Source organism: Schistocerca serialis, chromosome 2, assembly GCF_023864345.2.
Source record: "Schistocerca serialis cubense isolate TAMUIC-IGC-003099 chromosome 2, iqSchSeri2.2, whole genome shotgun sequence".
NCBI lineage: Eukaryota > Metazoa > Arthropoda > Insecta > Orthoptera > Acrididae > Schistocerca > Schistocerca serialis.
In genome coordinates this window covers 336075157-336147245 of record NC_064639.1, presented here as the reverse complement: position 1 = coordinate 336147245, position 72089 = coordinate 336075157, and the positions used below count along the sequence as shown (strand labels likewise).

Here is a 72089-nt window from a genome sequence, read left to right as displayed (position 1 = left end):
GTGTGTGTGTGTGTGTGTGTGTGTGTCAGAGAGAGACGATGATGTGTGTTTTCACTCCCTAACAGCCGGGTGATAGGGGGGGGGGGGGGAGCGGGTAGGGGGGGGAGGGCAAATCCATGGAGGCATTCTGGTCGTTAGCAGGTGTCTTCCACGTCTGAGTGATTAGTTACGATCTGTCTTCCGCAGTTTGCACGTCATTTGGTCGTTCTTGTATGTAAGGTCTCTACGCTGCTGATTACGTATAGGTCGTTACTGGGGACCTGAAATCGAACAGGTTAGCGAAGGCGCGGACAGTAAAGTGGCTGGTTACCCAGAAAATTTTTTTTTCTAAACTGTGAAAAAATCATTTCCCAGAGTGGTCTCGTTTCTTCTCTCTCTTTTTTTAAGGAAATTTGGTGGAATAGTAATCCTTAAACCGAATCAACTCTTCATTAACAATAATTAAATCACCAGACTAATGCACTGAGACCTGTTATTATTGCCTTTATTTCAATTTGAAATAAAAGGTTTCAGATAAAACAAAAGATGGAATTAAGAAAACCTATCGTGTTTTAACGCAAATGGATTCAAGTGAGTCTTTCACTATTTGATATGAATTTACACAAAACTTAATTAACCAGATAAAACTTACGACTGTCAAAGCGTTACTTCAGAAGCTTCCGATACACTTAACGGGACATACATCTGTTACACCAGGAGAATATTTAATAATAAGAAACATATGAACCAAATTGGTGAAAGAACTGGTTTCTGTACGCGGGAGCGAAATAGCGCTGTGCTGCTTACACCTTACACTCTCGTTCAACTGTCAATAGGAGCCATCTTAATACAGACAAGGAATCACGTAACACTCGGCTTACTTGCAACATAGGGAAAAAAAACAGGTTACCAGAACGGCACTCACAGCTCACAACAGACACTGCGGAATTGCGGAAGCAAAACAGACAGCAAACTTTTACCGGCCTTCTGCAGATCTGACATTAAAAGATAGCTGAAGCAGAACCTGGATTCAGAAACTGACTACTGGAGGTATTGCCATGAAACAATCAAATAAAGGTAACAACAAATTGCTAGGCAGCCTTCAGTTGCACGCAATACTCTGAGAGGACAAATGTCATAGGATAACTCCCAATGTCGTGTCGGACCTTCTGCACGGGGTAGTGCAGCACCCAGACGTAGCATGGACTCAACACGTCGTTGGAAGTCCTCTGCAGAAATATTGAGCCCTGCTGCCACTACAGCAGTCAATAATTGCGAAAGTGTTGAATTTAGTTCCACATAGTGTAGCTAATCATCTGAATACCTTAATTCCTGTAGGTACAGCAATAATTATTGTTGCTGATGTAAAGTATGCTTGTAGAATTTTGTGCACGTACTGACCTCTCGATTACGTCCAATAAATGTCCAATGGGATTCATGTCGAGCGATCTGGGTGGTCAGATCATCCACACTTGTCCAGAATGTTCTCCAAACCAGACGCGAGCAGCTGTTGCCCAGTGACATACACAGTGTTAATAACGTCTGTTTCGTTTAAAAATCTTTAAGAAGCATTACTTTCCAGCACGCCCATGTATAACATACACGAAGGTATCAGTGATGAACTGGCGACCACAGAACGCAAGGAACCTGAGTAGAAATAGACCAATGATGAGAGGGAAAAAGAGATGAGACCCGTGCGCTCCTCTCCCTGTACGATGATGGTTAATTAAAACCCATAATTTACGGGGTTGCGTGACCTTCTGGTGCCACATACCTCCTAATAAGGAATTATCGAATCCATGCCATGCAAAATCCATCCTACATTGAGTTCCAAAGTGGGCCAACGGGCTGTTCATCAGTGTATTTTATGCGTTAGCCGTGGACGTAAATTCATAATCTTTTGCTACCAAAAAAAATTCGTTGCCAAATTTTGTCTTGTTAAAGTTGACGGAATGTTTGATGATACTCTATATCATCAGATTTGCTGCTCGGGTTGTGCTGCTCCGTAGCGTTTAAACCTCACCTTCATAGTCAACGATGCACCCAGCTAAGCGCTGCTGCTGGGAAGCCTATCTTTCCAGGGAAGAGCAATCTCGTATTTGGCGCTGGCTATGAGTGAGTGCAGCGTAACCACTGGCCAGCTGGTTTTTGTGCGGCGGGTGATGTGTTGTACCCGGCCCGGCGTGCTGTTTGTTTTGACGCAGGCAAGAGTTGCCGCGGCCAGCTAACAGCTTTTTGATTGCTCTGCTCCCATATCTGCATTCCTCGCTCCGGACCCTTTCTCCGTTTTCCCACTTTTTTTTTATCCGGCAGGCACTGAGAGAACATTTGTCTTGTGGCCCCAGAACTTTTATTTGACGCGCTCTTCGCTACATGTTCGGCTATGTGTGTTGTTGAGAGAATTAAGGGCACTAAATTAGGAAAAAAGGGAAAAAAGAGCTGTAGCTAAGAGCTCAGTGGGCCGTGTAAGAAGTTAACGTGTTCAAACGTGCTTATTTCATCTCGCCGTTGCGAGCACTTGTCACTTTACTCGCATGCTCTGCCAGAAGAAAAGGAAGGTAATGAGGTTTCATTTTCTTGTTAGTACATTTGACATGTTTTTGTTGTGTCATTGCGAGGAAAACCATATTATCGTAATAGCTACCGTAGAAAATATTGTAATGCTATGTGCGAAAATGATTTCACCGTCCTAAAACTTTGAACACTGTCAGAGAAGAACATTTCCTTCTTCCTTATCCTTTCTCGTAAGAAGCAGTTTATCAAGCATATCATTTCACTTGCAACAGCAATAAATTCAGAATGCAGTTCGAGTACATAGACCGTTCCTCGTTTGTAACTTTAGCTGAATTGTTGCGGAACTACGCTGGGATATTTTAAAATGTATTCGCTCTGCCAATGGAGACGAAACATGTTTGGAGCATTGCAAAAAGCTTTTTAGATGCGGTAGTGATGCTGCGTAGTACAGCACTTCCAAATATTTTTATATTCACTGGCACGTGCCTCAGTTCATATATTTAATTCACTTTAAAATTCGATTTCTTACACTGTCACTAAACATAGGCGAATAGTCGGTTTTTCAGTCTTTGGGTAATTCCCCTGCATTCCGAAGAAGGGATCGTATCTGACGCCGAGATGCTCTGCCCAAGTATTATTGACTAAATCCACTTATTATAAACTGTTTGAGATATTGTCATCCTTTCGGCGACCGTAAAAATGTTCAGTGTTGGTTTTATCAATATACGCATATTGTCTAAATAATTTGGAACAAAAAATTTATATCAGTGTCTCAAGGAATCTGTAGCCATCTTATTCGAAGCTGATTCCTCCTTCCTGTTTGGTATAGTAGGCTCAACATCTACATCTTCATACATATTCCATAAGCCTGAGTATGGAGCATGGCAGAGGGTACCTTGTATCACTACTAGTCATTTCCTTTGCTGTTCCACTGGTATAGGGAGCGAGGGAGAAACGACTGTCTATATACCTCCATATGAGCCCTCATATATCTTAGCCGGCCGGTGTGGCCGTTTTGTTTTAGGCGCTTCAGTTTGGAACCGCGTGACCACTACGGTCGCAGGTTCGAATCCTGCCTCGGACATGGATGTGTGCGATGTCCTTAGGTTAGTTAGGTTTAAGCAGTTCTAAGTCTAGAGGACTGATGACACGGATGTCAAGTCCCATAGTGCTCAAAGCTATTTGAACCATTTTGTTAAGTCCCATAGTGCTTAGAGCCATCGGAACCATTTTTGACTCAAACCTCCGATGGGTGGAGAAGCCGTGCGAACTGTGCCAAGGCGCTTCAGACCACGCGGGGCAGCGATTTACGTCTTTGGTTTCCTTTAATCCGACGTGGTGGGGATACCACACACTCGAGCAGTACTCACGAACGGGCAGCACTAGTTTTCTATAGGCACTCTTCCTTGTAGATGAGCTACACTTTTTGAAAGTACTCCCAGTAACCAAAGTCGACCATTCATTTTCTGCCATCCTTACATCAGTTTCATGCAGATTTGCAACATTACGCCTAGATATTTAGTCGAGGTGACGGTTTCAAGCAGAATGCTACTAACTCAGTATTCGAACATTAATGGGATATTTTTTCCTCTGCATCAATTTACATTTATCTACAAGCTGCCATTCGTCACACCAATAAAAATTCTGTCCAAGTGATCATGTACTCTCCTGCAGTCACTCAGCGACCTACCCGTACACCACAGCATCATCGACAAACAGCCATAAGTTGCTGCTCACCCTGTCTGTCGCATCATTTATATATAGAGATAATAAGAGCGGTCCTACCATCTTCCCTGGAGCACTTCTGACGATCCCCTTTTCTCTTATGGACGCTCTCCGTCGAGGCCAACGTACTGAGTTCCATTACTTAAGTTTTCGAGTCTATCTCTCGTCTGGGAACATATTTCCGTATGCTCGTACTTCCGTTAGCAGTCTGCAGTTGCGGCAGCGTGTCAAATGCTTTGAATGTTTGCAGGGTGTTATGTGAGAAAATGACAAGCAGATGTACACCATGACGCTTTCTGATTCGTGGAAAGAAGCTTTTGTATTTAGAAGAAACTTTATTACATTATAAGAATTCTGTAGCAAACTGATGTTACGGATATTGGTCTGTACCCTTATTGCATAAAGGAGTCATCTGCGCTTGTTTCCACTCCTTGGGACTTTGCACTGGGCTAGAGATTCGCGGCAAATGCAAGTTAAGTAAGGAGCCACTGCCGTAGGGTACTCTCTGAAAAACTGAACAGGGACTGCATCCGGACCTCGCGACAGAATTTGAAGATAGCACTATTTTTTCTTTCGCGGCAACCGTTGTGGCTACGGCTGGCAAAACTGAGCGGGTTAAATAATTGTAAACATAATACACTACTGGCCGTTAAAATTGCTACACCAAGAAGAAATGCAGATGATAAACGGGTATTCATTGGACAAATATATTATACTAGAACTGATACGTGATTACATTTTCACGCAAGTTTGGTGCATAGATCCTGAGAAATCAGTACCCAGAACAACCACCTCTGGCCGTAATAACGGCCTTGATACGCCTGGGCATTGAGTCAAACAGAGCTTGGATGGTATGTACAGGCACAGCTGCCCATGCAGCTTCAACACGATACCACACTTCATTAAGAGTAGTGACTGGCGTATTGTGACGAGCCAGTTGCTTGGCCACCATTGACCAGACGTTTTCAATTGGTGAGAGATCTGGAGAATGTGCTGGTCAGACCAGCAGTCGAACATCTTCTGTATCCAAAAAGGCCCGTACAGGACCTGCAACATGCGGTCATGCATTATCCTGCTAAAATGTAGGGTTTCGCAGGGATCGAATGAAGGGTAGAGCCACAGGTCGTAACACATCTGAAATGTAACGTCCAATGTTCAAAGTGCCGTCAATGCGAACAAGAGGTGATCAAGACGTGTAACCGATGGCACCCCATACCATCATGCCGGGTTATAGGCCAGTATGGCAATGACGAATACACGCTTCCAATGTGCCTTCATCGCGATGTCGCCAAACACGGATGCGACCATCATGATGCTGTAAACATAACCTGGATTCACCCGAAAAAATGACGTTTTGCACCCAGGTTCGTCGTTGAGTACACCATCGCAGGTGCTCCTGTCTCTGATGCAGCGTCAAGGGTAACCGCAGCCATGGTCTCCGAGCTGATAGTCCATGCTGCTGCAAACGTCGTCGAACTGTTCGTGCAGATGGTTGTTGTCTTGCAAACGTCCCCATCTGTTGACTCAGGGATCGAGACGTGGCTGCATGATCCGTTACAGCCATGCGAATAAGATACCTGTCATCTCGACTGCTAGTGATATGAGGCCGTTGGGATCCAGCACGGCGTTCCGTATTACCCTCGTGAACCCACCGATTCCATATTCTGCTAACACTCATTGGATCTCGACCAACGCGAGCAGCAATGTCGCGATACGATAAACCGCAATCGCCATACGCTACAATCAGACCTTTATCAAAGTCGGAAAAGTGATGGCATGCGTTTCTCCTCCTTACACGAGGCATCACAACAACGTTCCACCAGGCAACGCCGGTCATCTGCTGTTAGTGTATGAGAAATCGGTTGGAAACTTTCGTCATGTCAGCACGTTGTAGGTGTCGCCACCGGCGCCAACCTTGTGTGAATGCTCTGAAAAGCTAATCATTTGCATATCACAGCATCTTCTTCCTGCCGTTTAAATTTCGCGTCTGTCGCACGTCATCTTCGTGGTGTAGCAATTTTAATGGCCAGTAGTGTAATTAATGGCTGTCTACTCTCTTTCCAGTAGCATTTTCACTACAGCACTGTAGGTTTCTGGCTTGTAACTTCATGAGAGTTGCAGTTCCTTTGCAAGGGTCTTCATTGCGATGTCATTGCGAAAGGAACTCTTATCTGTGGGAGGGTATTGATGGTGCCTTATTAATTTCCGTTAGTCAAATTGTGGTAGAATATGCACAAAGTTATAGGTAAATATCTGTAAAGTTTTGTTACATCTCTAAGTACTAGTGAATTTTGTAAGTTGCAGGTTTACTGGGAATGGTGATGGTGGTAGTGACACGTATCGCAAGTAAATTTTTGGCCTGATCTTGTTGCGTCAATTCTTTTTGAGAGGAGATATTTCCTTTGGCCGCCTCACGGGCTCTGATAGCTGCAGCGGGTCAGCGGGCGGTGCAAGAAGCAGGAAGCACAGTGTAAGAGGCAGCCAAGGTTGGCCGCCGCCGACCGAGACGGCTGCGTCCAAAGCACAGCAGCCGTGCCCAATCCGCGCCCTTCGCCGGCACCCAGCGTTGCTCCTCACAACCAACAACACCTGTCGCTGCTCCCATCCCTCTGATCTTGTCCTCTGTGCTCACCTACTACGACAACAGTGACAGCAATCTGCTGGGCGGGCTGTCCATCTGTCCAGATTTGTCATTTGCTTATATCGCTGAGAGCTTATGCATCACCATCCTTCTCAGGTCGCCAAGCTCTAATGGTTTGAGATGTATCTCGTCATACTATCTAGCAGCTCTGAATTCTGTTTCTTCAGTTCTGCTTGTCAGTGGAACCTTTCACCAGAGAAAATATTAGTCTCCCTATGGACGCCCCCGTACAAGAGCAAACTTGTTTTTCAAATTCGCTCTTTTTTACCCTCGTATTCGTCACACAAGCCTGTACACATACAAACAAACGTTTGAGATCCAGAATTTCTCTTTCAGAAGTGCTAGTTCTGCAGGGTTCGCAGGAGAGCTTCTGTAAAGTTTCGAAGTAGGAGACGAGATACTGGCAGATGTAAAGCTGTGAGGACGGGGCGTGAGTCGTGCTTGGGTAGCTCAGTTGGTAGAGCACTTTTCCGCGAAAGGCAAAGGTCCCGAGTTCGAGTCTCGGTCCGGCACACAGTTTTAATCTGCCAGGAAGTTTCAAAAGTTTGAGATAACGTCACTTTGAACCAGACGTTCATGTTCATGTTATTGAGCATTTTGACAATAGAGATAATGATCACAAATGCAGACAAAGCAGTGCCGGCATTGAGTTCAAAAATGGTTCAAATGGCTCTGAGCACTATGGGACTTAACTGCTGAGATCATCAGTCCCCTAGAACTTAGAATTACTTAAACCTAACTAACCTAAGGACATCACGCGCAGCCATGCCGGAGGCAGGATTCGAACCTGCGACCGCAGCGGTCGCGCGGTTCCAGACTGTAGCGCCTAGAACCGCTCGGCCACTCTGGCCGGCGCATTGAGTTCACCACTATGTACAAAGAAGAAGGAGAAGGAGAAAACAAGACTCTGGTCCAGGGAATGGCTTAAAATGAGAGAGAGTACCCATGAAACTCTGCTAAAGGAAATATCGCTCTGAGACCCCGATGATTAAATGAACTTTCTTCGAATGGACAGCGAAGCATCTAACAACTTGTTAAGGCCCTAACAAAAGAGCAAACTTTTTTTCGAAGCCGCTCCTATCTAGTCACAGAGGTGTCAAGCAACAATGTTTGTCAATCTAAACTTACTTTCGAAGGCCGGCCGCGGTGGTCTAGCGGTTCTAGGCGCTCAGTCCGGAACCGCGGGACTGCTACGGTCGCAGGTTCGAATCCTGCCTCGGGCATGGATGTGTGTGATGTCCTTAGGTTAGTTAGGTTCAACTAGTTCTAAGTTCTAGGGGACTGATGACCACAGATGTTAAGTCCCATAGTGCTCAGAGCCATTTGAACCATTTTTTTTACTTTCGAAGCAGAAACTTTTCATACATGCTGTATTGTGGCACTGGTGGGAATGGCTACAACTACAGATAAAGGCTTTCTAACATTGACCCTGGCACTGTCTTTAAACACGAAGTAAACAAGAAACTGGTCCAGGGAATAGTTTAAAATGAGAGGGAAATATACACACGATAACCTGTTAAAGGAAACTACTCTCGACTGAATGCCATTAGCTGGCAGAGCTAAGAATTCTGGATGATGACATACAGGTAATGAAATATTGTCGAAATTAGTTACAGAACATTAAATATTTTACTAGCTTTGTAGTAGCTGTTATAAAACCAACATTTTTTTCTTGTCGATTATTAGACATCTGTCGGCATTTCTGTGGTATTATCAGAGTGTCCGTACTTCACGTCTTGCAGCTTAACAATATATTTGAATGAAAAGTGAAAGAAATTTGAATGAAATTACGTGGAAATTGTGCAAGTACTTCTAATTGCTACCGTTATGGGAACAAAAGCATTTTTTAGTTATTCGTTGCATCTGTGCCACCTGTCATCTGGAACAACAAGACTGCTTTTTTTTTCCTTTTGACTGGTTTGATGCAACCCTCCACGAATTCGTCTCCTTTGTCAACCTCTTTATCTAACAGCATCACTTGCAACCTGCGCACTCAATTATTTGCTCCATGTATCTCTGTCTTCCTCTCTTCCTCTACAGTTTTTACCCTTTACAGCTCCCTCTAGTACCATGGAAGTTATTCCCTGATGATTTGACAGATGTCGTATCATCCTGTCCCTTTTTCTTGTCAGTGTTTTCCATATATTCCTTTCCTAGCCGATTCGCTCAGAACCTCCTCATTCCTTACCTTATCAGTCCACCTAATTTTCAACATTCGTCTGTAGCACAACATCTCAAATGGTTAGATTTTCTTCTCTTCCGGTTTTCCCACAGTCCATGTTTCACTACCATACAATGCTGTGATTAAAAAAAAAGTGTGTGAAATGTTATGGGACTCAACTGCCAAGGTCATCAGTCCCTAAGCTTACACACTACTTAACCTAAATTGTCCTAAGGACAAACACACACACCTGTGCCCGAGGGAGGACTCGAACCTCCGCCGGGACCAGCCGCACAGTCCATGACTGCAGCGCCTTAGACCTCATGGCTAATCCCGCGAGGCACAATGCTGTGCTTCAAACACTCAGTTTAAGAAATTCTTTCTTCAAATTAAGGCCTTTGTTTGACATAGTAGACTTCTCTTGGCCAGGAATGAAGTGTTCGCAAGTGCTAGACTGCTTTTGATGTCCTTCTTGCTCCGTCCGTCACTGGTTATTTTGCTGCCAATCTAGTACAATTCCTTAACTTCCTGTAGTTCGTGACTATCAGTCCTGACGTTAAGTTTCTTGTTGTTCCCATTTCTGCTCCTTATCATTACTTTTGTCTTCCTGCAATTTATCCTCTATCTATATTCTGTACTCATTAGACTGTTCATCTATCCAACAGAGGTTGCAGTTCTTCTTCACTTGCTCTGGGGATTACAATGTCATCAGCGAATCTTAACACTGATATCCTTTCAGCTTGAATTCTAATGCCGCGCGGGATTAGCTGAGCTGTCTAAGTCGCTGCAGTCATGGACTGGGCGGCTGGTCTCGACGGAGGTTCGATTCCTCCCTCGGGCATGGGTGTGTGTGTTTGTCCTTAAGATAATTTAGTTTAAGTAGTGTGTACGCTTAGGGACCGATGAACTTAGCAGTCAAGTCCCCTAAGATTTCATACACATTTAAACATTTTTTCAATTCTAATCTCACGCTTGAGCCTTTATTTTATTTGCGTCACTGCTTCTTCGACGGACAGATTGAGCAGCAGGGGCGAAAAACTATATCCCTGTCTTACACCCTTTTTAATCCATACGCTTCATTCGTGGTCTTCCACTCTTATTGTTCCCCCTTGGTTGATACACATATTTTATATTACCCGTCCTTCTCTATAGCTTGTCCCCTATTTTGCGGAGGATTTCGAACATCTTGCACCATCTGACACTGTCGAACGCTTTCTCCGGGCCACTGGCCACATGTCCTGTGAATAAACGCTTTGTATCTTTAACGCAGTGGTTTCCATTGCTTTCTGCAGCCTCATGCCATTGATCATTGCGGATTCTTCTCCTTTTACGAACAGTCTGCCATCCCAAGGGCCAGAGAAAGCCCTTTGACACGGCTGTTGGCAGAGTGAGCCCGTACCGAGCTACTGAGCGTCTCTCCTGCAGAGTCTTCCACTGGAGTTTATCTATCATCTCCGTAACGCTTTCGCAATTACTAAATGATCCTGTAACGAAGCGCGCTGCTCTCCGTTGGATCTTCTCTGTCTCTTCTATCAACCCTATTTGGTACGGATCCCACACTGCTGAGCAGTATTCAAGCAGTGGGCGAACAAGCGTACTGTAACCTACTTCCTTTGTTTTCGGATTGCATTTCCTTAGGATTCTTCCAATGAATCTCAGAATGGCATCTGCTTTACCGACGATCAACTTTATATGATCATTCCATTTTAAATCACTCCTAATGCGTACTCCCAGATAATTTATGGAATTAACTGCTTCCAGTTGCTGACCTGCTATATTGTAGCTAAATGATAAGGGATCTTTCTTTCTACGTATTCGCAGCACATTACACTTGTCTACATTGAGATTCATTTGCCACTCCCTGCACCATGCGTCAATTCGCTGCAGATCCTCCTGCATTTCAGTACAATTTTCCATTGTTACAACCTCTCGATACACCACAGCATCATGCGCAAAAAGCCTCAGTGAATTTCCGATGCCATCCACAAGGTCATTTATGTATATTGTGAATAGCAACGGTCCTACGACACTCCCCTGCGGCAAACCTGAAATCACTCTTACTTCGGAAGACTTCTCTCCACTGAGAATGACATGCTGCGTTCTGTTATCTAGGAACTCTTCAATCCAATCACACAATTGGTCAGATAGTCCATATGCTCTTACTTTGTTCATTAAACGACTGTGGGGAACTGTATAAAAACGCCTTGCGGAAGTTAAGAAACACAGCACCTACCTGGGAACCCGTGTCTATGGCCCTCTGAGTTGGTACGTATGAACTCTTTAACTTCAAAAGAGCGTCTCTCGATAGAGACTGAATCCGTTCCTTTCGACAGTTTGGACTGACGCCGCTAGCTTGCGGTGTGGCCCGTGGAGTGGGCGGCTGCATACGAAACGAGAGCGCAGCCCGCCGCCGCAAGCAGGAGATGAAATCACGAGATATGTGCGCGGCCGGCGCTGTATTGCACATACGGAAATCCTGGAAGCCAGTGCGGCTGACGTCGGCCGGGCAGGGTCGGCTATCACGGCCATTAGCTGCACGAAAGTGAGAGTGTCCGGCGGCGCTGCCTGGCCGCAAGCTGGTCACTGGGCCACGCTCCTCTGCTCGTTTTGTTCCAGATCCAGTTTGTGGATTCCACGCAGCCGGCAGCCGGCGCGGTAGCATGAATGGCCGTCTGGCCCCGAGAATGCGGCCGGTCGCCGTCCGGTTTCCCGTGTTGGCGGCTTTTCGGAGTAACGACGCACCTTCCCTATACACACGCACTGCTTTCTCTGCACAGTCGCACCGGAGTTGGCAGCTCCCTCGCTGAAAAACTGCACGAAAAATCAGGTTTGCAAAGTGGAGGGAACGAGGTTAGAAACGATAACTCGCGACAAATACTTCGCGTACCGGAAGGAGAGCAACCGGATGGTGGTCATCGGCCGGCGGCAGGAGCCGCTCGCAACACAAAAAAAGATAACCCGTCGGGCCCAACTACTATCTATTCACCCCCACTCGATGGATGGGCTGGGTACAGGGAGGGTGGTCAATACTTTAATTACAGGCGGTTACGTAAAAATGGATTTCGGTAACATTTAGGCGGCGGGTGCGTCCGGCGAGCCGAAAGCGCTGGGGGCCAGGTGCGAGACGCAGGTGCGTGCGCGCTCCACCTGATTTAAAGCGTGCTGCCTGGGGGAGGGGAAGACGGCGAAGGGAGGGGGCGGGGTACGCCGAGGCACGCACGCCGAGGCGCGTGTCTGCGTGCGTGGTCCCAGCATCTGCCGCCGCCGGTCTCTCCCAGACACGTCGCTGTGTGCCAAACGGCTCCTCGCCGGCAAACAAGTTAACTCTTGATTGTATCTGACGATTTACACGCGACTGATACCATACTTTTGCAAGTATTGACCCACGGTACCGCGCCTCTCAAACGATTGCGTCTTTTAAATCCCAAACAGTTTTTTTCCGTTTCTTTCAAATCCCACTGAGGCTCTATCCGTGAGTCTTGCACCTCTGGGAAAGAGAATGAGACGAAATTTGTGATCTAACAGCAGCGTCTGATTCTAACTTCCTGTCGCAATACTCGGCTTATTTCGGTGGACTATACAGAGGATAAGGAACGTATCCATCGTCGTGGACACACTGTGACGTAACAGAAGTGATCATTCCCGTCCCTCTCACTTATGATCAGACATTTCGTTCGTCCTACGTACGCAAGGCAAATACCACTCAGACTGCTACTGTACGGAGTGTTATAGGTACAGCTGCCGAGAATTCTTCCCGGTTGTATGGCCGCGGTCCATGGAACTCTTCTATCGCTGACGTTTCGTCCAAAGCTACGTTGGACATCTTTGGAGGTGCTTCTGACGAAACGTCAGGGATAGAAGAGTTCCATCGACCACGGCCATACAACCCGGAAGAATTCCCGGCAGCTGAAACATTCGGTCGTGAAAGTCTTCATTGTATGTTATAGGTACAGTTATTATCATAATGGTTCTTTAATATAAACCGAATTCAGTTTATTTCTTGTTTTTCTCTGCATCTAAAAGAATTTCCACAAATACATAACATAATTTACTACCAGGTGTTTTCTACATGCTCGAAACTGCACCGTGAAGTCGACTACTCCCGTCAGTATACGCTGTCCGTTTTGCATCCACACGTCCACACTTTGATATCTGATCTGCTGCCCAGGGAAAAACATTAATGGCTTTCTTTTGCCACCCGTACCTGAGATACTAACCAAGCTGAAACCATACTACTTGTAATAGCTATAGTCATTAATCTTCATATGAAGTAAATGCAGTTGTAATCCTGTTCAGTACACTGTCCTCAGTCATCAATAGGGATATCTGTACTTATCTCCTAACAACCTGTTAACGGTACCCTGACCTATTAGTGGATATTATTAAGGATATATCCACCGTTCCCTCTACGTCAGCTTGAACTCTGCTAGAAACATTTTCAAAGAAGTGTCTAAATCTCGGGAAGATCCGAAACAACAAACGGCATTGATGTTGGACAAGGCTCTGGAGCAATGTCGACGTTCTAATTCACCCAAAAGGTGTTCCATTAGGTTCCCATCGGGACTCTGGGCAGGCCTGACAATTTCATATTACTGTCCAAAAAACATGGCCCTACATCTGCTGCTATATGACAGGGTACATCGTCGCTTTGATAGAAACATCGTCTCGATACGAGGTCGACCAAGACTAGTGACCTCACTGCACGTCCCATATCCGCAGAGCTTGCATCTGCCTCAGGAGTCGCTATTTCCCGACAGACTGTGTATCGGAGGATTTGTACAGCAGGGCTGTTTGGCAGACGAGCGGTCATGTACAGCCCGCTCACTCGTGCACGGAGATGGACCTGTTTATTGTGGAGTAGGCTCAAATGGTTCAAATGGCTCTGAGCACTATGGGACTTAACTTCTGAGGTCATCAGTCCCCTAGAACCTAGAACTACTTAAGCCTAACTAATCTAAGGACATCACACACATCCATGCCCGAAGCAGGATTCGAACCTGCGACCGTAGCGGTCGCTCGGTTCCAGACAGTAGCGCCTAGAACCGCTCGGCCGCTCTGGCCGGCTGTGGAGTAGGAAACATCAAAAATGACTATGAATGAATGGAGGAATGTGCTTTTCATAGATCAGTCCTCCTTCAGTTTGCAAAATGATTGTCGTCGCACATTACTCTCCAAAGATCCTGGTCTCCGATACGACCCCACGAACATGATGGAAAGGGACCAGGTCTGTGATGATGGCGTTATGGTGTGGGGAGGCATCATGTTGAATTGCCATACGGGACTGCACATCTTCGTTGGCTGACAGAGGATTACTGTAAATAATCACATGCTCGCCTTTTCGGAGCAGCAATTGGTCTAATCTATATATTTATGGGCGATAACACGCGTCTGCATCGAGCTGCTCTCGTGGATGAATTACTTGAAGCCACATATCTGTGGCAAGGACTAATCCTACAGGGAGGCGAATTGCATTCCATGTCCATTATAATTATCCGGGCTGTTATGCCGTGGTCGGTTGATGAATTCTGTGTCAATTCCCAACGTTTCGTCCCCGTTTGTAGCTCGATGGAAGGTCCACCACACACACTGGCTCGCTACTGACTGTGGTGGGTGTGTTGGACCTTCCATCTAGCTACAGACCCCCTTGAAGATGTCCTCCGCAGACGGGAACGAAACGTTGGGAATTGACACAGAATTCATCAACCGACCACGGCAGAACAGCCCGGATAATTATAATGGATATGACATTTCCGACCGTGAAAGTTTACATTTTAGAATTGCATTCCGTCAGCCTCCATCAGACCTCCACACCACTCTACCTAAGCAAAAGGAATCGAGTACCAAGTGAGCTCTTGAACCATCTCGCAGACAGCGTGCCATGTCGCTGTGCATCATATTTGTCTGTGCAGCATGTTTGTCCTATTAATAACTTCTGTTGTAGAAGAGATTTCCCACTTACGTTATTTCTTACAAATGTGATTCTTAGCTATCAGAACTTTTCTTACATTATGTTCGGGCACTGTTGTATTCCAAATGTCTACAATTAAGCCGTAGCTTGCTGGTTAGTCCTACCGATATCCTGTTAAGGCCGTTATGTCCTCTTTTAGCGATTAAGCTTAACTTTTGGACACTAGAGTAGATGCTGATAAACATTCTTGGTATTGAGAAACGGACAGGACGCCATTGTCGTGTCATTTGAAGTGAACAAGTTCCCAGAAAAGGGCGAGAGATTGAGTTCGGAGAATGTGGCGTCGTGTTTTCGTAACACGCGAGTACTTCATAGCTGTACCGTTCTGTCACGAAGAAAAAGAGAAGAAAATCAAAACGGGAACGAAAGGCGGTAAAAACGAGAAAGACGCTCTGCAGGACATTCGATCGGTCCAGAAGCACACAGTGGGGAAGACGTCCGAAGCACGGACGTCGCGCATTGGCCACGCTCGCTGGGCCGGCGGGCGGGCGGCGAAGTTCTGAGGGCAGGACGCGTGATGCCAGGGGGGACTCCCGCGGCTTTTTCACAGCCACGCCGCGCCGCGGAGGGAAATGCAAGAAATAGTGCGCGGCGGGGTCTTGTTATGTCGTCCGGAGGAGGCTAAGTGGAGTCAGCCGGGAGCACACAGGTGAGGCCTTGAATTAGTTCCTAGTCATCATCGGGACGGTAGTAATGGCGGCTGGTTACACAAGAAGTGAAGTTAATTTGGAGAAGTGCGGCACAAAGGGCGCTCGCCTCGCGGTGAGAACGTCTGCGGAGTTGGCGGCCGCCGGCTCACACACACACACACACACACACGCACACGCACACACACACACACACACACGCACCGCCCCGAGCTAGCCCACCGGCACCGCCTACCGGTGCCCGCCCTTGGAGGCGCAACTCCGTAAGCAGCGATGACGGAACATGTAGACACTGTGCGCACCTTACCGCCTTCTCTAGAGCGATCCAGCCGCTGCGTAGCAAATGCCGCTTAATGCTCCACAGTGTCGAGAAAAAGACCTTTTCATGGGCACAACCAAAGGGCTGCTAAAATGTTTATTAAGCAGCAGAGATAGTCATGAAATTTTAACTGTCATCAAGGAAAAATAAAGTTACGTTATTAGTTTTTCGCTTGTTTGCTGTTACATACTGGGCATGCTCAAATGGTTCAAATGGCTCTGAGCACTTAACATCTGAGGTCATCAGTCCCTTAGAACTTAGAACTACTTAAACCTAACTAACTTAAGGACATCACACATATCTATGCCCGAGGCAGGATTCGACCGTAGCGGTCGCACGGTTCCACACTGAAGCGCCTTGAACCGCTCGGCCACAGTTGCCGGCGCAGGGCATGCCAAAATATGTATACACTCATTTTATGATTATAAGACTAATATTTATTAAGACACGGAAAATTTTCGAAACTGAAAATAATGTGAGCTAATGTACAACCATTTATCGAAAGTAATCCTACGTCGTTTATTCAAAACATGCAATCAGTTTCGACGCCAAAAGGCCTCATCTTCAGGTATGTTAGCAGGTGGGAATATTCAGCCACCAAATAATTGTTAAAATTCATCGTGAAACCTTCAGCTGTCATTTATTTTGCACTATTCGTTACTAGTTTCGGTCAATGACCATTATGAAGCTTATGCCAGCTAAGCTTGATAATGGTCACTGACCGAAGCTAGAAGCGAACTGTGCCAAATAAATGACAGATGAAGGCTTCACCGTGAATTTTAACCGTCACATTCAAGCCCCAAGAGTAATCTGCCATCACCGTGTGAACCACAATGACAAACACCAAGGGAGTCTTCAGTACAAGTTGTTACGCAAAGCCGGCCGTTGTGACCGAGCGGTTCTAGGCGCTTCAGTCCGGAACCGAGCGACCGCTAAGGTCGCAGGTTCGAATCCTGCCTCGGGCATGGATGTGTGTGATGTCCTTAGGTTAGTTAGGTTTAAGTAGTTCTAAGTTCTAGGGGACTGATGACCTCAGATGTTAAGTCCCACAGAGCTCAGAGCCATTTGAACCATTTGTTACGCAAGTTACGCTAGCTTTGCAACCGACAAAGTCGAGTGCAGCGGGGCCAAAATAATGGATAAGACTGGTGGGATTGTTACTGTTACGAAAATACGGATACCAGTTTATTTTGGCCCAGCTGCACTCGACTTTTTTGTTGCGCGTGCTGACGTAACCTTTTTCAAAATGTTGCTCTGTTCCTATTGAAGACTCCGTTGGTCTCTGTAACTCGTACATTGAAGGCAAGTTACGTTTGCGAGCTGAAGACGACACTTTTTGTCGTTGAAACTGTTGGCCTGTTCTGAATAAACAACGCTGAATTACAAACAGCTGTTGGTTTCATTTACCTTTATTCAGTTATTTATCGAAAGGGTTCAAATTGTTGGTCATTGCGGTCCAGACACAGCTGATGACGCTGACTGATGTAATTCAAAACTTCCCTAATCGTTGCAGTTCGTATTTTGACACGATCGTTTTCAATGGCTGCTTACAGCTCGTTGATTGTAACTGGGATTGTGCTATAAATATTGTGGTTCACATGCCCCCATAGAAAAAAATCCATGGGGGTCAAATCTGCTGAGCGAGGGTGGCACTTGGGTACTGCCTCTTTGTCCTATCCATCTGTCCGCTAGGTAATGGTCAAGGTAGGCGCTTACATTGAGATGGTAGCAGGAGGTACTCCATCCTCCTGGAAATGCCATTCTCCATCCCAAAAAAATCTCTTCGCTGCACGACATGGCGTATTCCCGCAGTGATTTCAGGCAATTTTCACGAGTCACTGTATGCTCAAAAATGAAAGGTCCATTCAAACCAAGTTTTAATAAAGCGCACCAGGTCATCCATGTGAGTGTTAAACGGAATCCGTTAAACCTGGGTTACACGATAAATCAGTCAAATCTAAAGGTAGTAAATTCAACTAAATACCTAGGAATTACAATTACGAACAACTTAAATTGGAAGGAACACATAGAAAATGTGTGTGCTAACGAAAGATTGCGTTTTATTGGAAGGTCACTTAGGAATTGTAACAGATCTACTAAAGAAACTGCCCACACTACGCTTGACCGTCCTCTTTTAGAATACAGTTGCGCGGTGAGGGATCCTTACCAGGTAAGATTGACGGAGTACATTGAGAAAGTTCAAAGAAGGGCAGCACGTTTTGTATTATAGCGAAATAAGGCAGACAGAGTCACTGAAATGATACAAGATTTGGGGTGGACCTCATTTTAAAAAAAGGCGTTTTCGTTACGGCAGAATCTCCTCACGGAATGTCAATCACCGACTTTCTCCTCCGAATGCGAAAATATTTTGTTGACGCCGACCTACATAGGGAGAAACGATCATCATAATACAATAAGGGAAATCAGAGTTCGAGGGGAAAGATATAGGTGATCGTTCTTTCCACGCGCAGTACGAGATTGAAATAATAGAGGATTATTGTGGAGTTGTTCGGTGAACCCTCTGGCAGGCACTTAAATGTGATTTGCAGAGTATCCAAGTAGATGTAAATGTTGTAACTCCTGATAGATTTACATGGTGTTCTACTGTCACGTTAAGATTCTTGGCTGCCCAGTAATAACAACTGAGGTGATTAATTACATTATTCAACTTAAAAGTGGCCTCATCACTTCAGACAGCCGACCGGAGTGGCCGTGCGGTTATTGGCGCTACAGTCTGGAACCGCGTGACCGCTACGGTCGCAGGTTCGAATCCTGCCTCGGGCATGGATGTGTGTGATGTCCTTAGGTTAGTTAGGTTTAAGTAGTTCTAAGTTCTAGGGGACTGATGACCACAGTAGTTAAGTCCCATAGTGCTCAGAGCCATTTGAACCATTTGAACTTCAGACAATCTTGTATGGGAACTGTTTGTCCTGTGCGCATCTTACTTGATACCACACACCAAATTCAATTGGCTGGTCACTATCATCGTCGTTCAGAGGGTTGAGCAATTTAGGAATAAAACTATTCCATTCGAGCTGCTTCATAATACGATGGACGCTCATTTTTTGGAACTCATGTTTCACAAACCGCTTGCAGCAGATACTTTCTGTAAGAGATTGCTAAAACCTTTCAATGACTTCTCTTTCTCTTGTGGGGCCGGTAGGTGATCGTGGTCTTCTGGAATCGTTTGGGCATTCTCGTCAGTTCCTTCTTCCTCAAATTTACCTCGCAGACGAATAGTTGTGAGTCAGGTTGGTGCCTGTCTTTGAATCTTCATTGCGAACATCTTCGCACTTGAATTACGCTCTCAGTCTTCCTGTAGCACTTCAGAATGTGCTTTCTTTGCTCAAAGTTCAGCCTGCCGTGAGCCATTTTTCAAGCCATCACACCTGAAATAGAAAAAAAGAGGTATTGTAGTTATGAGCTTTGAAGAGAATGTATACATTTTTTGGACACTGTATGAATGCAATCCTCGTTTCTCCCACTACAATACCGTAGCACACCACTAAGAATCCAAAATATAGCTGCGCAGCCCATCTTCTGCCAGTATGCTGCACCATCTTGAAATGGCGGCCGTAACATCGAGTTTCGGAACCGTGACGCAGGGATTTCAAAGCGTACCGTAACTGCACACATGTGCCTGCAAAGAAACTAAGATTATTCAAACAGCTTACGGGAATCGGGAATGCAGCTGCGTGACGTCTTTATTCGACAGGTGCACACCCTCTCATATTTAAGGCAGAAATGCACACACGCACGCACACACACACACACACACACACACACACACACACACACACACCGTAAACACTAGTGCCATCACACAACCAAAGATTACCAACATCTCAAGTTCTCGTAGCAAAATGTTATTTAGTCTAAAATGGGCATTTTGGGAACCCTGGTTGTAATATTATAGGATTTATAATTGAAACAGCAACGAGGCACAAGCTTGGTATTGCCATGACCGGTTTCAGATTTCTTACAAAATGGTTCAAATGGCTCTGAGCACTATGGGACTCAACTGCTGAGGTCATTAGTCCCCTAGAACTTAGAACTAGTTAAACCTAACTAACCTAAGAACATCACAAACATCCATGCCCGAGGCAGGATTCGAACCTGCGACCGTAGCGCTCGCACGGTTCCAGACTGTAGCGCCTAGAACCGCTCGGCCACATCGGCCGGCTTTTCATTAGTCTTTCCTACAACTAATTCTTTTTTACGCGCAGTGATTACACGTTACGTGTAATCTACAGTCAAATACATCAACACCCACACTTTATACACATTTTAAAAAATTATATTTAGTAGAGGCAATTGTCAAGCAATAATTATTTCATTTGTGCTTGAAGTTAATTTTGTTGTGTATTAAATTTTTACTTATAACACAGCTCAAATCGCAATAAATGATAATTATTGCAAGCGGTTTCAATGATCTTGTCGTTAGACAATTGTCATTTTGAGAAAAATAGGACTTGACTTCTTTACAAAGCTGTGTCAGCCGTTCTCGCCTCCCGAAGTCACGCAGAGTCAATCTGTGGAGCAGTGGACGCAACGTCGTCAGGACGTGAATTAATATTTCTCTAATGACGAGTGATCGAAATTGGTTTTAATATTTGCCATTCCCCCTCATAGACTTGAACCTATAAAACGATGTACCGCAGGCAATTGAGCTTGACTATTGTCCACAGCTACGCAGTCTGGCAACATGGACTTGGTTTGCCCTCTCTCTGCTGCCGCGCATGTGCAGTTCTCATTCCTCCACTGCTACCCCTCTATGCGCGGAAACGCCGTCTTACGTGACGCGAGCTATAATTCATGTAGTTACCATTTAGTATCAGTACATACGCGGTCGGAGGTGCCACTTCTCAAAGTCAGTATAGGCTATTGAGAAAAAAGTTTGACGACCAGTGTTCTAACCTGCTCAGCGATCTTGAAGAAGGAGAAATAACAAAAGAGGACCCGCCGCAGAAATCGCGCGGCCGCACGTTTTGTTCTTGGCGGCCATCGACTCGGTGTGTGCCCGCGGGCTCTCCTCCGCTAGCCGCGGGCATTGTCCGACGCCGCGTCGCAACTCACTCGCCCAAAGAAGGCCGGACCCGCCTGTGTGCAAACTTTTCAATTCACGCTCTCCCTTTTCTTGCCGAAGGGCCCTCATTGTTACCGAAATAGGTTGGCGCCCTTCCGTTTAATTTGGATAATTTTCCCCGCCTCCTACTCCGCCGAGTACCGCGGGGAGGTACAATCCTCAGCGCGGCTTTGAAGAACTGTTCTTACCGGACTGCTAAACGGGAATTAAATACTGCCCTATTATGCACGTAGTGGCCGCACAGTCGTCATTTTGTAATAACACCTCCTTTGATGTGTCTCCCCGGGGCGGCAGCATCTGCGCGAAAGAAATCAAAGCGTCCACAAAAGCTGCCGAAGGAAAGGAGCTATTCTTATGCGGGCTCCCAGCTTCCTTACTCACAGCTGCAATTAGCTCTTTCCGCTCCGTACTCCTACAAATAACTGCACTTGTTTGTTACTGAATTCAAAGTAAAGGGTATTAACGAGAACTGCCACGAGAGGTATGAAAGCGTGAAATTTTTGCTGACAGGTGCTTACACGTTGCCCGTAAGTATACGTCAGATTTCTTTAATAAACTAATAAACAGTTCCCAAAACCCTTTTCGTCCTACTAAGGAAATTCAGGTAACTCCATGATACTGAATTTTATTTACAAGAGTATATCTTCGAATTCTGGGGCGATAATTGAGAGTTTCGAATTTTTTCACGCCTTTCAAAGCAGACTATTACCGCAAGAAGAATTAGGTTCAAATGGCTCTGAGCACTATGGGACTTAACTTCTGAGGTCATCAGTCCCCTAGAACTTAGAACTACTTAAACCTAACTAACCTAAGGACATCACACACATCCATGCCCGAGGCAGGAGTCGAACCTGCGACCCTACCGGTCGCGCGGTTCCAGACTGCAGCGCCTAGAACCGCTCGGCCATTCCGGCCGGCGAAGAATTAGGACTGCTCTTGTCGTTTCAGACGTAACTGCAGAGAAATCACTTGAGGTGACGTCAACAACAAGGTTTACGTGAAATGGATCTGCTGAGAAGCCACTGAAACTAACAGACTGTAGAGTTTTTAGTTAAAGATATATTTGTTCACTTGTAAAAGAATGGGAGACGGGAGCGTTTGTATACTGTCGGAGTAATCAGACAGAGATTTGCCTGCATTAATTTAGGAAGACCAAGGAAAATGTGAAGCATGAAGGACGGTCAAAGATTCACACTTTGTTCTGAGTACAATGTTTTGCTCTCGCAGGAAAGAAAAGGACGGAAGTTTCCGCGCTGCAGTCAGCTACAAATTGTAGATACGAGGCGTATTCCGAAAGTAAGGTCCTATCGCTCGCGCAATGGAAACCCCAGTGAAAATCAAAAGTGTTTTATTTGCAATAGTTAGCTACACCTTCCAGCAATGTCTCTACATAGTCGTCGCTCCGTCTGAGACATTTGTCGTAGCATTGTACCAACTTTGCAATACCCTTCTCAAAGGAGGCAGCAACCTGCACTTTTCGCCGATTCTCTACGGTGATCTGCAGTGCGTTGTCTGCGCCAAGCGACTGACTTCATAGGCAGCGGTTCATGTCAGCAGAGATGAAAATCAGAGGAGGCAAAGTTCTGGCTGTATGAAGGACGATCAAACATTTCGCATCAAAAACGCTGCAGGGGCGTCCCCATTGCCCCTGCAGAGTGCGTCCAAGAACTGTATGAAGAAGGAAGTGCATGACAGTTACGCTGTGTGGGCTGCATCAAATCAGGCGAAATCTCTCAAGGGCACTCATACCTGGTGGGAGACACTGTTTTCTAGGCATCTTTACGTGCTCGCTGTGCGCTCAGAACTGAAGAGACAGACGTGACGCGATCAATGGACATACTAGAGACACACCTATGCAAAGCTTTATCCGATTTCTACTGTGGTTTCCATTTCGTGAGCGATCGGACCGTACTTTCGGAATACGGCTCATATTAATATGCAATGTCCAAATAATTGTTACTGTTATTAATTAATACTTTCCTCCAGAAAAAAACTCATTTACATTAAGAGACATAAAACAGGAATGATTTGTGGTTACCGTCATTGCTTTTGGCTTGTATACTCACCTTCCTTCTGTTCTGTCCAAGTTCGTATCCCTTACATCCAGCGCAATTAATCGTCTATGCTATATGTTCCAAACTATACAGATATCTAAGTTTCCACCCATTCTCTCTCTCGCTTACTACCTGTTTCTAACATTAAGAGCCGGCCGGTGTGGCCGTACGGTTCTAAGCGCTACAGTTTGGAACCGCGTGACCGCTATGGTTGCAGGTTCGAATCCTGCCTCGGGCATGGATGTGCGTGATGTCCTTAAGTTAGTTAGGTTTAAGTAGTTCTAAGTTCTGGGGGATTGATGACCTTAGATGTTTAAGTCCCATAGTGCTCAGAGCCATTTGAACCATCTAACATTAGGAGATCTTCGGTATTTTGGTATTTGACGCAGTGTTTTTTTCTACGTATATTGACGTTTGTAGCAGATGTTCTTCCTCCCCTAACTGTTCCTCCCTAGTCTCCTTCACGTATTTCACTCAAGTATCAATATACTTACGCTGCACTACATCAGTACCGAACTCTTTCAGTCTCTGACATGCTGCAGCGGCCATTCTGAAGCCGCTTCCCCTTGGTTGTGATATGTGTTTAAGTTGAAAACTGAAGATTTGTTTCCTTCACGCTGGATAGCTGTTATGCCTTGCTTCCCCTAGTTATCTCGAGCGAATGTTTTTCCTATGTAACAGATTCCTCCAAATCCCTCAAGTCTTACATACTTCAGTGAACTATTATCTTTCTATTCTGACCGATGCAGTTTTCAACCCCTTGTTTTTTTTTTTCCCTAGAGAATGTTACACATCAGGTGCGAGTGAGCTTTCGATAGCATTGTGAGGAATCATCACAATTTATACTGGAACTAAATTGCTTCTGTGTAACTCACTACAAAGAAACAGAATATGCTCCAGCACGTTGTGTACGTAGACTTTTATTAAACAGCGGTTCTGTTGTGTTTTTTTCATTCATTTATTTATGTTTCATGATGTACGACTCCGAAACTACACTCCTGGAAATGGAAAAAAGAACACATTGACACCGGTGTGTCAGACCCACCATACTTGCTCCGGACACTGCGAGAGGGCTGTACAAGCAATGATCACACGCACGGCACAGCGGACACACCAGGAACCGCGGTGTTGGCCGTCGAATGGCGCTAGCTGCGCAGCATTTGTGCACCGCCGCCGTCAGTGTCAGCCAGTTTGCCGTGGCATACGGAGCTCCATCGCAGTCTTTAACACTGGTAGCATGCCGCGACAGCGTGGACGTGAACTGTATGTGCAGTTGACGGACTTTGAGCGAGGGTGTATAGTGGGCATGCGGGAGGCCGGGTGGACGTACCGCCGAATTGCTCAACACGTGGGGCGTGAGGTCTCCTCAGTACATCGATGTTGTCGCCAGTGGTCGGCGGAAGGTGCACGTGCCCGTCGACCTGGGGCCGGATCGCAGCGACGCACGGATGCACGCCAAGACCGTAGGATCCTACGCAGTGCCGTAGGGGACCGTAGCGCCACTTCCCAGCAAATTAGGGACACTGTTGCTCCTGGGGTATCGGCGAGGACCATTCGCAACCGTCTCCATGAAGCTGGGCTACGGTCCCGCACACCGTTAGGCCGTCTTCCGCTCACGCCCCAACATCGTGCAGCCCGCCTCCAGTGGTGTCGCGACAGGCGTGAATGGAGGGACGAATGGAGACGTGTCGTCTTCAGCGATGAGAGTCGCTTCTGCCTTGGTGCCAATGATGGTCGTATGCGTGTATGGCGCCGTGCAGGTGAGCGCCACAATCAGGACTGCATACGACCGAGGCACACAGGGCCAACACCCGGCATCATGGTGTGGGGAGCGATCTCCCACACTGGCCGTACACCACTGGTGATCGTCGAGGGGACACTGAATAGTGCACGGTACATCCATACCGTCATCGTTCTACCATTCCTAGACCGGCAAGGGAACTTGCTGTTGCAACAGGACAATGCACGTCCGCATGTATCCCGTGCTACCCAACGTGCTCTAGAAGGTGTACGTCAACTACCCTGGCCAGCAAGATCTCCGGATCTGTCCCCCATTGAGCATGTTTGGGACTGGATGAAGCGTCGTCTCACGCGGTCTGCACGTCCAACACGAACGCTGGTCCAACTGAGGCGCCAGGTGGAAACGGCATGGCAAGCCGTTCCACAGGACTACATCCAGCATCTCTACGATCGTCTCCATGGGAGAATAGCAGCCTGCATTGCTGCGAAAGGTGGATATACACTGTACTAGTGCCGACATTGTGCATGCTCTGTTGCCTGTGTCTATGTGCCTGTGGTTCTGTCAGTGTGATCATGTGATGTATCTGACCCCAGGAATGTGTCAATAAAGTTTCCCCCTCCTGGGGCAATGAATTCACGGTGTTCTTATTTCAATTTCCAGGAGTGTAGTTGCAAAGAAAGAAAGCAAGTAAATAAAATAAAAACGATTAAATGTAGCTGGAGAACTATTATTTCCAGAAGTTGATTTGTAAGCTACAGATTTACAACATTCTCCTTCCCCAAATTAAAAGAGAAGATCGTGAAAAATAAATTCTGTTTGGTGCTGCTGGGGCAACGCCGAGCCACGTGCACCACTTGACGCCTTGAACACAGTAAACGGAATTGAGACTAGTATCTTTTTTTTGTTTAGTATTTTATTTAAGCTTACCGATTCCTTGTTCGTTACAGAACATACGCCGTAACGACAGCAGTTAGTGTCTCTGCTAACGCCAACAGTTTTTTACGAAACACTTTAATGCTAACTTCAATGAACGGTACAAATAACAGCCTACTCGTTTTAAAATTACTGGATAAAAGTTTTTCAAGTGACCAACGAACCGCTCAGTCAGCGGGTGGTCTTCTATGTAAGCTATGAGGTCTACACGCCTACAAAACAGCAAGACAATAAAGTTTTAACATCCCCACGAGAAATAATTAAATGGAGGTATTGAAAGGAAGTGAGCCAGTCCACGATGGGATATTTTATTATCAAATAAACAATGGAACAACTCAACAAATGTCAAGACATCGTTCACAGATACGCTCGAGAACTCCAAAAATTACAGCGTGCATGCAGGACCGTAGGCAAGAAACAATGTTATATTCTGTCACACATAGGCAGTGTAAACATCACATTGTTATTATTGGTTTTATTTTTTTGCGAGTTGCTGTTGTAGTTTTGACATTTATCAGCTAACTGTAATGGTCTTTAATTAAAACCTGTTTTCAGTAATCAGTATTTATGACTATTCTGTACTTTTACCGATAATACTTTTATTATTATTTGGGATGCGATTCCGTGGCAGCAGGAACACTATGACTGCAGATTTGTACGTCAGTCCGGTGACTCGACCTGTGCTGCCCTTCATGAACAGCATTCCAGGGTGTTTTCCAACAGGATAACTCTTGCCCACGAACGACAGTTGTAACCTACATGCTCTACCGAGTGTCGACATGTTTCCTTGTCCTGCTCGATCACCAGTTCTGTGTCCACTCGAGCACAAACGGTACATCATCGGACGACATTCCAGTGTCATCCACAAACAGCATTAATCGTCCCTGTATTAACCGAACAAGTGCAACAGGCATGAAACTCCATCCCACAAACTGACATTCGGCACCTGTACGACACAATGCGTGCTTGCATTCAACATTCTGGCGGTTACATCGGTTATTAATCCACTAGCTGTCCAAATTTGCAACGGCTAATCTTGGGCTTACGTTAAGCTGTGATCTTGAGATGCTAATCGCTTAAATATGTTACCTAGACAAATGTATGCCCGGAATTTCATTATTGCATATTAATTATTTATTGCTGCTGTGATTCTTTTTCCGTCAGTGTATTTTGGTTGCGTCAACACTAGGTTGTTGTTGTTGTTGTTGTTGTGGTCTTGAGTCCTGAGACTGGTTTGATGCAGCTCTCCATGCTACCCTATCCTGTGCAAGCTTCTTCATCTCCCAGTACCTACTGCAACCTACATCCTTCTGAATCTGCTTGGTGTATTCATCTCTTGGTCTCCCTCTACGATTTTTGCCCTCCACGCTGACCTCCAATGCTAAACTTGTAATCCCTTGATTCCTCAGAACATGTTCTACTAACCGATCCCTTCTTTTTGTCAAGCTGTGCCACAAACTTCTCTTCTCCACAATTCTGTTCAATACTTCATCATTAGTTATGTGATCTACCCATCTAATCTTCAGCATTATTCTGTAGCACCACATTTCGAAAGCTTCTATTCTCTTCTTGTCCAAACTATTTATCATCCATGTTTCACTTCCATACATGGCTACACTCGATGCAATTACTTTCAGAAACGACTTCCTCACACTTAAATCAATACGCGATGTTAACAAATTCCTCTTCTTCAGAAACGCTTTCCTTGCCATTGCTAGTCTACATTTTATATCCTCTCTACTTCGACCATCATCAGTTATTTTGCTCCCCAAATAGCAAAAATCCTTTACTACTTTAAGTGTCTCATTTACTAATCTAATTCCCTCAGCATCACCCGACTTAATTCGACTACATTCCATTATCCTCGTTTTGCTTTTGTTAATGTTCATCTTATATCCTCCTTTCAAGACACTGTCCATTCCGTTCAACTGCTCTTCCAAGTCCTTTGCTGTCTCTGACAGAATTACAATGTCATCGGCTAACCTCAAAGTTTTTATTTCTTCTCCATGGATTTTAATTCCTACTCCGAATTTTTCTTTTGTTTCCTTTACTACTGGCTCAATATACAGATTGAATAACATTGGGGAGAGGCTACACAACCCTGTCTCACTCCCTTCCTAACCACTACTTCCCTTTCATGCCCCTCGACTCTTATAACTGGCATCTGGTTTCTGTATAAATTGTAAATAGCCTTTCGCTCCCTGTATTTTACCCCTGCCACCTTTAGAATTTGAAAGAGAGTATTCCAGTCAATATTGTCAAAAGCCTTCTCCAAGTCTACAAACGCTAGAAACGTAGGTTTGCCTTTCCTTAATCTAGCTTCTAAGATAAGTCGTAAGGTCAGTATTGCCTCACGTGTTCCAATATTTCTACGGAATCCTAACTGATCTTCCCCGAGGTCGGCTTCTACCAGTTTTTCCATTCGTCTGTAAAGAATTCGTATTTTGCAGCTGTGACTTATTAAACTGATAGTTCGGTAATTTTCACATCTGTCAACAGCTGCTTTCTTTGGGATTGGAATTATTAAATTCTTCTTGAAGTCTGAGGGTATTGCGCCTGTCTCATACATCTTGCTCACCATATGGTAGAGTTTTGTCAGGACTGGCTCTCCCAAGGTCGTCAGTAGTTCTAATAGACTGTTGTCTACTCCCGGGGCCTTGTTTCTACTCAGGTCTTTCAGTGCTCTGTCAACCTCTTCACGCAGTATGGTATCTCCCATTTCATCTTCATCTGCATCCTCTTCCATTTCCATAATATTGTCCTCAAATACATCGCCCTTGTATAGACCCTCTATATACTCCTTCCACCTTTCTGCTTTCCCTTCTTTGCTTAGAACTGGGTTTCCACCTGAGCTCTTGATATTCATACAAGGGGTTCTCTTTTCTCCAAAGGTCTCTTTAATTTTCCTGTAGGCAGTATCTATCTTACCCCTAGTGAGATAAGCCTCTACATCCTTACGTTTGTCCTCTAGCCATCCCTGCTTAGCCATTTTGCACTTCCTGTCGATCTCATTTTTGAGACGTTTGTATTCCTTTTTGCCTACTTCATTTACTGCAGTTTTATATTTTCTCCTTTCATCAATTAAATTCAATATTTCTTCTGTTACCCAAGAATTTCTACTAGCCCTCGTCTTTTTACCTACTTGATCCTCTGCTGCCTTCACTACTTCATCCCTCAGAGCTACCCATTCTTCTTCTACTGTACTTCTTTCCCCCATTCCTGTCAATTGTTCCCTTATGCTCTCCCTGAAACTCTGTACGACCTCTGGTTTAGTCAGTTTATCCAGGTCCCATCTCCTTAAATTCCCCCCCACTAGGTACAGAGACAAAAAAATTAGAAACAACCAGATGAACTTCGTTCGATACGTAGTACTGAGTGGTCCTTGGAATTGGGAACGGTACCTCAGACGGGGATCGTATTAAGAGGGAGACGGTCGAGCTGCTTAGTAAGGTGCGCAGACGGGCGGTCGGCGAAGGATACGGGGTTGGGGAGGGGCGGAACACGAGGGGGAGGGCCGCGCAATGAAAGGTCAGTTGTAGACCTCCGGCGCTCGCTAATATTAATAACGGGGGTCGCCGCTGCCGGGACAACAATGCGGGAAGACAAAGGACAAGGAGGAGGAGGCCCATTGTGCGAGGTAAAGGCCAGCCAGAGGCGGCCGCACGCACCGTGGCTGGTGGCTGGCTGCGCATCCGTCTTCTGGCCGGCCGCCGCCCTCTTCCAGGAGGGACAGGGGCAGCGACAGCGGCGCGGACACTGCCCGCCGTGGGCAGAGCCGGCTCTCCCAGCAGCCAAGGCGGCGGCGGTCGTGGCCACTGCAAAGGTCGCAAACGGGGGCACACGACTCACTTACTGCAGACCGGGGGGAAGGACCGCTGCGTATGAGGCCGCGACCTACTGCCGTGTATCGACTAGTAATTGCAACCTATGTGCACCAATTCTCTGTACGTCCACCTTTATACAGATGCTTGCGAGACCTCGGCTGCTCCGTATAAAATGTCGAACCAAAACACCTTCAGCCGCCTAAATTTCCAGATGATGTATGTGAAATCTTATGGGACTTAACTGCTGAAGTCATCAGTCCCTAAGCTTACACACTACTTAACCTAAATTATCCCAAGGACCAACACACACACCCATGCCCGAGGGAGGACTCGAACCTCTGCCGGGACCAGCCGCACAGTCCATGACTGCAGCGCATCAGACCGCTCGGCTAATCCCGCGCGGCCCTAGATTTCCACTTGTTACTCCATTTGAACAACCAGTTTCAGCGCAACGTTACGCCATCTTCGGTCCTCCACTTGTAGGAAGAATCCCCACCTCTGGCCAGCATTCATTGACTGGTATCCGCAGATTTCTTCTTAACATAGTGTTGTGTAAATAGTACCGCGTAGTCAGCGCGTACACAACTTTCGCACTAGAGCGCGCCCCGCTATGCACATCAGCGCAGGCGCAGCGCTTGTCCGTCTCCGCGCTACGAGATGGCGCTGTCTTAGAGACGGACCAAATTCTGCTTCCGCCGATCCGCGTATTAATATGTTACGCAGCCAATGAGATTGCTGCTAACGTAGAACCTTTTCTCCTCGCGGATCACACTCGCGCAGTGATACCTGAACGCGCGAGGTATTAGAACGAGTGTACAGACCTCCGATTAGTCATTCTGCATTTATCTGCACCTGTCTGCATTAGTCTGCACCAGTCCGCACCTAATAAGATTATCATATTCCTGTACATAGCCATGAAGAGAAATGTATAGACACTTTGTCAAGTATCAGAGATATGTGAAAATAAGATTAACGTACCAAGACCAAAGGAACTTCAGATTGTCCATAGTAAACAGCATCCAGAATCAAGTTACGTAATATCTATGCCTTTTTATTATTTTAATAAATGTGTGTGAAAATTAATCAAGTTCTGTTTAAAGTTGGTCACCGTCAATCTGCTACGCTAAGCGTGCAAGTGGAATTTCTATCGTCTGACCTAACGGCAGAAGATAAACACGCCACGATAAGACCACGAGACATATTGCTGACACTCGCCTACTTCGTTAGAGCGACAAGTCAAATACTCTGATGGTGTGTGTACCGAAGGTTTTACAGTACGCACACCACACATAGCGATTCCTTCGATCATCACTTTCCGACAGTCAGCAACCTTTTCTCACTGGAACTCTGCAAAATAACGAAAGCAAAGAAACTACATTTTCGCTCTTCATGCAGTAAAACCTCAGCGTCAGGCTTGACGTTCTATTACTTCAGTACTATTAGCTCTGTTCACATACTGCAGACAGTATCCACTTATATCACTGAATGAATCTGAAAAATTATATCATTGCGCGACACGCAGTTCAGGAGATTCGTGAAAACTTGCTCTTCTTAAAACGGAGCACAATTTGCCCTCACTCTACCCATCCAGTTTTTGATAATAATAGCACTCAGCGACTTACAACAATTTTTAAACAAGTTGTTTCAAACATGGGAGCTCCGATCCTTTTAAGAATCTTGGGTGAGGGTCGATAGTTCAGTGGTCAAATTACATGTTGCATAATAGAGTCTTTTCTCACGGTAAACAGTCACAAACTCTACAAGAATGTCCCTTTATAAATTAATTGATTCAAAATGGTTCAAATGGCTCTGAGCACTATGGGACTTAGCATCTGAGGTCATCAGTCCCCTAGAACTTAGAACTACTTAAACCGAATTAACCTAAGGACATCACACACATCCATGCCCGAGGCAGGATTCGAACCTGCGACCGTAGCGGTCGCGCGGTTCCAGACTGGAGCGCCTAGAACCGCTCGACCACTTCGGCCGGCCTTTATAAAATCATTCCTGCATTCTCTCGAGTGCAGTTTAGTTTACCGATATTTGCAAAACTTTGTGTTCTGTTGAGTCATCCACTTGTTAAGTTTCTTTGACAGTCTGTAAAAATGTTACTACTATCACCAAAGCATTTTTTTTTTTTTTTTTTAGGTGTCAATTTTCCGGCTGGTTTGGTGTGTCCCACCACGGAATTCCTCTCTGCGCCAACCTTTTCAACCTAGAGTAACAACTGATGTCCTCAGTTATTTGATGGATGTATTCCAATCTCTATAGTTATCCTCTATAGCTACCTCTAGTACCATGGAGGTTATTCCCCGCTGTCTTAACAGATGTCCTATTATTCTGTCCCTTCTTCTTGTCAGTGTTTATCATACGTTCGTTGCCTCGCCTATTCTGCGGGAAACGTCATCAGTGTACACGGCACGCTAAGTCTTGGGTTTGATCCCTCAAACAAGCCTCTCTACAATAACCCTCCGGCAACCGCTGCAGTGTAACTGTGTGTCAAAAAATTAACAAGAAGAGCGTTAGGGAATATAAGACACTTTGAAATACAAAAGTGGAAAACACTAAATATAAAAATTTTTGGGTTCCGACACTCACAATGTAGCATGGAAAAAATGAACTAGAGAGGGCATGTAAGATCATGAGAGAGCTACAACTAGAAAGACAGTAGCAAAGAACGAATTAGTAATGATAACCAATAACTGAAAAACTCCAGGGGAAGAGAGAAGTGTAAAGCGAGCTTATAGTCGACTTGTCTGAAGTACTGTAACACGACGAAACATATTACGCGGTAAGAAGTAATAAGTTCATCGAGTCATCTTCCAAAACAATCCCTCGAAATTTTAAAAGCTAGTCCTGGAGTAATTCCTGTTTCGTATTTGTTGGTTTTTGTGCGTTTCTGCGATAATCTCGCATTGAAATTACTCCTCAGCGACGAATTACATACTTCTTTGAAAAAAAGATGTTTACCTTGCATAGAATCCTAGGCATACTAACAATATTAAGGTAGGGGACGGCCAAGTGACGGGCTTCATACATGACGTACAATTATTTCGTATATTTCCACTGAAACTCGCTCTCGTATTTCGCTCTGCTACATATAGGTTTATTTAGCCTGATCACATTAAATCGCTTTGAATTAATAGCAAAAAAGTACTTGTTACGCTGATTTCAGTTATTCATGGCCAATAGGGCATCTTAGGGAATGTAGAGAAAACATGTAGCCAATAAGATGTCATTATCAGCGAGAGACTGTTTTTCAATTCGTCTCAAATTTCTGATGCTGTTGTTTCAGTTAGTTTTCTCATTATTATTCTCATTCGTCTTCAAATTTCAGACATTGTACTTTGGAGTGTACTCTCTCAGCTAAAAGTCTTCTCACCTTGTCTTTGACCTCAAACAGTGTGCTCGTCACTTATCTCAGAGATCCCTCTGTTATTCATCATGTTAATGAATTTTCCCATTGTCTTCCGCAACCCACAGTCTTCTCATTCAGTGACATTATCTGCGTTTCATTTCCTGTCTCTGGTTGGATATCATGACAAGGATCTCATAATCTCGTAATACTTTTGTACGGTCTACCGGCAGTTGTTTTCGTTTCTGTTCTGAATGGAGGCCGCTGGGGAAATGACCGTTGTAAATGACTATCATTTTTCTTTACCAAATTTGATATGTTATATTCTTTGAACTATTACCAGTCTTACTCACAGCTTCCTCCATATACTGCTAAGTATCTTCTGTCTTTGGAGCATATATGTGTTGATGTATACATTTTACTCGAATTATTTAAATGATCTCAGAAATTTGTAAACATATGTGTGGAGATAAATTGCATTGATTAATGTCATTAGATACCACCGTCATCATAAATTTGTACGGAAACATTATTAATTAATTTAAAAGACAAAATAAATTCTTTTATTTGGCAGTTTGAGAGACACGACACATAAAATAAGAAACAAAGGAATTCTTTGATTAGAAAGACTCGATTTTGACAACTCAGCAAACGGGCAGCCAGGCACGGCTTGTCAACAAAATTAGGGTTGAAGCGGAAACGTGTGGCAATCGCTGCTTATACATCAGCAGTGCAATGAGCAACTTTACTGTCGCACCCAGGCGCTTTGTACGGGATGTAGGCTATTGTGACGGTGTGGTAACTGGAATTGGTGAGTAGCCTTGCCGAAAATGTATTTATTCTGCCAAATGGGTAAATGAACAAGTGACGAAAATGAAATTAGATCGCAATGTCCATTACCCGGCGATAGCGATAATTGTGTTTGCATAACATTTCCACTCGAACACCTATCCCGGAGGGTGTTCACTCCTCGGTGACGAGCGCGTCGTTCGATCGCGTGTCCGGAACGAAACGAACCTTTTTCTCGCGATAGCAGAGCGCCGTGTGTTTCGCGGATGCGACGAAGCGAAGGCGGAAACGAACGGAGAGCGCCAGACAAAATTCCGCAAGTGTCTGTGTGGAGCTAGCGTTAAGCTCGACCCACATGGTCCGCGGATTGAAGTTACAGACTCTCGAAAACCCCGTCTATACTGTACGGCGACACAGTTGGCACTGCCGTTGCCGGCCGGTGTGGCCGTGCGGTTAAAGGCGCTTCAGTCTGGAACCGCGTGACCGCTACGGTCGCAGGTTCGAATCCTGCCTCGGGCATGGATGTGTGTGATGTCCTTAGGTTAGTTAGGTTTAATTAGTTCTAAGTTCTAGGCGACTGATGACCTCAGAAGTTAAGTCGCATAGTGCTCAGAGCCATTTTGAACTGCCGTTGCTTTTTCTGTTGACCCGCGTCAGTGTGCGCCAGCGCGCCACAAGTTGCCACAATTTTCCCTATCGGCAGGTATGAAAGCCGACGGACATCTGATGTAGCTAACTTGGGCCGGCCGTGAGAAGTTCTGGTCCGTTCTGTCACGGGATTTTATAGTCCTTCTCACAATGTTACACTAAGAGAGCAATATTTCTCATACTAAACCCTCTCGCACCACACTGATCACTACCGCTCAATGAAGTCCGCTCTGTAGCATGAATAGTATTTTCCCTCACACTGCTTATCGTGATCGAAATGTTCCACACACTGCGTTTCAGTAGCCGGTAAGACCAGTTATTGTATGATCACGTGATTACCAAACAAACGCCGAAAGCAGTCACGTCCATTAAATATGTGGATATACGAATACGGGACAAATTTAAACGTAAACAGTCACAAAAACGGAGGTAGGAAGTGGGTATCATATGGGGTGATTCTGATGAGGTGTAGTCTACCCATAAGTGAAGCAGCTTACAAAACCGACATTCGACTGACAATTTAGTGTTGTTCGAGAGACTGGCATCCTTACCAGGTACGATTGATATGAGACAAAAAATTGACAGAGGAGCGCCTTTCGTTCCATGGGAGTTTTCTAACCGCGAAAGCGTCAAGGAGATACTTATACAAATAGTATGGGAGGCGCTACAAAAGAGGTGTTGTGCATCAAAAAGCGGATTACCGGTAATATTTCGAGAGCATTTGTTGCTGGGTCACCATAAAGGTAAGATGTGAGATTCGACATACCAAAAATCGTAAATCACCCCCTCCCAACATTATTAGGATTCGCCATAGGGGAACTAGCAGTGGCAGAAAAATTACTCTTCGCTATGCATCATAACGTGGCTTAAGACGTTTGTATTTATAAGTAGATACAGGTTCATTTAATTAAAAGTAAATATTATTTCATGATGCAGATTCATGTTCTTGACATGGTAGTGAACTGATCAGAGCTGCTGATTTTTTAAAATTTTTTATTGCAATTTTCGTTGCTGGCTTGAATTAGTGGGTCAGCGTCTCGCCTACTGTATCAACCGGTGATAAAATTCACATGAAGTATTTCTACAAGGCAAAAGTGGTTATTCTGCAAGGTCACGTTACTGCCGAGAATCATATGACCATTTTGGCTGATCGGGTCTACCCCACGGTACAACATCTCTTCTTCATTGGTGACACTGTGTTCCGAGAGCAGCTCACATCGTCCAGGACTGGTTTTTTTTAACACTAGAATGAATTTTCGCGTCTCCTCTGGCCATCACAGTCATCAGATCTCAATGCTGTTGAGCCTCTGCAGTCTACTTCGGTGAGAAGGGTGCAAGATAGCTATCCGCCTCCGTGATCTTTATCTGAACTTGCCACTATTTTTCGGGGAGAATTGTATGAAATTAACATGAAAAACTATACAGGACCTGCATTTGTCCATTACGAGACGATTTGAAGTCGTTTTTAATGCCAACGGTTTTGTTACACGGTATTACGCATGGTTACGTGTTATGTCAGTGGTGTTTCCACTTTTTTGTCCACTCCATGTACTATTCTTGCCTTAAATTTTTCTTGGTGCGTTGTATTATATGTTTAGAGACGATGGCCAGGCTCACTTTGTCGAAATTGCAATAGCACGGTAAATACAGTTACAGCCAAAAGCGAAAATGACGTCATTTAAAAACTTACAGAGGCTGTGGACATACGTTACAAGAAGTTTATTAAAGCCGTTTGTTTTTTGTTTTTCGGTACAAAGACATAAATAATAAAACACTCTAAAATTTCCTTCGCAGTGACATGGATATGACTTACTTGGCATACCAAAATTGCTTGCATCTAAAAGCGAAAGCAATCGTCTCTGTACGAGGGACAGGTAGCTATTACAGAGCTGCCGTTCAAACCGGTCCAATCCGAATTTCATGCTTTTCCTTCATACATGTTCACCCCCATCGCATTTTCGTGCCTTCCAGCCTTTTCACTCCACTTTTCTTCCACCCCCTCCTTCTCCTCCACCCTCCCAGTTCCCCATTGCTTTTTCCATATCTCATCATGCACCACCTGTCACAAAGTTGCACTCCGACGTAGACGGCGGCTATGGCACGCTACCCGGATAGCATACCTTTGTCGCACCACTGGGTAACCCAGTTCCATAGTACTGCTGTTTCTGGTACCTAGGGTCCGCTAAGAGGAAGAACAGGAGAAACTAGAAGACAAGAGGGTCGAAATATCTTTGTTTTTGCAGGTGGTAGTTGAAGACGTAGCCCCATTTTATAAAGGCGACTTTCTTGTCAAAACGACTACGCGTGGTGAGTGCACGTCATGTGCTTGCGTGTAAATCAACCGCCAACCACGTCGCGGGTGGGTCAGTGACGCCAATGATCAGTTGAGTGTGCTAATTGGGGAGTTCTAAAATCTTTGATACATCACAGGCTGCGCAAGCGCAGAACAGGGCAATATGGCATCGTATCTTTACATCTGAAGTTAAACTATTCTCGCCTATTACATTAGTGTTTTTTGTCCTATCGTGTCTTCTTATTCTCTGTTTTGGTTCAAATGGTTCAAATGGCTCTGAGCACTATGGGACTTAACATCTATGGTCATCAGTCCCCTAGAACTTAGAACTACTTAAACCTAACTAACTTAAGGACATCACACAACACCCAGTCATCTCGAGGCAGAGAAAATCCCTGACCCCGCCGGGAATCGAACCCGGGAACCCGGGCGTGGGAAGCGACAACGATACAGCACGACCAGGAGCTGCGGACAATCTCTGTTTTCTTATCTGCTTTGTTTTCGATGCACATTGCAAAGGTTGTACGACGGCCTGGAATTTTTCTTACTAGTGTTCTCCCAAAAGAGTGATGAAATAGCTGAAATCAAGACGGTATTTACGCTTTACAATATCTGAACAAAGGAAAATGCCGAAAGCGTTCATTAATTAAAACATTATTAAATAAACAATTTTTAATGTAAATGGTTTCAGTGGTGTTTTAGTCAGGTCTTTTTAACGAGCAAAATAACTCCGGACATTATTTATAACGAAAACACACCGGTAAGATATCATATTCTCAGCACATATTTATAGGTGCGATCATCTGGGCAATGGTGATTGTTTGTCGGTATATATTTGAAAAGCTGTTTCTTGTAAACTGGACAGTTGAAAAATCCCCTTAGAAAAATTTAATAAATGGCAGTGCTGGAAAACCTCTACGTTATTTGATTTTCAAACAGCTGAGCAAAACTGAACGTACTCAGACATTTCTCTCTTTACTTATTCTGATCAACACTAAACTGACACACAATATTTTTAGCGCAACACAATCAGACTTTCAATAATCCCTACAAAAGAATGGCCGTGACTAACAATAACCTATACCTTTCATGAATCACGTACCTCACAAAAATCTTCGTTACTGGAACTACTGCAATACAGTGAACGCCAATACTGCCAGCTAAACAAAGGATTCTAACTACTGAAGGCACTAACTACTTATAGGCATAGTTAGCAAATGAAAGATTTTGATAGAGAACAAACAATGTATTTACCTTAATAATGCTCAGAAGACGTCATATATATATCAGTTCATGATATCCCGTCTTACAAATTTCGTTTTCCTGACGGACACACGTCCAGATCGTCCGCTCTCAAAACTCTGCCATCTCTCTTCCCACATCCATCACTGCTGGCGGATCACCTCCAACTGCGCAACGCTGCGCGCTGTTCACATCCTACTGCCCAACACTACAATAGCAAATATTCCAACAATGCGAACCAGCCACAGACTTCACACAGCATAGTCAGTGATTTTCATATAGAGTGCAACGTGGCGGTAACAACATAAAAAAAATAACAGCCTACTTACACGGTGTCGACTCATCCCGGGAGGGACAATGTTCTGTGCGAAATGCTGTGAGCTTTTGTTGACAAAAGTTCTCTCGAGCTTGCAGGCGCGTCAAGTGGTTTAAAATCAACGATCTTCATCTGTTATGAGTTTCTATGTTTATTTATGTATACCACTACGGCAGCACAATTATTTTAAAGATTTGACCAGTATAGTACGTCTTTTCCGCTCATGTTTACTACGACAGTTTTACGTCTATATACACGCACAAAAGCCGACGGTGTAAATTTAATAATTAGGGGTACGCACGTGAAAATATCTAACAGCCGAAATCAGCTGATTGTTGCGTAAAAACACTGATTTTATAACATCCTGGGTGGAAAATGGCATTGTCGAAATGAAAAATCTTATACAAAGGATAAAGTTAAAAGATGCTATTTACTACATTGTAAATATTGTTTGATGTGATTGTAGGTATATACTGTCTCGATCAAATGCATATAGATGTTGCGCATTTTTCCTGTTGTTTCAGTTCTTAGCAGTTGGGGAATTCAGCTTACTACCCTTGTCAAGAACATCCGCTACGAATTTAGTAAACTGTATTACCATTTCCTGCTCCTGCGTTCTATTTTTATGCCTTGACTTTTTCGTATAAATGATGGGCCGTCATAACCTCACGTTCACCGTTCGGCTTCCAAACTGCAGAAAGCTCTCACAAAACACGCAAATTTTATGCTGACGTCAAAACGAAAATGTCCGTCAGCAAGTGAAAGGCTTACAGGAACAAAATGCCAGAGGCGCTGCTGTAGGGTCACTTGTCACAAGAAAGTCGCTCATGTAACAGGGTCGTAATGCGTAACAGCAGTGGCAAGGCGCCGCATAACAGATTTGACGACACATCATTGCGTAGGGCCCGGGGGCGCGCTGCGCGGGTGGCCTACACAGCATCGCCAGGCGCGAGCAACGGCTCAACTCCTCGCGGGCTGCGGGCGTCCTCCTACCTGCTGCCGCTGCCGTCGCCACGGCGGGCTTTGTGCTGACTCACTCTCGGCGGACGGGGCCAAAAAACGCCGCCTCCGGCCCCGCTTCCTCCTCCAATTCCGCCGGCCGCCGCCTTTCTAAGGACAGTGATTTCGACGACGCCGCTCGTCCGGTACCTAAACAGACGGAACGCGTAATTCATCGCTGCTCTCTGTAAGAAAATCAATGCAGCTGCTTCGCCCGTCAGTAAAAGTCCCGCTACAATGTAGCAATGGAAATTCCGTAAGACTTCCGAAACCCTTTTCAGAATGCAAAAATGCTGTTATTTTCTTATGGGTCATCACTCTTTTGACTGGTTTGGTGCGACCGGCCACTGATTCCTCTCCTGTGCTAACTTTTTCATCTCAGAGTGGCTCAAAGTTATTTGTTGGATATATTCCAGTCCTTGCCTCCTCCTGCAGTTTTTTGCCCTCCAATCGTCCCTCAATTACTATCCAATTACAATGCAAGTGAGTCCCTCGTTTCTTAACAATAATGTCTGTGCTTTCCATATGTTCCTTTCTTCTCCAATTCTACATCTCAAACCCTACAGTTCTTTTTCGGTTTTTTCACAGTCCGTGATTCACTACCATACAATGCTGAGATTCAAACGTACATTCTCACAAATTTCTTCCTCAGATTAAAGCTGATGTTTGATGCTAGCAGACCCGTTAGCCGGGAATGCCCTCTGTTCCTGTGATAATCTACTTTTTATGTCCTGTTTCCTTCGCCTGTCATGTGTTGCTTTGCTTTCAAGATAACAAAATTTCTCCACTTCGTCTAATTCGTGGTTCCAAATTTAGATGTTAGTTTTATCGCTAATCTCATTTCTGCTACTCTTCTTTGGTTCACTCCCACTCCATAATATGTGCTCATTAGACTTTTCATTTCATTCAACAGCTCTTCAACTCTTCTTTACTGTCTCTGATGATAGCACCGTCATCAGTGAGTCTTATCGTTCTTATCGTTTCATCATGAATTTTAATCCCACTCCTAACTTGTTCTATTATTTCTTTCATTGGTTTTTCCGATATACAAGTTGAACATTAGTGCGAAAGACTACATCCTGTCTTGTACCCCTTCGTCGTTCCTTGTCTTCCGATCTTGTTTTTCTCTTTTGGTTCGTGTACATTCTGCGTATTTCCCGTCTTTCCCTGTAGCTTATTCCTAGTTTCCTGAGAATTTCATAAATTTTACACCATTTTACACTTTCAAAATATTTTTCTTGGTCAACAGAGTCTATGAAAATGTCTTGATTTTTCTTTTTCCTTGTTTGCATTGTCAAGTGCAATGTTGGAACTGCCTGTCTAGTGTTTTTACCCTTGCTAAAGCGTAACTGATTCTCATCGATCCTCTTCTTTGTATTCCGTTGCATATAATTCTTGTCAATAACTTGGAAGCATGAGATGTCCAGCTAATTGTGCCATAGTTCCCACACTTACCTACCCTGTTATACTACACAGTGCGAAGAGAACAGCGACTCATGTTTCAACACTTATCATTTTCGTGCTGCAGGAATAAATAAGTAAAATGCCATCCGGCCCTATCAACATGACTTGGCTGTAGTAATTCTCTGTAATTCTAATAAAGTAATCAACTAATTTGGCAACAATGGCCAGAACAATGACCATTAGCATCCAGTATCACAGTAGTGTTTCACGCTGAGGACCATCGGTTTTATCTGAATAATGTAGATTTCATTTGTAGCTTTTCAGTGGGCATTGTTACCGAATTTGTTAGAGGGCTACATCAAGTATACAAAAATGAATATTTGTTTAGTCGTGTACTATGCGTTCTTACACCATTCAAACGATTACGATGAAGTCTGATGAGTTATTGTGTGCGAGCCCACCAAGTCCTGTGTGGCGATAAGAACTATCTACACAACATAGCACTGGCAGTAGTAGGGAATGACATTGAGGCCACTCAGTAAAATAAGGAGCAATTTCAGTCAAATGTTGAATATATGTGAATCATTTTTGTATAATCATTTGTATACAAATATTGTGGGGGTGAGGATGCAGTGACTTGTAAAACTATTCTATAACGACCTGTTTAGTACCTAATACACAGTTTTTTGGGTCGCTGGACTTATTGGTGACAGTCACGATACGTTTTACCCCGGCAGCTGGAGGCAATGACGAGAGATGACATATCGGAATGTTTCTGTAACGCCTGAAGATACTTCTATCATTATCGGTACATATTATCACCTGCTACCCGGAAAAATTTTCTACCACAATAGCACCACAATAAAACGGAAACTCAGGAACACCTGGAGCCATTTCAAGAAAACTATTTGTTTGTATAAAAATACTGTGGGAGTAAGATACCTATGCAGCGTTACAGATGGGAGTGACTGTGAGAAGGGAGTCCTGTACCAACGTCCGTCAATTACACGTAGGTACTTCTTTCTTGTAATTATTTAACTTCGAATTCTTTAAATGTACAAATGCAATCAATATCTTATTTGCGTTGTTCAGTGCATCAACCACATCGTGAGAGTGACCACAGCAGTGAAAAAGGTATTGTCAACGTGTGTGGGGTCATAAGACTATGCCACACTGTTCAATACCACAGATAAATCTAACGTTCTCTCTAGTGAAGCATGTTGTAATGCAGCGGAGAAATGATAGTTACTGGCGGAACTTCTTCAGAATTCAAATGAAACTACATGACCAAGTTCACTATAGATACCGAACTATGTGTGAAATATGTTAAATGCATGTGAAATATACATGTATACGAAATATTTGTTACATATTTTTTACATCTAAATGTGTCTTCTTTGTACATGTATGCCTACACAGAGAGATAGAGGCAGTGTAATGTATACCTGGTACAGTTGGTATGGAATGATAACTAGATTAAAAGCTGTCAGCGTCGTTTCACATAGCAGACACGACAGAGAGAGAGAGAACACACAAATTCCTTTCCAATCACAACCCCTCAGTGTATGTAATAAGAATTTATGAACTCCTTCTAGGTAGTAGCCATGGTGTTTACTCATGGCTAATCGAGACAGTTAAATAAATGGAACATTTAATGATAAAATTCCTGTACTGTCTTTAGACCATTTTTACTGTGCAATTGAAGTCATATCTTCTACATCTGGACGTCTGTTGATATGTAAGGGCCATCAGTACGATGGCAACACATCAGAAAGGCCTACCTGTGGCAACTGTAGGGTATTTAATTGCAGTTTGCGAAATTCATAAAACTTATAGTGTACCTGTGAACTGATAATATTAAATCTTTCTTACATGTTGTTTATGTTTTACTTATTATTATTAGGTACTGGATTGAAACTGATTGTCAACGTAACAGCGAAAGCTGTCTTTAAAATACTTTTTTACGGGCACAGTTTTTTCAAATAAATGTATTTAAGCCGACGTGGGACATTTGAGAAGCACACGTTAGCGGACCATGAGACTACTCGCATGCAATATTGGAAGTGTACCGCTGCTTCTCATCGTGGCTATTTTTTTTTGCAAAGTACTCATATTTTGTGATTGAACCAATAAATAAAGATGTTTTAAAACCTGTCAGTCATAGGTTTTGTAGTCAGTAAGGCGAAATATACATACTTTCTAAAATTGTTTTTAAAATTATATTCTCTTTTTAATTTTCCGTTGTTACTGTAAGCTCGTATCCTATCGTAAAAAAATACGACAGTTCATGCATAAATATTTCCAGTGTAGCAGAAGGAGTTTTCCATGTGAAACACAAAAATGTAGTCATGGGAAGATAGGCGTAACTACATGAAGCCGATAACGGAAACGAAAAATGAAATGATAATTAAATAGACACCCTAGCTGCAACCAGGAGTTGATACACTTCATTGGGGACATGTTGAAAATGTGTGCCCCGACCGGGACTCGAACCCGGGATCTCCTGCTTACATGGCAGACGCTCTATCCATCTGAGCCACCGCGGGCACAGAGGATAGTGCGTCTGCAGGGACTTATCCCTTGCACGCTCTCCGTGAGATCCACATTCCCAACATGTCCACAACACTACATTCGTAGTGCGCCTAATAGATGTAAGCAGGAGATCCCGGGTTCGAGTCCCAGTCGGGGCACACATTTTCAACATGTCCACAATGAAGTGTATCAACGCCTGCTTGCAGCTAGGGTGTCTATTTAATTATCATTTCATTTCTGGCAAAGCTGCATGGTCATCCACGGTAACTGTTCTTTCGGGAACAGATATTACCGTCATATATAGTTGGAAATGAAAAAGCATTTGTGGTTATAAGCAGTCCCCCTGAAATATATAATGGCGTGTAGGCTGTATTTAAGACATAAATGCAACAATCATTGCAGCTCTAGAACTTTACGAAAGCACACAAACTAAAATTATATCATAATAGTGACTACAAAAGGATTCAAGAACACATACATGTACTATGATTTCAATCACTCTCCCATGTGTCTCTTTATTAAATGTGGAACATGTGCATTCTTCCGTTGGCTCTTATTTGAGACATAATTATACTGAATTGTACTAAGGATGCAAAACACAGCAGATAATTAAAATAATAAACAAAATATTTCTTCGTTGTTTGCAACAGAGGATATTTTAAAAATAGGTATTTTTGTACAAGAGTTACGTAATTATTTCACGTAATGTAGCTTACAATTTTCGAGTGAAAATAAGATTGTATGTAGCAGCTTTATATTAATTAAGGCCAGTTTTTGATTACGCTACAAAAGTAGATTCTGTAGTAAATCAATGTAACATCTATCTTTACAGACATCTGCATGTAATTTGTAGTATTTACTAAGTTTCGAATTCCATAATTAAGCCACATTGTCATGTATATAATAATTAGATCAAAGAAAGAATTATTAGAACTGTTAATTCTGGCGACATTCTGTCTAATGATATCTCAACTTGAAAACCTTGAATGCGATACAGCACGTATAATATCAAATGCGAATCTGTTGTAAGCATTTATTTTTAATCAACAGCAGAATAGAGACTCGTAATCGTCTGTGAAATGAACCTTTTCAATAGTCAATATCAGCTGTTATGTGCAGAAAATGAACGATATCTGCTTGGGGGTGACTACTGAAGTTTTCGGGTCGCGATGAAGTCTTCAACCTTGACTCTACACGGAACACGTAAGCGGGCGTTCGGCTCTTTAATAGCAGCATGCTCAGACAGGTTTACCGCTCTGAATCCGTGAGTTATTATTAACCGCTTCCTGTAATAGAAAGTTATTCTCTTTAATGGAGAGTGACCAAAATGGCCCATTACATAAATTTCAGGGAACCCCTTGCGAGCGGTAAGAAAAAAAAAAAAAAGTAGCTAGCAGTCACGGATAAGACTTACTTTTCTTTCCCTGCGCCGGCCTTGCGTGAACTAAAATGTTCGCATTTCAGAGACACATTAAAGCGATATCATAGTTCAATACAGTATGTTTATATATGAGAACGTGTTGTTCGTAAGATGTTTTGCAGGTCGGATTAACGCGCTTTCTTGATTCAATCTCGCTGTCTAGGCTAATTCGAAGGTAGGCATCGTGAGAGGTGACGTAGCGGTTAAGACACTGGAAATCTATTCAGGATGGATCGTAATTCCCTTCCGACCATAGTAATTCATACCTTCCATCGTCTCCTAAAGCAAGGACAGAGAATAGCTATACGCGCGCGAAGTACGTCTCGTCGCTTGCCACCACCATTTAATAATATTGTTGACGATGATCGTCCTCCCTTCCTTTCTTCTGAAAGCAGCTAACTTGAACTGTGATGACAGAAAAAATTCTACCCACGGTTACCTCATTCCATTTAATTTTGTTTACCAATTCACTTCCTATGAGGTCCAATTTTAATGAACATCTTGGAGTATACCACTCAAGTATACTAACCCTTCAGAATATTTCAGAAGCGGAGTCTTTAACAAAAAAACATAAAACATGTAGCTACCAGTTGATGTGGAACTCTGGTTGTATGTTGTAAAGAAAGATATTTTACATTGCACAAAGTTTATAGATATAATAACAAAAGATAATTCATACAGCTGTGGGTTCAAAATGACTTGGTACAAATCCTTAACAGCTATAAAGTTTAAATGACACAACGTAATCATTCGCTGAATGTCTAGTTGTTTTATTTACGTCGTGTTTAGGAGGTTCTGTTCGCCGCCAAGTGGCAGTTTCGGTTTTTAGCTAGGGCGTATTGCTGCTAGGGAACAACAATTGATGTATCTAGTGTGTTCCAAGTTTATGACTTTGTTTCGTTCATCATAATTGATGTTGTAGCAAATCCTATAACTGTGCCATTCATTATTTAAATCATTTATCACTTTGGTTGTTGAATGCTTTTGGTGGATTAAAAGAATGAAATATTTTCGAACTGATGTGCCACACCTGCAGTCCTGTGCTTCTACGTTGTGCGCTTTCGTACAGACCACAGCACTTGAGCCTGTTTTTAAACTTTATCAGAGATTTTGGTTAGCATCTCATGGATCACGGAGATGTTATAAGTTTGTTGATCTTATACGATGTACAAAGATTATAAAACAGTTACAGATCTGTGGATATAGCTTTTTAACCTTTTTCATAATTTCTACTTAAAACACGAACTGTGCTCCGTTTATTTTTCAAATATGTCATTAATTTAAAACATAACATAAATATTACTATCAGTATTAGAAGGCTTTTACTTTTTTGTATCGCGGCAACCGTACGAGGTGCAGAGAAATCCGATAAATCATTTTAAAGAGCGCGGCGCGCTGAACAATACCACATGTGTGTCAGTACCACGTAACTGAGTTTAATTTGGGTGAATAATGTGGCAACAGAAAAATCTTTTGAAATAATTAACACTCTGACAAATTCTGGAGTAAATTATCCGAATTACGTTGTAGATACAAAACGGACGATTTAGTGGCGGTTTTCGTTGAGATTTTATTTATGTTTTAAACAGACACTCGCGTAAACAATCCGTAAACAGTCTATCAAACATTTGTGTATGTAAAACAAATACTTAGCATTTGTTTGATATTACCTCTTGAAAGCTACATCCTTGTATTAATTTGACTCTCTGGAGCCTCATAATCTGTCCGTTAGGTATTTATCCGTTATTTTTTCTTTGACGTAAATTCCTCGTTACGTTTGCAGAACACAGGATTAAGTTTTCTGCACTTGTTTTGATAATACTGTCACGGTAGCTGACCTACGTGCTTAAAACGGGGTAATAACAATGACTACTTGCCAGGGTATTAAATTAATAGTCGTAGAAACAGAGTAACCGTAAACGTTATGGAGATAGTGCGCAGTAAACAAACGAAACGAAAACAGAAACAGCGTTTGTTAGCTAGACTGGCGACCACTACGCCATGCGGGCGTAACTGGCGCATGCGTATCGGTCGAAGGAGAGAGTTAAATAGCCGTGATAACACCGCCGTTCGTGATAGGCTAGCACACACTTAAACATAAGTTTGCGTCGCCGTAGCAACCCTTCTGTAGACAAACGAAAATACGGGCATGCAATAATGCAATATGTGTGCCGGCGGGCTGCAAGTGGCTGACAAGATAGCATCTCAGTGACATTAGACGCATGCACGGGGGGCGCTGAACTCTTAAGGACACGCCTCCACGACCTCCATGAAAATTGTAGTATGAGCCTCAGCAGCCTCACACGCTACGTATAGATGCGTGTACCTCAGATTACAAAAATACAGGTCACGACAAATGCAGACAAGTATAACTCCTTAGTTCTTAAACGTAAGAGGTCCTGTTCACTTTCAGTCTGATTTAATATGATTTATTAGTATAACAACGTATTCCGTTCGAGCATATATCAGCCATGGTTAGTCTTTTACTACCTAACTGATAACTTCATTACTCAGCGCTCAACAAACGTGTCAAGGTTATCGGTGGAAACCTATCGAAGTATGTTTTAGCACATATGAACAATTCACTGCCGAGATAATTTTGTAACGATGGAAAAGGTGATATCGGAGGGGGAAGATTCTTGAATACAGAAAAATGAGCAAACACTTCAAAAGACTCCCAAATCCGGGTTATTTCCGTGAGTTGGAAATGTGATGATATCCATATCAAACATTGTAATACCCTGTCAGCTACAAAACGCGTAACCTTGTGAAGTCTGTCTTTCTTGACAGTTTGAAAGCTTTTGATTGAGAATCTCAAGAACACCTTTGAAACAGAATACTTTTGTATGCCAGATTTTCGATTCAGCTGATGACTACGGATCGCAAGAACGTTATGTAAATCAAAGTTTTACGAGATATGAATAGCATAAATAAATATCCATAGATTACTAAATAAGAAAAGTGTCGTTATTGTAGTACCTTTTCTGATCTAAGACCCCGATACGACTCTAAGTGGAAAGACTAGTGCATTTGTAAAAGAAAGTATATAACTATGTACACAAGTCAAGGAAATGAGTAGAAGCCCTTAAGGGGACTCGTTTATGAACGTATTTCATGTGGTTGACAATACTAATGTTGCTACAGATTTCCCCAAAAACTATTTGTTCAATTGTTCAAATCAAACCAAATTTGAAACATGCGTTGGATGTCATATCTTCTCCAGAACGAATTACTCATACGACAACAGCATTGTCATCATGGTACGAATTCATACGAACGTATGTGATCCAAAAAAACTGGAATTTAAAAAAAGTAATATGTAAATATTTGAGAAACTTTTGTTTGATTGCCACAATTCTACTGCATTTCAATGAAAGTGATGTAATTAATTTCTGTAACATGTTTCATTGACATAGATGTGTTAGTTTCAAAGAAAATTGAAGCTAAAGCTAAAAATTTGATACTTTCTCGAAAATGCATTTAAAGTTTTTGATACAAGCTGTTCTGTGTACATTCAAAATTTCTTGGGTCCATAACTGTCATCGTTGCGGGTTTCTGTACTGTGAAGTTTACGTTAGGGGGCCCTCATTTGAATCCTGGTCTCTTTCGTCATTTGTAGGGTGCTTTTCTCAGCCTTCCGTAGCCTCAGCTGATCAATTGCTGGAAGCGCATTCATGTTCACCTCAAGTTCTATGTCCATATCGCTGAAAACGTTCATCCTGCTGAGTGACTCATCAGTGAAATACAACAGTGCGTCCATGACAAATGGTTTTATAGTCTTGAGGCCCACAAATACTGTTTTAGGCAAGTGTTTCCAGATATAGTTATGGAAACTCTAGTTGGGTTTTTTAATTCTGCAATGAATGCATTTAGCAGACAAGTTTTTGCTAACTAAGTCTCTATACATATTTATTATAAAATCTACTACTTACATTGGTTGATAATAGTTATGTCCATATACATCACCACTTACACAAGCTCTCTGTTATTTACATCATGACTCGAGGCTCTTTGGACAGAAAGAATGACAGGGAACTCTATCAGTTTCTTTCAATTTATTGGTGTTTCACCTTGTTATTCTGCCCCTGCTTTCGATCAACACGGATAAAATAAAACTACGTATAAACACGTTGATATCTTGAAACCAAGCGTCTCCTTGAAGTCACTACAACGTATAAAACTTAAACAGCACCAGAACTAATGACAAACTGTTTCCTACACTCGCCTAGGACCGGGATGACCAAACTGGGAAGCAGCGTTCAAAGAATAAATAGAGGAAAGACGGAGAAAGTCTACTGCAACCGTGATAAACATAGCTGAACTGCCAAATGGGGCGTGTTGTTGTTTAGAACATGCTCTCTCTTTCGCATTACTGTAAACCAAACACAAAGGAACCAACACGTTCTTGCTCAGTAAGGACTGGGGTATAACCTAATATAATAAAAAAATAATATTTCGACAAATTTTTCACTTCCTTCTCAGGAAGGACTGGGGTATAACTTAACATAATAAAAAAAATTGTATGTCGAAGGATTTTTCGCTTTCTGAATTTGAAATTTTTTGATGTTGTTGATTTTTAGAATAAGTTCAGACAATACTTTCTAAAAAACGGTTATCTGCTGTAGACGTAAATCTTTGTAAGGTCTTACCGGTCAGATGTGACGCGCCTTAAATCTGGAGAAAATTTTATACAAGAACGCAGTCGAATAATGTTTCGAGTCCTAGTGAAAACGAATATCTCGGCTTTCTTACAGGCATTCATAAGAACTCATATCTGGATATTTTTGTATGTAAGGTCACGGGTGACCTCGCTGTTTATCGCCCTGCATAGAGTCGTACGAGGAGAACGTAACCAGAAAGAGATGCAGCGCGAATATCACCTGGGGTACCGCTTGACGGTTTGCGCCCCCCCCCCCCCCCCTTCGCGCCTCCTGGCACACTCGTCATGGCGACCGCTGCGCAGCGCATAATTAGGACAGATTGCATCCGGAACTGTCTGACAGCTACGCAGATAACAGCAGAGAGTTATTTTCAAGGTTTAGCTATGGAAGCCGTCGCTTCTTTTTGAGACGTGTACGGCCCAGAACAGGTCAACAGTGATTTAAGAGCAAAATGTAATTCGGAAATGTACTGTTCCGAGAACCACTTACTAACATTCTGGAAGAAAACCTAAACAGCGCGACGCCTGTAGCCCTGAGTCCGACAGGCAGATTTCTGCAGTTTGGGTTAGTATGAGGAGCAACCAGTAAGAAGAACTGAAGTTCGGAAATGGATGATGATTTTTCAAACATGCCTCGGAAAATTTTAGAGGCGCATTCTTCACAACAAAGCAAGGAAATATTTCATGTAAAATATATGGAAAGCTTCCATTTTAAATTATGCTTCCAAATTAAGTTATTATTGAAACACCACATTATTTGTTGGCAGTTATTAGGTCACCTGAATTGATCACGGCAACACAATTGAAACTGTTAGATCATGATTATGACACACGCTGTCTAACACCTGCACCCCCCCCCCCCTCCAACTATCACTCTAAATTCTCTTAAGACAATCGTTTTTCAAACAGGTTTCCATTAAATACCGAATAAACATATTTGCAAATGAAACAACCATAGCACAGACCAATTGTTTTAGGAGTAGGTGCAGATGAATATGCTGTTTCTTGAGATCGAGTGACCTGGAGGTAACGGAACTGATACTCCGTTATACATTTGCTACTCACAATGAATCTTGTCAGACGCCCTTAACAAAACGTATTAAAGCCTCGTCTTTCACAAATCACATGATTCTCATTATTTCCCTGCGTGAATTATTTGTGTGTGAGGAAAGTGTTGTAAGAAAGTGTATTAACTGGTAGCATTTTCTTTACGTTTTCTTTAGTAATACCACTGAAACGAGCATTTCCTTCCCTGGTTTCGATGACAGGAATTCGACTGTAATTACGAAATGAATTCGGAAAGTAAGGTCCGATTAGGAAGCCTCTTTGAAAATCCGATGGAACTTTGCACAGACGTCTTCAGTATGCCTGTCGATCGCCTCACGTCATTCTTTTCAGCTCACAGCGCAAAATGATTGCGTAAAAATGCCTAAAACGACAGTGCCTCCTGCCAAATATGTGGATCGGATGATTTATCTGAAGCTATGCAGCTCACATAACATAAATGTCATGCGTTTCTTTCTTCAAGACAATATTCAGCCGCATTCTGCAGGGGCAATGAAGACACTCCTGCAGCGTATTCGGCGGGAAGTGTTTGATCACCCAGAACACAGCCCTTAATTGGCTGCTTTCGCTGTTCACCTCTGAACCGCTGGCTACGAAGACAACATTTTGACACAAACAACGAAAGGCAGATCAGCGTAGAGAATTGGCGGAAAACGCAGGCGGCTGCTTTCTGTGAAGAGGGTACTGGAAAGTTTTTACAACGCCACGACAAATGTCTAAGTCGGAGCAGCGAATATTTAGAGAGGTAGCTGGAAGGTGTGGCTAACTGTTTAGAATAAAAAAATTTTGATTTTCACTTTGGTTTCCATTTCGCGACCGATCGGACCCTACTTTCCGAACAGCCCTCGTACTTCTAGGTACGAGGGGACTTCAAAAAGTAAATTACACATTATTGTGCCAGGTCAAGTAACTTCTATTTAACACTGCACTATAGTTCAAAGAGACACTCATAGATAAAACTATTTATCAATAGACACCAGCTCTCTCTAACGGGTCGGAAAGTTCTACCACTGTTCAACGCCTCGACGACAGAAACCCGCTCCTTGGACATTTGGCAACTGCTAGGTGAACGTCCTTATCGTTGAAAAATGTTTCTCCATCAGAAGTTGGCTGGAAATTGTCCTCTGTGGCCGATATGGCCTTGCTTCCTGACAAGCATCACCCAAGTCTGAGCGGCCCTGGTCAAATTGCTGGCATCATTTCAAATGGTTCAAATGGTTCTGAGTACTATGGGACTTAACATCTGAGGTCATCAGTCCCCTAGAACTTAGAACTACTGAAACCTAAGTAACCTGAGGACATCACACACATCCGTGCCCGAGGCAGGATTCGAACCTGCGACCGTAGCGGTCGCGCGGTTCCAGACTGAAGCGCCTAGAACAGCTCGGCCACCACGGCACCATTTTGCTACGGCTGAACGCGATATTGCATTTCGCCGTGAATCTGTGTGCAATTGCACCAAGAATCGTACCGTCCCGAGTACTTCAGCTTTGTTATAGGTACCGCAGCAGAAATCTGAAAATGCATTCTCTTCTGAAAATGCGCCACTCTTCTTGCGAATTGGTATTAGCACGGAACGACATGTGTTACTTACTTTCTGAATCCCTCTGTGTTGTTAACATGTGCACAATTCGCCATAGTTATAAGCTAATGAAGTGAAGTGGAACGACGTAGCAAAACTGAGAAACCTCCACGAAATACGAAGCGTGTATTTTAGGCCGTGTACGTATCTGCGTTAAAAGTATATGTAACAGTCCACAACATTCCATATTACAAACTTCTGCTTCTCCAGTAGAATCTGATATCACATGCTGTTGTTGCATACACATGATAGGCACAGATCGTAGCCACATCCCCTCCCCACCTCCCCGCATCTCTGATGCCTCTCTCTCTATGTCAAACACAAACACACACACACACACACAAACACAGAGAGAGAGAGAGAGAGATAGCAGTAACTACAGTATCTGCAATTTTTTTTACGCTGAAGAAAGGAGAATCTTACGGGAAGAGATTGAAAAATTCATGTGCAGAGTGTTACGTCCAGAGAAAACTAACTAAATTTTTTTCGGTATTTAAAGGCTGTACTTACAGCTGTACCTAACCTACCGTATCATGCGAGAGTATACACTAGACATCCATTTTTCAGTTATCTTGGTTAATAACATTTTTATATCAGTATCACCTTCAGATTTAATTGTGTATCCATAAAGCCAGCAAATTTCATGATGTATTATTACTGAAACCGTTCGGAGGAGTAGAAATGTTTTAATAAGCAACTACAGCAAAGCCACGCCGCAGAGACTAAGAATGTGATGTGACAGTTTTCATATATGTTCTCTTTTCCGCGCCGGAAGCTGCTCATTTTGTCAGTCATATTAATTGGCGACCGTTAATGGACAACGAAATCGCTAGCGTGACTTTTAATAAATAGTAACATGACAACAATATAAGAAACGCAGTTAGCAACCACTCTTAGTTTACTTTTTTCAGTAATAAGCGCTTGTTATTTATATTAGTATACTAAACGTTAAAAACTGTGCACAGCTGCAACGCAGGATTTGTTCAAGTGCCACTCAGTATACACTATGTGATCAAAAGTATCCGGACACCCTCAAAAACATACCTTTTTCATATTAGGTGCATTGTGCTGCCACCTACTACCAGGTACTGCGTATCAGCTACCTCAGTAGTCATTAGACATCGAGAGAGAGCAGAATTTGGCGCTCCGCGGAATTCACGGACTTCGAACGTGGTCAGCCGACTGCGTGTCACTTGTGTCATACGTCTGTACGCGAGATTTCCACACTCCTAAACATCCCTAGGTCCACTGTTTCCGATGTGATAGTGAAGTGGAAACGTGAAGGGACACATAGAGCACAAACGCGTACTGGCCGATCTCGTCTGTTGACTGACAGAGATCGCCGACATTGAAGAAGGTCGTAATGTGTAATAGGCAGACATCTATCCAGACCATCACACAGGAATTCCAAACTGCATCAGGACCCGCTGCAAGTACTACGACAGTTAGGCGGGAGGTGAGAAAACTTGGATTTCATGGTTGAGAGCTGCTCACAAGCCACACATCACGCCGGTAAATGCCAGACAACGCCTCACTTAGTGTAAGGAGCGTGAACACTAGGACGACTCAACAGTTGAAAAACGTTCTATGGAGTGACGAATCGCAGTACACTATGTGGCGATCCGATGGCAGGATGTGGATAGGGCGAATGCCCGGTGAAGTGTTATGGCATTGTCGTGTTTTTCATGGAAGGGACTTGCAGACCTTGTTGTTTCGCGTGGCACTATCACAGCACAGGCCAACGTTGATGTTTTAAGCACCTTCTAGCTTCCCACTGTTGAAGAAAAATTCGAGGATGGCGACTGCATCCTTCAACACGACCGAGCACCTGTTCATAATGCACGGCCTGTGGCGGTGTAGTTACACGACAATAACATCCCTGTAATGGACTGACCTGCACAGAGTTCTGACCTGAATCCTATAGAACACCTTTGGGATGTTTTGGAACGCCGACTTCGTGCCAGGCTTCACCGACCGACATCGACACCTCTCCTCAGTACAGCTCTCCGTGAAAAATGGGCTGCCAGTCCCCAAGAAACCTTCCAGCACCTTATTGAACGTATGCCTGCGAGAGTGGAAGCTGTCATCAAGGCTAAGGATTTGCCAACACAGTACTGAATCCCAGCGTTACCGATGGAGGGCGCCACGAACTTGTAAGTCATTTTCAGCAGGTGTCTGGACACTTTTGATCATATAGTGTATATAGCTATTCTCTATATTTGCATTGATGGCAACGGTATTCCTTGACAGGTGTTCAACAAAAAACTTCTGCGTTGTTGGACAGTATAGGATTTAATCTTCTACAATCAATCTCTAACCTTCAGAAGCGAGTGAGATATTTAACAGATGAATGCACCGATGCACCTGGAATGATGCAGCAAGCTCAGAAATGACAATCCTGGTCGAGGCTGCTTTGTTTAGAGATTCTAGAACTAAAAGCAGTGACACGGCGTGTTGCCACATAAATGCCAGAATAATTTATGTGAAAGAAACTGCATGTTTAAAGCCAAAATGGATTAAAGCGGATGTTTTTTTGGGAAACTGGTGTCTTGATTGCTCAGTTTTATTAATAGCTGCGATTAGCACGCCTAAACTGGAACACTAAATCAAGAATAATTCGTGCTAAGGATGTGCCGTTAATAATACTCCACATACGTGACGTAGTCGTGTATAATATGGAAGGAACCTGCTCGACAGAACCTGCTCAACAGATTTATGTAATGTCCAATGAGAGGTATCATCTGGTATTAAACCTGTTTCTTGACTACACTAGATTAACTGTAATTATCTTGAAGCTTCTGTTTATACTCCAAGTAAAGTATTACCATTCCACAAAGATATAGGAGTAAAGAACATTTTCCCGTAATTCCCCTGCCACACAATTTGGGCTCCGTGTTCTAGCGCGTTTAGTTACATATCGATATTATCCAGTAAGTGCAAAAAGACGATGTCGACGTATTTGTTTATCTTGAGCTTTTTCCAGATTATGGAGGAAGGTAGTGGTTTCGCAGCTGGTATTTCCATATGAATAAGGAAAATAAATTGAGTTATGCAGCTACTACAAGTACCTACCTCCCTTATCAGCTTCAAGGTTTAAACTTTCATTTTCAATACGAAATATTCATTTGTGATTGTATGCGCGTATAAACGGCCAACGGCCTTGCCGCAATGGTAACACCGGTTCCCGTCAGATCACCGAAGTTAAGCGTTGTCGGGCTGCGCTAGCAGCTAGATGGGTGACCATCCGGTCTGCGGAGCGCTGTTGGCAAGCGGGGTGCACTCAGCCCTTGTGAGGCAAACTGTGGAGATACTTCACTGAGAAGTAGCGGCTCCGGTCTCGGAAACTGACATACGGCCTTGAGAGCGGTGTGCTGACCGCATGACCCTCCATATCCGCATTCAGTGACGCCTGTGGGCTGAGGAAGACACGGCGGCCGATCGGTCCCTTTGGGCGTTCATGGCCTGTTGGGAAGGAGTTATACGCGTATAATCAATACTAGCGCCCTTGATAAACGGCAAAGATTACTTCCTTATACATGTGCGCAAAACTACTGTAGTTAATCACAAACATCTGAAGTGAGACATGTCGCATAAACACATTCGATAGAAATGTAACAATCCCAAGAGGCGCTGCAGACCATGCGGTGCTGCTAGCAAAGGCACTCGCATCGGTCGGCTGCTGCTCTTGCCCATTAAAGCCAAATCTCTCCACAGTGTCGTAACTGATTCGTTCATCGTAACTGCAACATTCATTTCTGCGGTTGTTACGTGGTGTTGCATGTCTGTCAGCACAGTCAAGTCCACGCAAACGGTAGTGTTCTCAGTCTTTAAGTGAAGGCCTTTGGATACTGCATTGTCCATGATGAGACGTAATGCCTAAAATGTGATATTTTCGGCACACTCTTGATACTGTGGATCTCGGGATGTCGTATTCCCTAACGACTTCCTAAATGCAATCCCCCAAGCGTCTAGCCCCAACTTCCATTCCATGTTCAAAGTCTGTTAATACCCGTCGTGCGGTCATAATCACGTCGGAAACGTCTTCACATGAATCACCTGGGTACAAATGACAGCTCTGCTAAGGTACTGCGCTTTTAAACCTTGTGTACGCGATTCTGTAGTACCATGTGCACAAGGTGTAAAAGAGCAGTTCATTGGCATTTGTACTAGATGATTTATGTGAAAATGTGTCCTGCGTGATTATGACTGCACGACGGAAAGTAACAGACTTGAACGAGGGGTAGTAGTTGGAGCTAGGCACGTGGGACATTCCATTTTGGAAATCATTAGGGACTTCAATATTCCGAGATCCACTGTGTCAAGAGCGGGCATTACCTCTCGCCATGGACAACGTAATGATCGGGGGCCTTCACTTAACGACCGAGACCAGCGGCGTTTGCGTAGAGTTGTCAGTGCTAACAGATAAGCAACAGTGCGTGAAATAACCGCAAAAATCAATGTGGGACTTACGAAGAACGCATCCGCTAGGACAGTGCGGCGAAATTTGGCGTTAATGGGCTATAGTAGCAGCCGACCGACGCGAGTGGTTTTGCTGACAACACGACATCGCCTGCAGCACCTCTCCTGGGTTCGTGGCCATACCGGTTGGACCCTCAGCACTGACCTGCTCAAATGAGTCCTGTTTTCAACTGGTAAGAGCTGGTGGCACAGACCCCAAGAAGCTACTGACCCAAATTGTCCACAAGGCACTGTGCAAGCTGGTGATGGCTCCATAATGATGTGACCTATGTTTACTTGGAATCAACTGGGTTGTCTGGTACAACTGAACCAATCATTGAAAATGGCTCAGAGCCATTTGAACCATTTTTTGAAGAAATGGTAGGAACCGACGTCGGGAAAGTTCAGTTTGTCTACAGGAGAAATGAAGGAAAACTGGAGGCGGTATTGGACCCACGACTTAGCTTAGAAGGTAAATTTAAGAAGGGGAAACATACATTTACATCATTTGTAGATTTAATCAAAGCTTTTCACAATATTGACTGGCATAGACCCTTTGAAATTGAAAATGTAGCAGGAATAACACACACGGAGCGAAATCACGTGCCTACAGACATGAGACTGCAGATGTCAAGTATCGAAGGGCGTAAAAGGGGGACAGTAATTTGGAAAGGGAGTGAGACAAGGTCGCAGACTTCCATGATTTTATTTAACCTCGACTGAAGGTCATGGAAAATAGTTTAGTTAAATCGAGTGATTATGGAGAAATTAGGTTCAGAAATGAGGCACTATGAGCAGTAGATGAGGTTTGCTATTCGGGCAGACAAATGACTGACGATGGATGAAGCAGAGTGGTTATAAAATGCGGACCGTCCAAGAGTAAGAACAGCATTTCTGAAAATACGTACTATAAATGTAAATCTTAGGAGTGTTTCCTGAAGGTATTTTGAATGGATCCTTTCACAGAAGTGGAACGTGGATGATAGGCACTTCATGGGAAGTTAACAGACGCTGTTGAATTTTCGTCATACAGAAGAATGTTTATATGGATAGGTCGAATAACTAAAGGGGAAATCGAATTGCAGAAAAAAGAAATTTGTTTCACTATTCGACTAAAAGAAAGGTAGATTGATGGAACACATTCTAGTATCAAAAACGCAATTTGCAAATTAACGTGGAATTCTGCCGACTAAATTTCAGAGGTTATTCAAGAATATACGGATGTGTGGCGTCTGTTCTTTCGCATATGTCCGAAAGAACAGTCACCACGCATTCGTATAACTGATCCGCCTCGATGGGCAATGAATCCACCACCTTCATTCCAGATGTACAATTACTTTCGACCTCCTACAGGAATCTCAAAATAGCGAGCATGGACGACATGGACGGGGATTCCGGATAGGTGGGTTGGAATGTCAGTCGACCGGGGGCGAGCCGAATAGTCCGCTCAGTTGCGATGAACACCGTCCGGACGTTGCAGTGATTTACGTAACTGCCTGGTAAACAGGAGATCCCGAGTTCAGATCCCTGTCTGGCACGAATTTTGACTCGTCGGCGCTGGTTCCGCATGAAGTCCTCATGCAGCTGACGTCAATAGTTTTAGAATATTTTCTGAGAGTTTCGATTAAATGAGCCATAGTCTCCAGTGGCTCGTTGCAGAGTAATTCCATTTTGTTTGATTTCTTACTCCATTTATCTTTGGCACTGAAAAATGTCCACGGAACCGTGAAAATGTCGACAGTAAGCGCTCCGTGTCTCGTTTGATAACAAACATGTTCCGGTAGTTGTATGTGATTATAACCAATATCAAATTAACCTTAGAACAGCTTTCTAATTTATGTGACTAAAACCAACCTTTTAACACACTACATAATTTTCTTAAAGCACATCTGGATGTGTGTGCCATGTTTAGTGATGACGATAAGACGAAAGTTCAGCCGCAAAAAAAGAGAAAAAAATCGGAAACAACAGCTCTCAGTACACTGTTGTGATTACTCCCTCGCAAGCATTCTGCAGATGTTTCTGGCCTTGCAGAACCGCGTTTTGTTGCCAGAGGGGTTTCCAGAGAAAAATACTTCGTCTACTGAAGACAGCGGAACAATACAGATGCGGATGGAATTAATGTACGAGGCGACCGCTCACGTTCTCCTTTCTCTCTCTCTCTCTCTCTCTCTCTCTCTCTCTCTCTTCTCGGCGATTGTCCAGCACTTCCGCATTTTTCTCATTCGCGTCCTACTCGCTGGCCGGCCGCTCTTCGTAGAAAGTCATCTCTCTCTCTGCGTTCTGCAAAGAAAGTAACACTTCTTTAATAAAGACGCTCCCGCGGAAGTGCACCGAAGGCTTTTAATACTGCAGATGATTACCGAAAACAACGATGCACACGTTTCAATATGAAGACGGGCGGGCGGAGCGCGCTGGCGCGGCGCGGACGCGCTCACATCAACACGGTGTAACACCGCCATTGTGCGGAGGACAAAAGAGGCCCGGCGAAACAAGGAGCGCACACCACCCCGCGACGGGGCCGGGCCGGCTGAAAAGTTTTCGCCGAAAACTGCGCGCGACTGCCGTCTGTGTGCACGCGTGCGTTTCTCTGTGTGTGTGTGTGTGTGTGTGTGTGTGTGTGTGTGTGGGCGCGCGCGCGCGCCGTCTACTGTAGACTGCGAGGGCGGGACGGGGGTTCCCCGAAGAGGCGGCACCGCCGGGGAAGAAAGCGCGGCGGCGCCATCTGCGAGCCCGCGGCGCGTATGTAGAGACCGACTCGACTCGCCTCGTGCGGTGTCTCCCGGCCCGGCCGGCTTTTGTTGCCGGCGCTCCCGTCTCCGGGCGACGCGCTGTGGACGGTTGAGGACTCGGGAGAACTCCAGCCTGCCGCGGCCGACCGCCCCCGTGCATTGGTTAATTACTGTCGCGGTCCGAGCGGGGGACGCATTATCGTCCGGTGGGAACGCGCCCGGACACGCACGCCCCCGACCGAGCTTCCCCTCGCTGCCGGACGATTTAGTTCTCCGCGGTGGGTGCTCTAGAGACGCGGTCTAATGCTGCTCTTTCTTTTAAGCCGGTCCATAGCTGGTCCGTTCCCCAGTCTGATACAAAAATGTACCAGTGCTAATACGTATATCAAATTCGAGTCTCACTCGTAAACTGACATGAACAGCGCCCGAGTGACACTTGGACGCCGTCTCTAAAAGATTAACATTACGACAAAACGAATCATTCAGCCGAACAGCATTAACTTCATTATTATTGTCGCAATCACTTGTAAACACTGTCACCCTATAGTTCTTTACAGGTCTACCGTAAATTACTTTTCATTTATTAGACATAATCATGATTTCGTCTTTGAGGCCTCTCTCAAACGCTAGTTGAAATGTCACAAAATGCCCGACGTGCCTAAATGGCACGTCATCGTCAAAATAAAGTATTTCTGTTCTTATCAAACACTCGTCGTACTAAGGATATCAGTACATATCAAAGATACATAATAAGGCTGGCCTTATGCACAGCAAATAAACATACACAGTTCGTTAATGTTTATTCGCAGCGCACAGTGCCAGCCTTACTGTGAATCTTTGATACGTACCGATATCCAATAATACGACGCCTGTTTTATATGACCAGATGTACAGGTTGTCCCAGGAGGAATGGTCAGTATCTGGGGACATGAGAGGAACGATCATTAGAAGCAAGAAAATCTAGTAAACTTGGTCTTTTTATGAGCGCTTGTTCATCTTCACTGCTGTAAAATACATCTTTTCTACTGAACAAGTGCACCTAGCTCTTAAGGTATACGTTTTCGAGCCCGTGTTTACTAGAATATTTTTTTTGTTGTTTTGCTGCGTACTTTGGAAAGCAAAGAGCTTGCAGGAGAAGATATTTGTTCCACGCTATCGAATATGAAAAATTGGTCGCAGCTCTTAAGGTAAGCATTTTAGATCCCATGTTTACCATACTTTTTGCTTCGAATGATCGGTCCTATCCCTCCTGTAAAACCCTGTATGTTATTTCGACGATGGCATGTCATTTAGGCATATTTTTTGACATTTCACTTTGCACTAGGGAGTGGCTGTATAATCGAAAGCATGGTTGTGTGAAATATATGAACGGTAATTTAATGAAGCAAAAATCAGGTCTAATGACACCATAAAAACATTCATTCACACAGTCATCCGGATCTTCATTCTCAGAAGGAAAAATGATCATCGCCGAAAACTCCGGAAGTATTTCAGATTCGTTCGTTTCCTTCCATTTTCTGAATAGGGCCATCTCTAAAAGCACGAGGATCTTCAGGATGACAATCTTAACTCTTTGAAATACCAAAATACAATCAAAATGCTAAATAAGCGGAAACTACATGAAGGCATTCGAGGGTGATACGTTGACAACCGGTGTAACACCTAAATAGACGAGGTAGCTAAAATATATCACAGCAGGCGGCGTCTCAGACAGCGTGTAGAAAACACGTGTTACCTCGAGATCCGTCCGTAACAGATGGCGCGCGAAACACGAGTAAACACGGGATCTGTCCGAACGTGCTACTACTCTCGTCATCGACAAATATGGAATTAACTTCAGCTGTTAATGTCGTGCACTGTCCGCCAAGTTACATCGCCGTCAATGCCTAGTGCAAATGCCAAACTGGCATCAAGTGTAGGACCTAAACTAGGATATACAGATGATTAGCATTTTATTGCAATAGCATGAAATATCTAGGAGTCTAGCGGCATCTACAATCCTTATAGGGGCTGAACCAAAATTCACTATTTCTTGCGTATTATTAACACAAAAATGATTATTTTCGGCAGTAAATAGACGTCAAAGGGAAATGAATAACAAATTAGACCTAGGCCTGGAACTGAACACGAATGGTCTGCCCACTGCGCCAGCTGCCACAGCCATTCCTTGTGCGCACCAACATTCCGACTTCTCCACTCGGCTTCAATGCCGTTATGTTCTTCTCCAGAACCATAAACAAAAAGGTGGAATTCTCCACTCTTGAATATTAAATTAAAAATCTTTTCTTAACAAAGGACCTAAAATCTTCCTTGAAAATTAAAAAGTTCTTCAGTGACAAAACTGCCAGACTGAGTTGAGACGAAACTGACTGAATGTACACTGAAGAACGTAGGTGCTTAACTAACGAAAAATATGAAATAAATCTAAGTCCATGTACTATATAATGTTGCATTTTACACTGGTGTAAATCTGTTTCCCTTGTATTCCTGAGCCGTGGACATAACACAAATGATAAAACGAAATTAAATACATAAACATAAATAAATAAAGGAAATCAAACTGCATGGAAAATGATAATCTCGTCATTCTGTCATTCTAGCCTCCCTCGTCATGTTTGTTTTTTCGTCCTTGAAGGAAAGAAGAAAAAAGTAGAATAACGGATCTAAATCTCCAATTTGTTTCATTAATGCATTTAGAAGGGGCGTTGTTTGTCAGAGGTCAACGAAAATATACTCAGTTCATTAATGTAAGCTTTAGAGGACTCGTTTCACATCATCCGGGTGTGTCCGCTAACTATGTTGATCTTTAACAAGATTTGAAAGCGAGTCTTGCATCTGGGATGTTTCTGCAATTTGCGATGCTCCCCAGTAATACAGAATATAGTCCTACAGATTGGGGTGATTTGTTTGCAGAGAAGTAGTGCACAAAATCTGCCATTAAATACCTGCAGTTATTGTATTACTGCATTAGGACAATGGCTGTCATTCGCTGATCATTGCTCTTAACGGTTCTATTCATTAAGGTTACTTTTTTCCTCGTTCATGCTTAGGACCAATGACGCTGACAGTGGAGGATCAGATGCTTTTAGTTGAGCTATAAACTGGTTTCTAATTAATGTTGCTGAGGAAAGCCGTTCGTTATGATCTCTTCGCGTTCTCCTTATTCATTTATTTTATGAAGCATTATATCTACTGTGAAATCAGTCATCTCTGAGGAACTATATTGCTACATTATATCCTTGCCGTGTTGGGAGTAGATTGTCACAATGAATCGCTCTTCATTTCCTAGTCGGACCATAGAGCCATCATTACACCAATGTTCTTTTTTCCCTTTTGCTCAGTCGCATCTCCTAGTGTTCCATATCAAAGTGACGCATTTATTTGGTAGCTTTAAACTTGTTGCAGAAGAAATTCTATGTATTACTTAGTTACTGCATCTAACCACGTGACTTGTTCATAACTTTCAGCATCAATGCGTTCCAATTACAAGCTCTCTTATTTATGATTTGTCGGAGAAACTACACCACTGTAAAACTTTATGAACTGCATTGCCAATTCAACTGCCTCGAAGATCGGTTGGACGGTCCAAAATCACTCACTAAGAGAGCTACTTGCCTGGCCAGAGGGTCACATGGGCTCCTACTGAATAGCAGAATGCATCTGTTTTACTACTTTCATTCAGTTCTGTTCCCTTCCTCATCACCAACTAATAGCTGCTGCTGCTGCTTCATTTGCCTGGACTCCATGAAGAAAAAGACAATTCCAAACGGTAGCCCAGTTTCGAAATTTTTCTGTAGCAACATTGCTATGTAACAACATAGTCTCTCGCGACTGTTGTCTCTGGAGCCTATGCATATGTTTCCGTTCTCTCGTGTCAGAATTTTTGGCTGTACATGTTCATGACGGTTCGCAGTGGTGTTTCTGTGGTTGGAGGAAGCGTTGGGGCGTGAGGGGCTACTTGTATGAGTTTATGTTTGTTCATCCTGTGCCTCCTCGTCGCACTTCGTCATTTTTGTAGCACAGTTTCATTGTTGAGATTTTTCTAGATACTACACCATCGACTGTTTTGCATACCGTATACTTTTAATGTCTATTTTTATTATAATAATTGGGCAACTAACGAGGTAAACGTCAGAAATACTTATGGACTGGAAGGCATGCAACCTGGATTTTTTTTTTTTTTTTAACTATTGATGGACCAGATATCATCAAGCGTACTGACTTTCCAAAGGACAGTACGCTAAACAACTCTACAGCAGTAAAATTTAACAAACGTTGTTAGATGTCAAGCCTAGACACGCTAAAATGAATATTAACCCTAGAACACGGGGAAAAACGTTACATTGCTACTAGACCATTCTAAAGCTTATTCAGAGTAAATCATAATTTCTGCATCATTTAATTACAATTATTAGATCTCTAATGGTACAAACCAAATTAAGTACAAAATGTCCTGTGTCCTGTTTTATACATCACTGCAATCGTAAATTTTACGTAGCTTTAGTATTATAAGCTTAAAGTTATTGCTGAAGCTCATGCCTCTATCTTGTGGGGGTATTACATACGATCGTATCTTATTCACAGAATGAAAGCAAGAGAATGACGTGGGAATCACATTGAAGCGCACAGCAATCCAGTGTTTAAAATTTGTCTGATTCAAAACAGTCTTTGATCACAATTTTTTTTATATCTAGATAAACATCAAGGACTGTTTTCTGTTCCACAAAAGAAAGCAGCAGACTGGCAGTTTGAGAGAGTTTATATTGACAAACAGTGAACTTCTCATTGCCCTGGTGAATTAGAAGATGGATGAGAACTGCGGAAGTCAGAGATGGATAGAGACAGAGGATCCTCTGGCCAGAACAGGTTTAATGAAAGTGAAGTTGTTAAAAGTACCTCGTGACTAACGTCTCACTCATCATTTGGCCCAAAGGGAAAACATACTTACATTGTAAGCAGTGCTCATGAAGCACTGTGTATCTTCCACGGGAAGAATTGTGCTTCGAACTGGTATTAATAAAGGAATGGTGTAAAACTACATAAACAAGAATATTCACCTCGTTTATTCTGATTATCATCGCAATCTGCGTAGGGATTTTTTTAAGTAATCAAACTGTCGACTCATTTGATAGACTTCTTCTGTATTTTAGTCTGTGTTAAGGACTTCAGTTACGTGAATTCGTTTCACTCAACGTCCTCGATAATGCCTCTCCTATTAATTTTCCCCAAAAGTATTGTTCTCTATCGCTCGACCTACAGCAATGCGTGTCCTGGCTGTTCTACCACATTGTTCCATATTTACTATGGGAAATGTTTTCCACTGAATTTTATTCTCTCTTGGTGGTTTCTGTTACCTCTTCATTTCATACCTGAGCTGCCCACTTTATTTTTAACAAGAAGTTCAAATGTGTCATGTTTCTTCTCATCTCTCCTTCTCATGGTCCACGTTTCACCTTCATACAATGCTTTCTCATATCCATTACAATTTTTGCATACACTACAGAATTTCACTAACAAAGTTTGGGCCAATCGATTGTCAATGTTTTGGCGTTACTCTGTAACATTCCTAGTCGATGGATTTCCTTATCTTCTTCTACTGTGTTTTGCAAAATATGAATGTTTATTGAGTCGCTATGCTCATTTCAGATACTGTTTGGAGCCTTTATATTTCCTTTGGTTATCCTTAACGTAACGTCTTTTCGAAGTAACCTGCCAATTCCAGTCAATAGTTTGAAGCCTGTTTTCCACCGCAAATTATTATGTCGTCTCTATTTGTCATTGCTCTTCTACTTTTTTCTATATTTTTCACTTTTTCCGTTGCTTCTCAGAAATATTATTTGCCGTTAGTTAAAATATATCGGCATTAAAAAGTAAAGATTTTCCCCATGTCCTGTACAGATTGAATCTCACTGAATATTTTAGCTATCTAATTAAGTTGCGCCCCCATTGGTGGGTTTAACAGAGCTGGGACAGGTGGAGCAGTCGCAACGGCACTCCCTGGACGCGATGCGCTAATAATCGTCAATTTACTCAGAGTCGAGTGTGCTCCAATAAATTAAAAATATCGATCGCGACACATCACGGTTCTGTGCCACCGCGGCTGCGGGCCCTTGTCTCCATTAATGTAATAACATTATTTCCTCCAGGAATAAAGGGAGGCAAGGTATCTCCCCATTGGGGGCGTCTGGCTGCTGGCTTGGTATGCGGTAGGTACCAGCTTGGCAGCTACTGCAGATTCCAGGAGAACCTAAGAGACAGATAGGGCATTACATCTCACATTCAAAGTCCGTTACGTAAAAATATTTGTCAGTAGCGTATCACCTTAACCGTTAAGTATCATTGAAGTTATTACTTTACTGAGTAAATGATTGGCTTTAAGATGCACTACTCTTGTGTGGTTTACTACAATCGCTTAACGAATTTTTATGGGTGTATTTTCTCGATTACTCTAACGTGGCTCAATGACAGACAGTTGAAACTTTTACTACGACCTTGGAAGAAGTCAAACTGAGAAATTCAGGTGGTAGATCCACTCCCTACAAGCCTTCTTCGAACGGGTCAAGTGTGGCATTCTAGATGGTTGCAGTAATGGACCTTCTCAATTTCGGTAACGACGCTGGATGAAAAGTTTATACAAGAAGGAATCAAACATTTAGATATTCTGCGAAAGCGCGGAATTTGCCTGTTTCTGCTCAATCAGTCGACCTGGTCGGTTTCGATCTAAATATATCCGGACGGCTCTATGTCTCTGCATGGGTTCTGTATTATTAATATTGTAACTTGTATGCAACAAATATGTAACGTAGCTACAGCGAATATGCCTATGTTCGTCTATGAAAATGGACTCGATTAGCAACTTGAGCTCTCAGTAAACGGAATCTAACCTGCATAACATTGTGTGTGCCTTGTATGAGTGTCAGTTTCACTATAATTTAAGCCCTCAACAAATCGTTACATGAACAACTTAAAACTACCATTGGGTAAGCTATCTGACTGCGTTTTTGAACAAGAATTTACAAGTGATACAGAATCTGACTTGTGCAACGCAGTTTACTGGACTAGACTACATGCCATGTTGTGGTGTGTCAGTGTCTCTGTTTTGGTCCTAAGTTTTGCACTCACCTCTTTAGATGACTGCCTTTTTCCGTGTGGTTTACAGCGATGCGCAGCAGCATACAGCAGCAGCGGCTACAGCTTATTGTTACTAAGAATGAATTTAATAAATAGGAGTTTGCTTGAGTCCTGTTAACTACTAAATAACTTTTGAGAAAGGATTTCATCAATTAAGTCTATTTAAAACTTCCGATTTATCAAGAACAAATATTAATAATGACAATGACAAATGACATACGTGACAATAATGGCTGAGTGCCAGATTGACAAATTATTTCAATTTCAAAATTGCCTTAACAATCAGTAATCACAGCATATTATTTACGTGTGGAGAATAATTATTATTATTATTTGGAGGACAAGGAGGCTTCTTTCATTGTCAAGCAAAACATGGGATTATTGCAAACTCGGACTAACAATCACGATCCTAACCCTGCAATTGCTTTTGCGCTATGCTTGTGCATTTTCCATTGACTTCCATCTTCAAGCGTTGTTAAGCCATCTAAACCTCTCCTGGCCATATAAATGAAAACAGTCCTTGAGTGTGATAAGATCTTCCATCACCGACGTGAGGGCAGCGTAACACGTCTTCTGTCTCCGAGCTCTCGATCATCACTACCCTTCCACTCTCGCAGACAGACCTCGTCTCACAACAATATTTAGAATCGCGCTCCCATGTTTCGCCCTCAGATTGTTACTATCGATATCTGTGTGTTTACACAATGCAAAGAATAGCGTTAAATTGACTATATTGTTTTATATAATGGAGAGTTCTGACACAATCCTTACACAATGAATGTGAACCCCCTGTTCCTTTTAGGCCGTCGTGAGTTGTGACAGTAACCACTGTTTAAATATACACATTATAAGAAAATAAAAGAGTTACTCACCACGAAGTAATTATGCTAATGCCACGGAAACTGGTAGATGTGATGTACATGTGCAGACAAACAAAAGCAATTTCAGGGAAACTATATGATTTATTCAAGAGAAAAAGCTTCGCAAATAGAGCCAGTCAATAACGCGTTGGTCTACATCTGGTCTTTCCTGGGCACGGCAGGGTTCGGCAACACGAAGGGAAGTAGTAGAAACTCTAGTCATTTGGGAGCATGCATTATCTATCTGAAATATTAGCCCAGGATGGCTTGTCATGTAGGGCAAAAGATGTGGAGTAGAATGTCGGCTGACAACAACAGAGGTCCTTCTATGAAAAGAAAAGGCACCCTAGACCATCACTCCTGGCTATCGTATGGCGGGCGACAGGTTGCTGTCCAACCGCTGTCCAGGGGGTCTCCTGGTAGTACAGAGCTGTGTTCACTGTTGAGGTCCGCTTCGAACTGAGCGCTGGAGACAACGAACTTGACTTGCCGCCTGCCACACAGCCCGACAACCAGGAGTGGTGGTTTAGGGCGCCATTCCTTTTCATAGAAGAAATCCTTCGGTTGACATCCGCGGAACTCTTACTGCACAGGGGCAAGTCCAGATAGATGCCATTAATGCCAAGCGATCCTGGGATTGCATTCCAGCAAGATAATGCCCGCCCTTTCTACTGCTTGTCTCTTTGCTTACCGAATTCCACCTTGGCCTGCAAGGTGGCCGGATCCCTCCTCACTGAAGACCTTACGGAGCATTATGGGCAGATCCCTCTAGCCGGTTCGGGTTCTTGAAGACTTAACGCGCGATTTGGAAAGAATTTTGCACGACATCTCTCAGGAAGCCATACAGCTTCTCTATCAATCAATGCCAAGCCGAATAACTGTTTGCATAAGGGTCAGAGGTGGACTAACGCGTTATCGACTTACAGTTGAACAGTCAGCCAGTTTTTCTGAAAATGTAATCACTTGTTTCTCTGTAAATGTTCATCACATCTGGCCCATTCGGATAATTCCTTTGTGGTGTGTCTTTTTTCTATCTTTTTCCGTGTCTTAAAGTGTATTTATGTGTGGATGAGCTGTTAAATTTGTCACTGTGAAGAAATACGAGTCAAAAAATCGTCGTCCAGAAAGAATGTACAACTCATTGGCCATTTGGCATTTCGGAACCTCCGATCCCGTTATGGTTTCCAGATGTACGAAATTTCATTAATTATGTTGTGATCATTTGTAGAGTAAACAGCGATCAATAAATATCTGTCTATCTATCTCATTTATGTTTCCCGCCTTCTTCCCATTTTTATATCACTGGTTAAAGCTTTCATTACGGTGTCAGCATCTACTGATGACTAAAATGCAAATAAAATATTAACTGAAAATTATCTACCGCGAGAACACCCAGAACCTCGAATTATAATCTTTGAACAGGTTTCCCAGAGTTTACAGGGTTAAAATAATAATTGTCGTCCCTGAATTACACTACTGGCCATTAAAATTGCTACACTAAGAAGAAATGCAGATGATAAACGGGTATTCATTGGAAAAATACGTTATACTAGAACTGACATGTGATTACATATTCACGCAATTTGGGTGTATAGATCCTGAGAAATCAGTACCCAGAACAACCACCTCTGGCCGTAATAACGGCCTTGACACGCCTAGGCATTGAGTCAAAAAGAGCTTGGATGGCGTGTACAGGTACAGCTGCCCATGCAGCTTCAACACGATACCACAGTTTATCGAGAGTAGTGACTGGCGTATTATGACGAGTCAGTTGCTCGGCCACCATTGACCAGACGTTTTCAATTGGTGAGAGATCTGTGTAGAATGTGCTGACCGGGGCAGCAGTCGAACATTTTCTGCATCCAGAAAGGCCCGTACAGGACCTGCAACATGCGGTCGTGCATTATCCTGCTGAAATGTAGGGTTTCGCAGGGATCGAATGAAGGATAGAGCCGCGGGTCGTAACACATCTGAAATGTAACGTCCACTGTTCAAGGTGCCGTCAATGCGAACAAGAGGTGATCAAGACATGTAACCAATGACACCCCATACCATCACGCCGGGTGGTACGCCAGTATGACGATTACGAATACACGCTTCCAATGTGCGTTCACCGCCATGTTGTCAAACACGGATACGACCATCATAATGCTGTAAATAGAACCTGGATTCATCTGAAAAAATGACGTTTTGCCATTCGTGCACCCAGGTTCTTCGTTGAGTACACCATCGCAGGCGCTCCTGTCTGTGATGCAGCGTCAAGAGTAACCGCAGCCACGGTCTCCGTGCTGATAGTCCATGATGCTGCAAACGTCGTCGAACTGTTCGTGTAGATGATTGTTGTCTTGCAAACGTCCCCATCTGTTGACTCAGAGATCGAGACGTGACTGCACGATCCGTTACAGCCATGAGGATAAGATGCCTGTCATCTCGACTGCCGTTGGGATCCAGCACGGCGTTCCGTATTATCCTCCTGAACCCACCGACTCCACATTCTGCTAACAGTCATTGGATCTCGACCAACGCGAGCAGCAATGTCGCGATACGATAAACCGCAATCGCGATAGGCTACAATCCGACCTTTATCAAAGTCGGAAACGTGATGGTACGCATTTCTCCTCCTTACACGAGGCATCACAACAACGTTTCACCAGGCAACGCGGTCAACTGCCGCTTGTGTATGAGACATCGGATGGAAACTTTCCTCATGTCAGCACATTGTAGGCGTCGCCACCGCCGCCAACCTTGTGTGAATGCTCTGAAAAACTAATCATTTGCGTATCAGAGCATCTTGTTCCTGTCGGTTAAATTTCGCTTCTGTAGCACGTCATCTTCGTGGTGTATCAATTTTAATGGCCAGTAGTGTACATTCACTACAGCAATGACACGTCACAGTTATTCTGCAAACTGCACATTGCTTGGTTGCTTGTAAGGCAGCACGTAAATGACCACAAGACGGCACGAAAGGCCCAGCAACAAGCCACAATATTGTACTCAAAAATCTTTGTTTGAGCTTTTTTACGCAATGTCTGTTGCAATTTTACATAACTAGAGTCACTACAGTCCACATGTCACGATACTGTTTAGCCTTTGTGATCTACAATGAAGAAAAGGGGCCGTGATCACAACTCACCGCCATCATCGTTACCTGACATTCCCACTATTTTGCAGGAAGGATTGTATAAGATTCCATTGAAAACCGTGTAGGTTCTGTATGTATCCATTCCGAGAAGACTGAAAGCTGTTCTGAATGCAATGAGTTTCCTACACAGTATTAGGTATGGTAATGTGTTGTGTTTTTGATCTTTCTATATTTTTGTGTACTTCCTGTATTAGTCCACCACTAACGATGTCTTGTACACGCTCACCTTCTGGATTTCAAGCAGCGTGTCTGTGGAAACCCGATACCAAATGCAGTGGGTTATTTTTTTCAGTGAGTCGGCGATCGACGATTTTTCCAATAATGTTCTACTGAGATAGCGCTCCTCTTTCAGTAACGATGATGTTGACTAGAAGATAAATTTGAGCCTTCCCTTTTCCCTTCTTTCTTTTTAGTTTCTTCCTAGGGGCAAAGTGGTGCTGATCCTTAGTTGGGTAGTCCACGACTTTACTTTATACTTACCTAAAAGGAGGGAGGGTGGGTGGAGTAAGTCATGTCCGCTGTAAGCATGTGAATCGTGTAAATTTGTGCGTTGTGTTCTTAACGTTAAATCACGGACGTGGGAAACCATCTCTAAAACACACCAAGGCTGGCCAACGGTCATTACTCGGGCGAGCTGTTCCCATTAAGTCTAGTTCTCCTGTCTCCCAGTTTGCTGTTACACAATAAGAGTAGCCGCGTGATGGATTCTACATCTCAGTGTTATAACAAAAGTTGACTGCAAGGTTCTACGTTATCGAATGTAACGGAATTTAATAAAACCCCACCGTACTCGCCTGCTAGCGTTTGCGCATTCCATGGCGTTCTCTTTATTTGTAACCCTTCAGAACTGCCAGTAGTTTGGACAAGCAGTCATCTGCAGCGCCGAATGCACCGCGGAACGGGCCCCTCTCGTTCTTCGGGGTTCCCGAGAAAAACTTTAGTGAATATAAACCTTCCACTTTACTTAGAGTAGCTTTTGAAAGGGTACAAGGGAAGGAGCGCGAAGCCCATCCAGGGGAAGTCAAGAAGCCGCCTGCGCTATGACAGGAAAACGGAAATTGCTTCTTACGCTTCTGTGCCGATGGTGGCTGCTCGTCTTCGCTTTGTCTTCGACCGCTAAATGAGGCGCGGCAGCCGGCAGAATGGGTACTCAGACAGGAGCTGTTTTACGGCGGCAGGTAAACACGCAAAAACCCGCGGAAAAGTTTACAAGGACACCCAAGCACCATGTCGCATCCCGTACGCGACTCTCAGCCCGCGGAACCTGGCAGGATGTTAGCTGTGAGGCGTCGTCTCGCTGTTAACGGACACGAAACCACGGGACTCCTCTTGCTCCTGACATTCGCTTCACCTCGTGGGCCGAAGATGGCGCGTTGACAACACTGGCGGAAATTACTAATTGTTTGCTGATTCTCGCAAGCATCTTCAGATATACAACTGACAAGATCACATTAGTTACTAGTTATATTGAGGAATCGTGTTTTTTTCTAATTATCTCTGCTTTCAGCTCCGCTTAGACCAAAAACTGAATTTAATACGGAATATATTTTATAACTATCTACTTTTCAATCGGTATAAATCAGTCACAACAAATTCCATGCAAGGTGTGTTCTGAAAGTAATGAAAATTTTTTAGTTTTGCTTGTTGTATTTGATTGTGCGACTTGTTGTTCTTATTATGTCGGTAAACATGTCTGAAAAATATAGGATATGTAGTCTATTGTCAGCTGTCAAAAAAATTGGATTTGTTTTGGTAGCATTGGCGATTATTCATTTTGAATAAAAACGAGTCAAGTACTTTCTGTTGAATTTTACTACAAGAATGAAATAACATCCAACAATGTTTTGTATGTACTAATAATGCTTTTGG

At 43.5% G+C, this 72089-nt stretch overlaps 1 non-coding gene and 1 pseudogene across 1 annotated transcript; one reads left to right on the top strand and one right to left on the bottom strand.

Moving 5' to 3' along the window:
* Positions 1-43110: 43110 nt before the first annotated feature.
* Trnat-ugu (transfer RNA threonine (anticodon UGU)) lies at positions 43111-43185 on the bottom strand. Its single transcript has one exon. It is a non-coding gene; the product is annotated as a tRNA-Thr (tRNA).
* Positions 43186-55047: 11862 nt separating this feature from the next.
* Positions 55048-55165, top strand: LOC126459431 (5S ribosomal RNA; annotated as a pseudogene).
* The last annotated feature ends 16924 nt before the right edge of the window (positions 55166-72089 follow it).